The sequence below is a fragment of the Calliphora vicina genome, chromosome 1 (genome assembly GCF_958450345.1).
Source record: "Calliphora vicina chromosome 1, idCalVici1.1, whole genome shotgun sequence".
Taxonomy (NCBI): Eukaryota; Metazoa; Arthropoda; class Insecta; order Diptera; family Calliphoridae; genus Calliphora; species Calliphora vicina.
The window spans coordinates 45,535,734-45,607,822 of record NC_088780.1 but is presented as its reverse complement, the minus strand read 5'-3'; the positions used below and the strand labels follow the sequence as shown (position 1 = coordinate 45,607,822).

The 72,089-nt window shown below is 30.3% G+C and overlaps 4 protein-coding genes and 1 non-coding gene across 5 annotated transcripts; all 5 read left to right on the top strand.

Moving 5' to 3' along the window:
* Positions 1-19,157: 19,157 nt before the first annotated feature.
* Fer3 (48 related 3) lies at positions 19,158-19,896 on the top strand. The gene is made up of 2 exons (XM_065498448.1): positions 19,158-19,290; positions 19,356-19,896. The coding sequence occupies exons 1-2, from the start codon at positions 19,158-19,160 to the stop codon at positions 19,817-19,819; spliced, it is 597 nt and encodes a 198-aa protein (XP_065354520.1). The 3' UTR covers positions 19,820-19,896.
* Positions 19,897-29,950: 10,054 nt separating this feature from the next.
* TRNAN-GUU (transfer RNA asparagine (anticodon GUU)) lies at positions 29,951-30,024 on the top strand. Its single transcript has one exon. It is a non-coding gene; the product is annotated as a tRNA-Asn (tRNA).
* A 5,908-nt stretch (positions 30,025-35,932) lies between these two features.
* Positions 35,933-37,621, top strand: LOC135948990 (uncharacterized). The gene is made up of 4 exons (XM_065498447.1): positions 35,933-36,157; positions 36,220-36,713; positions 36,835-37,210; positions 37,282-37,621. The coding sequence occupies exons 1-4, from the start codon at positions 35,980-35,982 to the stop codon at positions 37,476-37,478; spliced, it is 1,245 nt and encodes a 414-aa protein (XP_065354519.1). The 5' UTR covers positions 35,933-35,979; the 3' UTR covers positions 37,479-37,621.
* A 6,237-nt stretch (positions 37,622-43,858) lies between these two features.
* On the top strand, positions 43,859-51,756 carry LOC135959657 (uncharacterized). The gene is made up of 3 exons (XM_065510659.1): positions 43,859-44,599; positions 51,124-51,490; positions 51,562-51,756. Exons 1-3 carry the CDS (start codon positions 43,898-43,900, stop codon positions 51,747-51,749), a joined length of 1,257 nt encoding a protein of 418 aa, XP_065366731.1. The 5' UTR covers positions 43,859-43,897; the 3' UTR covers positions 51,750-51,756.
* Positions 51,757-57,420: 5,664 nt separating this feature from the next.
* Positions 57,421-68,696, top strand: LOC135959665 (uncharacterized). The gene is given in 9 exon segments (XM_065510671.1): positions 57,421-58,416; positions 58,577-59,142; positions 59,229-59,497; positions 63,290-63,789; positions 63,861-64,227; positions 64,302-64,518; positions 66,726-66,904; positions 67,389-68,246; positions 68,323-68,696. Coding segments are annotated over 9 exon segments (4,056 nt in total). The 5' UTR covers positions 57,421-57,510; the 3' UTR covers positions 68,517-68,696.
* Positions 68,697-72,089: the final 3,393 nt, after the last annotated feature.

Genomic DNA, 72,089 nt, shown 5'->3' with positions numbered 1-72,089 from the left:
ATCCAACAAAGTTTTTAAACTTGCTGGAGTTACCAGGATTCGCCTCACAATCTTCAACTGAAAGTCGGATTACAATCTTTCGAAACATAAACAAATTTCAATAATTTGTATTCGTGAGTGATTTTCGGAAATGGGTTATATGGGAGTTATGACCAATTATGGGCCGATCGTCATGAAATTAGGTCGTGTGATTAATTTCTTTATTAGAGTTGCATTTTATGTGTATACCAACAATTTTAAGTGATTTATGCACGTTAAAGTGATTTTCGGAAGCGGGAGCTATGACTAATTTAGGACCGCTCATCATAAAATTAGGTGACCTGAATTCCGTATAAAAAAACTTATTTGGAGCTAAATTTGTGTAGATAATATATAAATTAAACATTTATGACCGATAAAGTCCAATTACGGGAGGACATTTGTATGGGGGCTAGGTGACATAATGGACCAATTTCAGCCAGTTTCAATAGGCTTCGGCCTTGGGCAGAAAAAATTATATGTACCATATTAAGGTGGGTCTTAGACTAATATTCTTGGACATTACAAACATCTGCACAAACGCATAATACCCTCCCCACTATGGTGGTGTAGGATATAAAAAATGCATTGTTTGGGTTATATGCTTCTCCACTTCATCTAAAAATATGTTAAATTCAATTTTGTCCACTACATGTTTGAAAACGACACAAAATTTTTCTTTTTTTGAACTTTCGTTAAGCCAAATTGTAATGTGTAATATCGATTGGAAATTTAATGTTTGTAAACTTCATGAAATAAAATTTAAAGTTTTATTCCGAAATTTGGAAAACAATGCGAAAGTCGACGGCGGGAGCCTTATAATTGCTAGCAATCAGCCGGTTTTGGGGGGTTGTTGTCTCCTATCGCTTTGTTTCAAGGTTATTACAAATTAATTTTATATAGACTCCCTTAAAAGAAACTTTATATATCAAAAAAAACAAAATCTACTCTATATAATGGTCTGGTTAATCATAGTGACAGATAAACAAAACTAATGCCCCAGAACTATGATTAGAAATGAGAATAACTGTAACTAGCTCATTGATCATAAATTTTATCTCCAAGATGACGAGAGATTTGTGCCTCACAACCCACACCTACCAATTTCTTAGTGGCACATAATTTGCTTCTAAGAACCCACATTTAGACTACCCTAACGTATTTACGACATACAAGAAAACAGAACTAAAAATTTAACGATTCATTTTCAGAGAATTCATAGTTCTTTATTCATTTAAATAACTTTAAGTTTATAAAATTTTTAGAATTATCTAACATTTCATTAAATTAAATGTAACTTTGTTCTAACATTTTTAGGTGTAATAATATACAAAAATTAACATTTTTTTTACAAGAAAATCTAAAACTATCTAAAAGCCAATTTTACTTTTTTCCTTCTAAAAAAAATATCCTAAAATATCTAAATTGAATATAGAACCGACTTTAGATTGTTTTGATCATAAGTTCTTATTTTTTTTTTTTTAAGAAAAAGAAGAAAAGTTACAAAATAAGAATAATCAAGAATATAGGAGTAAAAGAAATAGAAAAATATTAGCAAAACAATATAAAAAGAAAGGAATAGAAATGAAAGAACTTAAAATACTTCTATTTCCATTTCGCTTTTACATATGTTTTAACAACGTATGTGCTTTACTCTTATATTCTTAATTGTTTATGCAAGAAAAAATCAAATAATTAAATAATTCTGTTTTACACTCACCAACTAGGATTCAGGAACGTTGAGGCCTCAGCGAACTGTAGTAGTTGATATCGGCTAAATAATTAGGGCTGATTAGGTTCTTGCATATTTTTTTAAACTTTTATACAATCTGTGATAATTTGTGATATTAGTTGATAGTAATTTTAATATTTATGTATCGATTTTTTTATATTTTTTTAACCTAGATTTTAACTTTAGACTTTTTAATAAAACTTTAGCTTTTAGTATTTTTTTTCACAATTATTAGCTTTTTAACATTTCTAATTTTTTATAATAAGAATTGGCACATATGTACATAATTTCTTGTTACTCTTCACTATACTTTTTGCTTAGATTTTTATATACATATTTTTGTTAATTGCAATTTTTTTATTTCAAAAATTACCTTTAACTTATCTCTACACTAATTTTGATCTATATTATTCTTTTAACACTAGATTTTATTACTTTAAACTATTTTTAATTATCACTTTTTTCACTATTTTTGATTCAATTAACTTTAATAATTAATTCCGATCACTCATCACTTTCTTTTTCCCACCAATAATTTAACGTTTGGTCTTATTCTATCTGCTCCAATAACTTGTGTGTACCAAAGAAGATGATGATGACATAAATTTGGAAGATGTGTATTATGTTTAGTGATGGTAGATGTTAGGGATAGGAGATTTAGTAGTGCATGCAAGAACATTTGACGATTTTTGAAATCTGCCAGGAGTAACAAAAAATGCAAATTTGTAAAATTTTCAAAATTCATATATTTCAGAATCTTACTGCAAATGTTCCTTTTGTGTTTGGTTGATTTTAAGAATGAGATCCACGTGTATAGATTCGAATAATAACTGCAATTTTAGAAAAGTAGCCAACTCTTTAGATGAATAGAATTGAATATTACAGAATTGAATGTTCTATTTGATTTTGAAAGAATTACCTTTTAAATGGCTAATTATTTTGAAATAATAACTATTTCTGAAATCTAACCATAAAGCGAGCCTACAAACGAAGCTTCTTTCGTAATATTTCACTTGGATTTTACGTTCAAGTCTTCCCGAAATAGCTTTCCTATGCTAAGAAAATTGGAAAATTTTCATTGCTTAGTTTAAATTAAGCTCCAACAAAATTGAAAATTACCTTCTGATTGTAAATTTGTATATTTATAGATGTTTTGAGATTCAATTTTCAAAAATATTTATACGCATATGTATTTAAATAACTTCTTGTATTCTTAAACACGTTCGTATCGGCTCGAAATCTCCAGAAAAAGGAAGTTAAACTTTCTTAAGTCGACCATGTTATTTTGGCCGAAGAATATCATCTTCTGAATTAAAAAGTATTCGATATTTATACTGTAAATGGGTATTTGTCATATGGGTAATCTTTATTACTTAAAAATCAACACTGTCATTTTCTCCCCCTTAAACCATCACATTATAAATTGAAACAAATATGTAATAAATAAATTACTATTATAATTATGTTAATTAAATGTAAAAAAAAACATTGTCACTAATAAACCCAACACTATCAGTTTATATAAAAAAAAAATGGTTTGAAACTCTGTTATACTAACTAAATCCACAAATGTATATACACAAATGTTTACCAACATTAAGTTTGAATATACATTGTGTGAAAGAATAATGCAAAAATATAAATACAACTTTTACACTCATAAAAAAATAAATAGTAAAAAATCAAATTCAAGCATGTTTAATAAAAAAAAAAAATATAACAAAAAACAAAATGCAAAAACAACATTTAGCTAAATCGTTCATTACAAAATTTCAAACAATAACCTAAAAAATATAGTATTTTTCGAAAACGGCTAAAAATGGCTATTGAATGTAAATGAAAATCGGTTTATAACATTTCAATATATTCATTTCTGTTTGCATTTAATCTGCTGAACTTTGCCGAAATTTTAAAAGCTCCCAGGAAGTTACATTTTGAAAATAATCGCAGCACTTTTAAGGTTATGTTAAAAACGTGGCTTTATTTCAAGCAAGCTAAACATTTTTATCACATTTTTTAACAAAAAACCTTACTTACTTACTTAAATTATTGTTCCCCATTTTCACTTTCTTCTTTATAACTCGCGAAATTATTTAAACTTGCAATTGAAACTTTGAAAGCAATACAGGCTTTTCAACAAAATTTATTAAGTGATTATAATGCAATGTCTTTGAGTGCGTGTTGTCAAACGGAATTTAATATTTACCAAAAACAAAAAGCTGACTTAGTTAATTTGGAGTATTGGTAACAAAATGGCATTAAAAAAGTGCAATATTTGCATTTGAAAAATTGGACTTTAGTACAGTTTTGGTAGCCGTTTAACCTATAGTGCAGTAGTAGGAAATATAAATGCAACCCACATGATTATTGTTTGTAAAATATTTAATTTCTTTAAATATTTTTCAAGTTCAAAGCTTAATTATATTAGCATACAAGTCAAATTCCAACAAAAATTTCAAATGCTTGAATTTTTAGGGCTTTAGTGCTTATTGGGTTAAAATTACTTATATCGAATTTTATGGCGCTACGAACAAAGTCCCCAAACCGCAAATGAACTAAAATGAAATTTTATATAGAAAAAACCAACAACGAAATTTAGGGACTTAGTTAATTTTTTTGGGATTTATTTCATTTCTAAAATTGGGGATTTAATTCATAATGAAATTACTCTGGGGTGTTTCAAAAACTGGCTCAGAAAAGTTGTTTTGCATTGCCGGTCTTCGGCCGTGCGCAAAGGTTTTCTCCTCTGGGGGTATCAAAAACTGGCTTCGCTCAGAAAAGTTTTTTTGCATTTCCGGTCTTCTGCCGGGCACCTAGGTTTTCTCCTCTTGGGTTTTCTGGGCGAAGCCGGTTTTTGATAGACCCCAGAAGAAAACCTTTACGCCCACAGTGGGAGAAAACCCTAATTTAGTGGAACTAAATTCGTATCTTCTAAACGCTTGGCCAAATTAATTTCTGCAATAATGGAAATATTGCAGGCAAGGAGGTAAGCTAATAAAGTAATCCAAAATGGGTACTACTACTTCCGTAGAATGAGCGGAAGAGGCTGCTAAACTACACTACCTCGGAAGAAATTCTATACTATTTTCAATTGTAAGAAATTATTTTAATATATCTTTCAAAAAATTTAAATTATATAAGTAATTTTATTTATAGCAAGTAACTATTTAAATCTATAGATTTTGGACATTTACCCTATTGCCGGCATAGGACGAAATATTCATATAAAATTAAACTTTTTTTAGTTTTATTAATAAGTTTATTTTTAAAAACTAATAACAATTATTAGTTATGAAATGATTTTATTTCATTATTATAAATAATTTAGTTATAATTAAATGAAATAAAGAGTAATTAAGCTAACTAACACTTGTTAGAATTTTGTGAATTTTTATTATGAGATTTTTAAAATTTATTTAAATTAGTCGACTACTAGGAACTAATGGATCCAACAAAAGTTGCCTAACATCTTTCGATAACGGTTCCACTTTTTATAGCTTGCAGATGAAACTAGAGATGCTAATCGGGACAGATTTTTGAAAACCCCGGGTCGGGATTTCGGGATTCTTTATTTCGGAAATCTAAAATCCCGAAAATTATAAGAAAGAAACGTACATAATTATGTCTTTACAATTGAAAGAAAATTTTTTATTTAGCAATTAATTTTTATTAGACACCAACAAGCTTAAAATACTTGCATGAGTACATTATATAAGAACAAATAACAATAACGATAGGTCTAAAATCAAATCCTATTTTGCGCATTTCGTCTTTTATCCAATGATATTTCAGTATTTTTTTATTGGATAAAAGGCGAAATACGCAAATGTTATATTTTTAATCTAAATAAAGCACTACCATTTTTAAAAGGACTTATAATTTTAAGGCAAATTTGGTATATGGGCATTTGTTTTTAGCAACTTGTAAGTAGTTAGAATTACATAAATTTAATTTTTATATAATGTAATTACCAATAACACTTCTTATATACAATCTTAAAAAAATAAGGAACAAATTTAGTACGAGATTTTACATCGTCCCAACGAAAATAATTTCTTAAAAAAATTATATAAATTCACCTCGCACTTTTTCGCAGCTAAATTTTTTACCATATGTAGTCTGTAATATGGCCTTGATATTGGTAAAAAAATTAGGACTGCATCTCACAGCATTAGTAACTGGCAACCTTCCGAAAATTCAAAAAGTAAAAAAAATAAAATTCTATAATAATATGGCCATTGGTTATCACAAATAGCGGAAAATATATTTTTATTTTTCTGATTTACCAAGCCTCATATTCCATCTACATAAAAAAAGTAAAAATACAACTTAAAGAAAACCTTGTACTATCCAGATTAATAACAACATTGAAACCAATTCTTCATAAAAATAATTTCTGAAATATATTTTACATTTAAATAGTTGTCAATACCAAACCACTGAAGTTATTAATAAATGTAAAATATTTTTAAGTACAGCAACAACTATAGATTGAATCTACATAACAATAAATCAAATATGCGAAAGTTTTTTTTTTATTTTGCGCCACTAAATTGTTGATTTCTCCCACAGTGCGCCCGGCCGAAGGTCGACAATGCAAAGAGTTTTTAGTAAGCGAAGCCGGTTTTTTTCATTTTGGTTCGGGGGTTTAGTTCTTTTTGTTGTGGATTTATTTCCCCAATTTTGGGGTTTTAATTCATTAATTAATTTGGAACTTTGTTCGTAGCGCCGAATTTTATACCCTTATCCTATAATTTGTTTCGTTCTGTTGATGTGCAAAACAAGAATGTTAACTGATTAATAACAGATTTAAATTTGAATTGTGAATTTGAAAAAGAATTATAAATTGGCAGCAAACATTTTTGTAGTGAAAACATCTTTTCAGATTTATTTCAAATTTGGAATAAAATTTTAGTTTAATTTTATTCATTTAAATTGCGTGATTAGATTTAGATGAAGGAGAATTTTTGGACCTTGGGAGCATCAACAAATAAGAGTATTCCTGCTTGGTCCTTGGTCCAAGGATATTGTCTTTTCAACTGTTATTTCGGTCAGAATGGACAGCGAAAAAAAGTACATGAAAATATAAATAAAACTTTTAAAAAAAATCAAATATGTACTTTAAAAAAAATAGCAACAGATCTGAAGGTTAAAGGTTCGGTACACTGTTTCAAGAGCCATTAAATAGTTTAAGAAAGACTTTAACATTGAAAGAATACTTGGATCAGGAAGAAAAAATGTCTAACTGATTCTGTTAAGGCAAATAATATTTATACTTATTGTGCAAGAAGTTTCTTGTGTGACAAGCCATTTGCAGTTGTGGCAAAGGAAGCCAATCATTTGCGATCAGACACTATAAACACAGAAATACATATTACGGAGTTTTACTTCATTAAAACAACACAGAGTGCCTTCATATTTCTGGAAAAAAGGCCTTTGAGTACTTAGTATGGAAAGGTATTGGGCTCTTGTTTAAAAATATGTAAAGAACACAGGAAAGGTATCCGGGCATGTCTGATTTTAAGCGTTAGTGAACTACCTCATCGAAAAAGGTAACGGAAGCAATTATAAAATCTTTAATGGGAATGGGATTTGCGGAAAAATTGAATAAATTTATATATACCGAGTAATATGCCAATATTTCAATGTTTCATGAATTTGTACAATATTTATTTTAGAGAGTTTTTATATTTAACTGTTTAAGTTTCATTTAACATAATACAAGTATAAGTTTATTCTGACATTAATTAACTTAATTTGACATTAAATTTGGACTATTTTTAACATGAATTAATTTTGGTTGCACCCTAATTCAAACATATCGAGGTCGTACATTCAAAAATGTATGCTTACAGGCCGAACTACAATGCAGATATCCCTAGTAAATGAATAAAGTAACATGTGTTGTTCGTTTTGTACTACGTCCTGTTTATGAAAACGTAAGTAAATTCTAATACAGCAAGATGTCATTCTAATTTATGCAACGGCAACCAGTTTAGAAAGTAGGAATACTTATTCTCAAGTAATCAGACATGATGTAAGGTGCAACACTCTATTAACTGTAAGCATTAGTTGTTTGCTACTTGAAAGCAAAACTGAGAATGTAGAGATATGATTAGTATGGTGCTAAGAAATAAACAGATTCATGTTTATATGTTTTCTTGTTTCTTAGTTTAGAATATAAATCGTTGGAAAAATGCGCCCAAAAAAGTAATAACTGTAAAGTAATAACAGAATTATTTTAAAATTAAATGTAACAACTACGTTAACCGGTTTGAGCTAATTTAGAAACTAAATATTTAGTAAAACATCAACTCAAAAATCATGCCCCATCCTAATACTTGTATGAATTTAGGTGATGTATACGTAATGAAGAGGTTTGCTTTAGTACAACAACATCTTGAAATAATGCAAGGTATTTTCATGGCACATAATCCATTCTTAGGAATAATGCATTTTCTTCGTAGCATTTATGTGTACGAGTAGATATGTGATTATGTGTTTAAAATGGTCATATCATACACTAAGCCACCATAACACTGTGATACCAATCTCAAAAATAGCTGAACAAAATTGTTAAAAATTAGTGTCGACAGACGTTGTCCTGTCCAAGTTAAAAAAATGCTTGTGTTCGATTTGTGAATTTGTGAGAAGCGGTTTGAAAAGGGTAAAAATAGTTAAAAAGAAATATAGGACATATAATAAAATATACATAGAAGCGCTACGGAGAGACAAAGAACCTAAGTTTGTTGTCAAAAACCTAAGTCTTGCAACAACATAATACATGTAAATCAATGTACATTAGGGATATAACTATTGAAAATTGTTGCAAATTGGAATATTATTTTTTCGCGGTTTTAAAAAGTTCACGCACCAAACGCAATAAACTTTTTCATTGAATATTTTCAATTATTTCGAAATACGATATATTTTATTTTAATAACAACTGCGGACATACTACAAAAGATAACTTTTAAATAATTTCATATTTAAAATATGAAATTATTTATATAATTTTTCAGTGAAAAAAAAAGTTGGTTTATTTTAGAAATTGCTGCTGGTGCGTGATGTTTTTGATTCCAAATGACCTAAAAAAATGATTTTCATTATACAACATTGGCCATTACGTGGTGGTATTCCAAAAATTTTGCCAAAATCAGTTATATCCCTAATGTACATATTTTGAGTTTTTATATAAGTAATCGAATTTTTGTCTGCAAAATTAGTGATCACAGATCGATTTTTTATATAAAAAATCGATTTTTGGTCAGAAATATGAGTGATCACAGATCTAGCTCCCTTTCTTGATTAAACGCTTATTGGCCAAGTTATTAGCGACTTTAGATATTTTGAGTTTTTATATAAAAAATCTTTTTATATAAAAAATGTTAAGAAATATCAGTGATCACAGATCGAGGTCTTTTTTTGGATTAAACGCTTATTGGCCAAGTTATTAGCGAATTTATGTATTTTGAGGATTTATATAAAAAATTGATTTTTGGCCAGAGATATTAGTGATCACAGATCGAGCTCTTTTTCTTGATTAAACGCTTATTGGCCAAGTTATTAGCGAATTTAGAATGTACACAACAAAACTTTTAATTAGATTTTAAAAACATGTGTTTGCATCCTCTAAATTAATTTTTTTGTATGACAACGAATGAGTAATATTATTTGCTATGTAATTTTATTCCAATGGATATTTTCTATTGAGCGTAAAAAACTTTTGTGGACTATTGCGAACATTTAAAAAAATAGCTAAATAGGCCCATGCGTTCTGCGAAAAAAGTGGGCGTGGTAAATTTTTCTTACGAATTTAACTACGAACATTTAGCAAAATAGAAGTTTTCATATTTTAGATAAATCGAAAAAAGTGGTCGTGGTCAATTTTTCCTTCAGTAAAAACTTAAATTGGATAACTACGAACATTTAAACAAAAAATTAGCCAAATCGATCGAGATAAATCGAAAAAAGTGGGCGTAAAAGTGGGCGTGTGTAAATTTTTCATTCCGTGAAAACCTAATTGGAGTATGACCAACATTTTAAAAAAATTGTCTAAATCGGTCCGGCCGTTCTCAACTGATGCAATTACCAACGAACGACATTTGATTTTTATTTATATAGAAGATAGATTACCCACCACCAATATAATCGGAAAATTTTTTTTTTCATTTTATATAAAAACATTTTAACTCTTTCAGCTATAGTTTTAAGTGTATAAGTGTATAATCAAACAATTGCATTTTTACTTTAAATAGTGTTCATATATTATGAAACTTAGGAAAAAATAAAAATTCAGCTAAAGGTTTTTATGGAATAAGGTGGTTAGTTTATTAACCACCATGGCGATAGCGGTTGGCATTAAAAATACATAATTATGATAAACATTTTCGTAGCGTATAAATTTGCTTAAAAAGTTATCATTTTGAACAAATTTTATGAATAAAACAAACGAAATAGCAGTGTAGGTGAGACAGTCTCCAATTATTTTATATCATTTGGTATACCCCCACCTTCTGTGCAAATCAACCGGCTCTTCCAATCGACAATTGGGTATATAATCATCAGAAGTATTAGAAACATTTTATAAAGATATGTCATCATCCGAATCAAAATCTCCATCATACTTTGACTGGAGCCCCGATGGTATGTCACCGAGCTCTATCATCAGATACTATCATAGCTGAAATATGCTGAACATTGTATGAAAATGAAGTGGAATTGCCTAGATCTAAAAAATGTATTTAATGAATACTTCCTATCCAAATTTGCTATCGAAGGTAAAATAATAGAGATATTAGTGATTTTTAGTTAAATTTGAACTATTTTTTTATGCTAAATTTTTGGGGTACTATAAAATAAAATTCTTAATAAATGCGAAATTAACCCTAGGCGCTGTGTCTTATTTCTGACTTTCTGGTTGAATTTTCCGTTTTTAAGGACTTATAGTAAAATTTCACGGATAATATTTTTTCAGAACATATTAACCCCTTAAATCCCTGTTTTAATGTTGATGTTTGCGCTTTTTTAAAGGAATGACAAAAAGACCCGTTCCTTGAGGATTTAGAGGGTTAACATATTCTACAAAAATGTTTTCCGTAACATATTACATAAATTTGGTGAACACATTTTATACCTAAAATGTAAAGATCACATGGTTTCTTATGCCAATTAACAATAAGAATGTGCCAGAGTTGGAAAACTTTAACCCCCCGTCAAATGAAATTCAGATGTAAACTTTCAAAACGCCGATACACGTCTCTTTTTTTCCTCTATCAAAATGTATTGGTATCTCCTCTATCAAAATGTATTGGTCGGACATTGTAATTTTGGAAAAAATTTCATTTTGTTGTATAGTGTTATTTGTGCCAATTTATAGCTCCCCTCGTGATCAACAGATAATATTTGGGGAAAATTTTATCACCCTCTAGGCCTTATCTAGGCCCTTTTATAAGGACCCAGAAGATATATACTTTTGTGGGTATAGGACGTGCCACAAACAGAATGACAAAATCAATACATTCCCATCTTTTGGTGGGTATAAAAATATCATTCCACAAAATTCTATGAATATCAGCTGGCCTTCAGTTTTTCTATGGATGAGACCTAAATTCAAAAACATAAATCTTAAAATCGTTTCATTTTAAGGAAATATGGTTACTCAAAAATCCAATTATGTAAACGTAAAACCTTTTGGTTTTTGCCAAATTTGAATTTCGAACCACAGTGCATAAGTGGGAATACACGACAACACATACTACTTCCATATATGTATGCTTAGGCTTGAGGATACTTTTATTAGAAATGTTAATTAAATTTTACACCAAATATGGGTCAAATTATATAAATTCTTATTTTAATTAAATTTCTACTAAATTCTAAGTTTGATAAATTGAAATGGATTACCAGTAGATTATATATTATTTAAATGAACTAAATTAATTGATTTGAATGCAAATGTTTATTCATTTTCCGAACAGTAATATACATAACTTAGGAATATTCGAAAATATTAATTGTACTTCTGCATTCTGATGGTAATTATAGATTTTTCTGAACACAGAAAAATAATATTAGACGTGTTTTAATGTATAGGGGGACCATAAAAATTGTTCATGATCTTATGGTAATTTCCCTGATTTATGAATTTAGGTCAAGAAATATTTACCATATACAGGTTTACAATGAAATATTTCAGTTGTTGGATAATTTACTAAATAGATATTTTTATAGATTTTCTAAAGATTATCCTCAATTATAAGCCATTGGATTAGCACATTAAAAAATCAGAGTGGGATTATGTGTGGATCTCTAACTATACAGAAAGAATTATTGCTAAAATATTTTCAAATAATCGCCTGTCTGAAACTAATTTTATTTTCTATAAATATTTTTAAAGATTCTATTAATGTTTTTGTTTGATTTTTATTTTAATACAACACTTGGAAAAAACAACAAAACAAGTATTTAAATAAATATGTTTGTTGTTATCATGTGCATCTTACTCTTAATTTCGTTTGCACGTCTGTTTTTTTATGAGTTGATATAATTCGCATTTGTTCAAAACTATTTTTTAAATAAGAAGTTTTGTTTTTGTCAAAATCTTTGAAAATTATGGGAATTGTGTGATAAACAGCTAAAAACATTGTTTAATATTATTAATTTTTCTTTTTTACTTTCTTATTTTCTTTTTTGTAGTTTTTTTGTTCTTTATTTCGACGCTTCCATTCTATAACGTTCTAAGTGTACTTAGAACGTTTTTAATGTTCTTGAATTTTTGAATCCTACGTTCTCTAATTTAAATACTGTCAAAATTTGGTTAAGATGGGCAGATCCGTTCCAAAGTTATAAGCATAAATATACTTAGACTACACATATAGTCGTAAAAATTTTCCATTCTAAAATGTAGTAAGTACACTTAGAATACTTTTGCTTGGACAATTTTAAATTGACTTGAAAACTAAGTTGACTTAGTATGTTATGAAAGGGACATTTCTTAACGTTGTGTTTTCTATGTGTATTTGGTATGTTCAGTGTGCTTTTTTAGTGTCTGTAAGTGTAGTTAAAAGGTTTTTTCCCGAATTAAAAAAAGAATTTTGTGCGTGTAAGTGTACATAAGATGTTTTAGTTTGGAAAAAGTAGTCAACCAAATCGGACGCCTAATTTTTGTATTTTCGGATATAAAATGATTTCGCGTGCAAGAAAAATGATAAATTTAGCACAAAATAACGTGAGAGGTATTATTTATTAGTTTTCCATATTATCTGATATAATTAATAAGTTTTTTATTAGGAAAAGGTGAATCAAAAAGTATAAGTTCAATGTCATATAATTGTGAGGAAAGTGTTGGTAAGAAATTCACGATTTAAGTTAAATGTTGTGCTTATTTATATTGGATTTTTTTGATAGGGAATAAAGAGCAAACTAGTCCAGCAAACGAAAAATCGTCTAAATTTGACAATGAAAATAGTGAAAGTTCTGATTCACTAGGTATGTGATATATTTATATAAATATATTTAAATTATTTTATATTAAGTAATGGATTTTTTAGAAGCATATCCGGGGAGTGGCTGCGAATATAACACATCGAATAATTCATCTGCAATAGGTATGTTTATAGACACTTTTTTTATATAATTTATATTAAGTATCGCTTCAACTTTTAGAGCCATTTCCCGGCAGTTGCAGCGAATATAATCCGTCGAGTACTTCGTCGGAAGCAGAATCAAATCCAGAGTTTAGTCCAATAACACCAAAATTAAAAAAGAAAAAATTAAATTCCGAATATGATACACCACTCGAAAACTTTTGCAAAAGACAAAGACTTCCATCCGAGTGGATAAAAAATAAAGCAAAATATTTAAAAATCCATGGAAAGGATCATTATAATAAAAAAGGTCAGTTTATACCAACGAAAGAGTTAAAAGAAGGTTGCAAAGAATCTTGTAGAATGAGATGTTCACAAAGGCTGTCTAAAGATATAAGAACACAAATTTTTCAAAAATTTTATAAAAATGGCAGCAAAGAACTTCAGTGGGCTTTTATAGCAAATTTAATAACGCTGCACAAAAAACAAGTTTGCACAAATATAGAAAATTCGCGAAAAAATGAGTCAAGAAAGTATTTTCTAAGTTATAAAGAAAATGTTAATGAAATAAGAGAACAAGTATGCAAACCCATGTTTATAAATACATTGTCAATATCTCAACAGACAATCGAAACCGTGATACGCAAAAAGCATTCTAATGCGGGATTTATATCACCCGACAAAAGAGGAAAGCATTCTATGGCAAATAAAACTTTAAGTTAACGAGTTTCCTTTAGTAGAATCACACTACTGTCGCCAACGAGTACAAAAAAAGTACTTGGATGGTGAAATATCGTCGGTTACTGAAATGTATCGTTTATATGAAATTTGGTTCTCCGAAAAGTCAATTGATATCAGCTTAAAAGCGACATTAAGACAATATCGCGATGTTTTTAAAGATTTTTTCAATATTTCATTCTATATTCCAAAAAAGGATCTATGCGACTTATGCGAAAAGTTCAAGAACTCTGATGAACAAGGAAAAAAGCTCATTGAATTTCAATTCAATCACCATTTATTTTGTAAACAAAAATCTAGAGAACTGAAAGATATCGATAAAAAAGAGTGTATTGAAAACGATAATGTTATTACAGTTTGCTTTGATTTTCAAAAAATTTTATCATCACCTTGTGCTGAAGTGAGCACTTTTTACTACAAAAGAAAATTACATGCTTATAACTTCACAATTTTCGAGCTTGGTTCCAATATAGCATCTTGTTTTGTATGGGATGAAACAATTGCAAAGAAAGGTGCGACAGAAGTAGCCACATGTTTATTTCAATTTATATCAACAAAACATAAAGATTTCGGCATAACTAAATTTAATGTATGGTCTGACAATTGTGGAGGTCAAAACAAAAATAAAATTGTATTCTCTATGTATGTTTGGATTGCACGAAAACTACAAATCGACATTAGTCACAAATTTTTAGAAAAGGGTCACACTCAAAATGAAGGCGATGATGTTCATGCACTTATAGAGAAGTGCAAGAAAAATAAAAGAATATACACGCCTATAGAATGGTACTCCGTGATAAGAAATGCTAAGAAAACACCGCCATTATACAATGTAATTGAAATGGACAATGATGATTTTTTGGATTTTCTGTAACAAATTGGACAAAAAATATACAAAATGAAAAAGTGTCTATCAAAAATCCGGGAAATAAGAGTGTATAAAGAACAAAATTATAAATTATTTTATTAATATGAGTTTGATGATAATTTCAGAGAAATAAAGATATATGATGAAACTAGAAAGAGAAGAAAGGAAAATAAAATTGTTTTTGAAGAAATACCAAAAGCATACATATCAGGATTTCTTATAACGGAAGAAAAACGTAAAGATCTTTTATATCTGTGAGATCAAAATTTTATTCCAAAATTTTACCAAAATTTCTACAGACAACTTAATGGTTTTAATGGAAAAGAATATGTAGTGGAGTCAGATAATGACGACTAAATAATACAATATAGTTTCTATTTATTTTATTATACTGAATTAATACTGTTTCTGTTATCTTTATTCTTAAAATTATTTTTAAGTAACCTTGAATTTATGTTATAACTACTTTTTGTTTGAACTGAATTATTATATATATTTAATTTTCTTTTTTGTTTTATGAATAAAATTAATCTAAAATGAAAATAATAGTTTTTTTTGTATAACATTTTAACTACAATTTCGTCTATGTAGGAAAATATAATTTTCTAAAATTTTTTTCCAAACTAAAATATTATATGTATACTTAGGTGATTAACTTAAAAACAATAGACATATCAAAAACATGCTAAGTACACTTAGACGACCATTAGCCAATATTTTCACCGTGCTAAAACACTCTATATCATTTTTAGCTATGATCCAATTAAAATTTGTAAATTCAGAAAATACTATCTTATATACTTTACGAGATATCTCGTGAAAACTTTGAGAGCTCGTAACTCAAAACTCACTTTTTCGACTTAGAATGTTATAGAATGGAGGCGTCGATTTAACTATTTTTGTTTTCTCATATTTTTATTTTCTGAAATTTTTTTTTTACCAGATTTTTTAATTGTTTCAATACCAACTTTGTTTAAAAACATTTTTTTGGATCAGACAAAAATTTTACTGTTTTAAGCAAATTTTTGTTTGATATTGTGTTGTAAATTCAAACAACTTTTTTGTTTAATATCATATTTTTTAATTGAAAAAATATTGTTTTTTTGTTCAATTAAATTTTTGCAAAATTTCTTGTTTGAATTTACAAATTTTGTGATAGGTGCTAATTCAAACAAAATTTTGTATGATTGAACAAATTTCTTGATTGAATCAGAAATTTAATTCTTGCTGTATACATTAACCCGGTGAGCTTCGCTACCCCATTCGTTGTAAAAAAATATGAACGAATTGTATAAAAACAATTAAGAGAGCTAATTCGGCTGTGCCGAACCTGGTATACCCTTCACCAAATTATACTTTAAAATAATTTTTTTTATATATTTTTAGGTAAGCAAAATTTAATTGTTTTTCATTTTTTTTTTTAACCTGTTTTTTTTTTTTTTAAAAAAAGTTTTTTCCACATTTTTTTTTTTTTGGAAAAAAAATGTATGGCAAAAAAAACTTTTTGATGAAAAAAAATTCGTGTTAAAAAATAATTTTCCCGATTTTGACCCATTGTAGGTCCAACTTACTATAGCCTTGTCTACACCGTTGCAATGGACTTTGAAATATCTATCATTTGATATCCATATTGTCTATATTAATGACTTAGTAATCCAGATATAGATCAAAAATCGAGGTTGTCCCGGTTTTTTGCTCATATCTCCGTTACTTATGGACCGATTTTGCTGATTTTAATTAGCAAACTTCTCGAAAGCATGTCTGGGTCTTCAGAAAATTGATTTCAACAGACGGACATGACTTAATCGACTCCGCTATCTACAAGGATCCAGAATATATATACTTTATAGGGTCGGAAATGAAAAATGTAGGAATTACAAACGGAATGACAAACTTATATATACCCTTCTCACGAAGGTGAAGGGTGTAACTAGTAAGAGAGCTGTATTCGGTTGTGCCGAATCTTATGTACCCTTTAATATTTTTAGGTAAACTAAATTTTTTTTCAAAAGTTGTTTTTTTAATTTTTTGGAAAAAAAAATTTTCCAATTGTTATTAAATTTTTTTTAAAAATTTTAAAAAATTTTTTGGTTTTTTAATTTTTTTTTTTTGTGAAAAAAAAATTTTGGGTTAAAAAATATTTTTTTCCGATTTTGATCCATTCTAGGTCCAAGATTTGGATACCGAAGATATCTGGGGTCTTCAGAAAATTGATTTCAACAGACAGCCATGGCTTAATCGACTCCACTATCCAGATCCAGAATATATGTACATATATTCTTTATAGGGTCGGAAAATAGGGTTGTGGAAATTACAAAGGGAATGACAAACTTCTTCTTTCTGTGTAGATTAACCCGGTGAGCTTCTCTACCCCATTCGTTGTAAAATAAAAATATATGAACGAATTGTATAAAAACAAGTAAGAGAGCAATATTCTGCTGTGCCGAATTTTATATACCCTTCAACAAAGTATACTTCAAAATACAAATTTTAAATATTTTTAGGTAAACAAAATTTATTTTTTTTCTAGTTTTTTTTTCATTTTTTGGAGAAAATTTTTTTTTTGAATTTTTGGGTTAAAAAAAAATTTGGGTTAAAAATTTTTTTTCCGATTTGGACCCATTGTAGGTCCAACTTACTATGGTCTTATATACGTCGTTGCAAAGGTCTTTGAAATATCTATCATTAGATATCCATATTGTCTATATTAATAACTTAGTAATCCAGATATATGTAGGTCAAAAATAGGTCAAACATTGAGGTTGTCCTGTTTTTTCCTCATATCTCAGCCATTTGTGGACTGATTTTGCTGATTTTAAATAGGCAAAATCAGCATGTCTGATAGAATTATTGAAGATTTAGATCCCGGAGATATCTGGGGTCTTCAGAAAATTGATTTCAACAGACAGACAGACGTACATGGCTTAATCGACTCCGCTATCTATAAGGATCCAGAACATATATGCTTTATAGGGTGGGAAAATTATATTGTGAGAATTACAAACGGAACGACAAACTTATATACTATACCTTTCTCACGAAGGTGAAGGGTATGAAAAACAAGTAAGAAAGTATAGTCGCTCAATCCCGACCATATGATACCCTACACCGAGGAGATGATTATAAACAGTTTTCTTATAAAATGTATATTGGAGCTATGACTAATTATGGATCAATCGCCATAAAATTAGGTGTCATATCTTCAGTATATATGAAACTTATTTGTGTTGAATACCACAATTTTTAATAATCCTATCCTCATTTAAATGATTTTCGGAAGTGGGTCTTTTATAGAAGCTATGAATAATTATAGACCGATCGTATTTGGTGACATGACTTTTGTATATACATATATAACTTGTTAGTATTGAATTTTATTTAAATATCAAAATTATTAAGAGATTTATGAAGTGGGCCTAATTATGGACCAAATTTCGTAGTGCGAGTTCGGCTTATATAAAACTTATTTATACTGAATTTGGTTTGGATATCTTTATAACTAAGATGTTTATGAGAGCTTATTTTCAGATAGGGCAATCGTATACGGGGCTAGGATAAATACATAATAAATTTCAGCACCAACCACCATTACTGTTAAAATGATGTACATTTTTATTTATTAAAATTTTGACTTTTTATGTAGATAACATTTCACCACTATGATTAAGTGGAGACAACAATTCACAAGGTGATCCACAACAATTATTACTGTAGTTTAGTATCGACACGAACCATTGCTGCAAAAGTAGTAATAATTCCTGAATAAAAGTCGTAGCGCCACCTATTTTTAAGAAAACATATTATACTCCATCTAGTTCTCAAAAATGGAAGCAAAAATAAATTTGTTTTTCATTTCACTAAATGTATGGTGGCTAAATTTAAAAAGACACCCTTAAACACCCTAAAGTACAAATTAACCAATGAAACTCAAAAGAGCTGTTACCAATTGGAAAGTAAATATGGCGACTATAAAACATGTGTTACTTGATAGGGGTAGTTTTATATGTCCTTAAATTCCAACAAGGATTACAGCTATACAGAAAAAACGATATAAAAGTGAGAACTGGCAAAAGACCAACTAACATTCAAACAATAACTTCCAAGTAGAAAAGACTGAGATTTAATTAAAAAAAATCTAATAGGATAAAAATTAAAATTTTGTGAATTAAATTGTGTTATAAAAGAATATATACAAAAAGTGTTAAAATATAAAATGCAACATCATTCGGAATCTGGTTACATGCCAGAAGTGCCATTTCAACCATTATGGGCCCAGGAGGCACCTCCTCCGCCTCCCATAGTGCCATATCAGGAATTAATAACTGGATTTCCCTGCACAGATTTGGGTGAGTAAACATGTTTGATGAATTTTCTGCAACAAAAAATTTTAAAAGCCAACTTATTATTACAGCTCTTTGGCAACGTTCCCAAGTTAGCAGTTTAGTAAATCCCCGCTCTAATAGCAGTAGTCGTACGAATGGCACCTCAAATGGATCCTCCTCAACTAATGGTAATTCCAACAAGAAAACTCGACGTCGTACCGCATCCATGGCCCAACGACGGGCTGCCAATATACGAGAACGCCGTCGCATGTTTAATTTAAATGAAGCTTTCGATAAGTTAAGACGCAAGGTGCCTACGTTCGCTTACGAAAAACGTTTATCCCGCATTGAAACTTTGCGTTTAGCCATTACCTACATTGGTTTCATGTCAGAACTACTTACCGGCACTCCTATGAATTCGATAAAAACCCGTTCGAATGATATTTATGGTGGCATGAATGGTCATCATCATCCCGGCGCAATGCCTCATCATTTACATCCGTCGGCATTTCAAAGAGATTTCGTTTCACCTTATGGTCATAGTTTGGCTTAAGGGAAAACGTCAATCGTTGAGACATTTCGTGGTTTTATTTGTTGATTATTGTGTAATTATTTTCATTTGTTTTTAATAAAAATCTAAAAATATAAAAAAATCAATCCTTTGGGTGCATTTAATTGATCTGTTTGTGTTACAGGGCATATAGAGAGGGGATAATGATGGTATCCTCATCTCTCTTATCGCGACAGCTTCTGTAAGTAAATGCAATGCACAATTCCGGTCCTGTCCAATCTTGGTTATTTTACTTTGAAGTCTTTATAATTAAATTTTATAGAAATCACAAAGTTTTATGTTATGATTTTATTAATTATTAATAAAAAAAGTGGTCAACAGGACGTGTTAAATGATATTTTTATTCAATAAATCATACGAAAGATATGCAATTTCATGCTGAATGTCCCATTTAATGTCTGTCGAAATTGTGAGTGCTTACTTCGCATTCTACGCTTCAAGGTACATGCGATGCTTTTTAAGCGTTTTCTGCAGCTTTTATTTATTTTTTCATTATTAAACATGTTTTAATTTATTAAAATTGAAAAATACACATTAAAAAAAGAATATAAGTTGTCAAGATCTGCTGACATGTGAGAAAGTAGATCTACTTTAAGCATTCTACGCGTCAAGGCATTCTACGCTTTTGTACTTGTAACTTGCAGCGTACAAATACATTGATTCTACTTTTTTGACAGCCGCGTAGAATGCGAGAAAGCGTAAAACGCGTGGTGTGGACCTCCAGCTTAAGGGTAAATATTTTTAAAAACATTATCAAAGTTGTTCATAAATATGTTTGATTGAGCTTTAGAAAATATATTTCATTAAAACCGGTTAACCGTCTTATAAAAACCGGTTTGTAAAAAACCGAAAAGTTAAAAAAACCGAAACCGGTGGAATTTACAAAGATGAAGAAACCGGTTGACCGGTTTTCGGTTTCGGTTTCGGTTTTGGATACTCTACTTCCAAGTGATTGTGGCTGTTGAATGTCTCGCCATCCAGTTTAACGATATCAGGCAAATCTTGGACTAAGGGACTATCTAGGCATATATGTATACCGTTTATTAATTGATAATGAATAAGCTTTCCATAATATTTTTACCTCTATGATTCTCTACGACAATTTAATCTAAGCTAAAATATTACTGCTTGTTGGGAAAGAGATGGAAAAGAGTTATATCTGATGAAGGTTTCAAATCCGTCTATTATGCAATCGACGTCTCGATGTTGATCAAAGGATATGATCCCAACATTTTATTTTAAAGGGCTAAAAAGTGCTAATAATATCTCATAATTGGGCCAGAGAGATAACCCGAGAATACATATAGTCCTCTGGAAAATGGACATTTTTTTTCTTGGACTAGCACTCAGGGGATAAACCCTACTCATGGGATTGAGAATTGAGGTTTTAGTGTTTGTCGACATTTGAATTGAATTTTCCTATATTGAAAGTGACGGGAAAGACTTCAGGAGGAAGCTTATTCCAAGCGACCCACTGTCCAGTAGACAACGAATTGATGAACCCTTGTTGTGTAAAAAACTACGGGTTTCGGGAACAAGTTCCCTAATTTCAGCTGAGCTTATACCATTGTAGTATCGGAAGAACAGTGAAACACAATCCACATTGCGACGATGTTCCAATGAGTCAATAAAGCTAGATACGCTACTGTCACCGATAAGCACCTTCGCCATCTCCTGTACGCGGTCGAGTAACTCCAAAATAATCTACGAAGTCTCCCGTAAAGCCATACTGCCGGTCGCTGAGTAAATTGTTGGACTCTAAATATTTCACAAGATGGTAGCTAAAAATACTCTCCATAACTTTGAAAAGTGCTGAACAAATTACTATTATGCGATAATTTTAGTCTAACACCCACCTTAAAGTATACCGATCGACTTAGAAACACTTTCTGAGTCGATTAAACCATGTCCGTCCGTCTGGCTGGCTGTCCATGTAAACTTTGTGCGCAAAGTACGCGTCGCAATTTTGAAGATATTTCGATCAAATTTGATACATATAATTTTTTCGGTCCAAGGACCAAGCCTGTTGAAATTGACTGAAATGGGTCCATTATTTCACCTAGCCCCTATACAAATGTCCTCCCGAAATCGGACTTTATGGCTTATAAATGTTTAATTTATACATGTATCTCCACAAATTTCGCTCCAAATAAGTTTAATATATACGAAAATCATGTCACCAAATTTAGTTACGATCGGTCCAAAATTAGTCATAGCTCCCATATTGACCCACTTCCGAAAATCGCTTTAACGCGCATGAATCTCTTAAAAATATTGGTATACACACAAAATTCAACATATATAACTTTCATATAGACATAAATCACACACGAATTTCATGGTGATCAGTCTATAATAAATATAAATTATTGATATTTTAAAAGAAAAATGTTTTTGCTCATTTACTTAGTGTAGGGTATTATATGGTCGGGCTTGACCGACCATACTTTCTTATTTGTTTTATATACAGATTATAAAATCTGATGGATGAGTAATTATACTATCAATTGAAGACATCATGATGTAATGAATTTTTATATTGTAAACTTTAAAACGCCATATTTATAAAACCATAAAGTTCATTAATTTTGCGGAGTTTTATTAAATTTGGAGGTAATGGTGAAAAGAACGTATGTCTGTTTGGAAAATATTAACCCACAAATTAACACGTTTAAATTAATACACAATTTTTCTTAGCTGGCTCCATAATTTCATTGTTAGTGTTGAGAAAATTTTAAATATTTTTTCTGGAAAAAAGTTTATTTTTCCAATGCATTCAAGATGTATGCTAATAGTACAAAATAAGGCTTATTTTGACGAAATTATACAAAATCAAAATTTTTAAACGAAGCTATATGAGAAAATTTTTTCTCAAGCAGATTTCACGTTATAAAAAAAACTTGTTAAAAACTCATTAATAATTGTGGGAATTCGCAAGAATAATTCTAGTCTAAAAGTCAAAAGGAATTTCTCGGCAGGTGGTATCCTACAATTCACATTGAACTGTTGTCATCTACTAATCAAAATTAAATATTTTTTTAATAATCTTCAAAGATAAATCAATGTTTTACTATAAAGTGCTAATAGCAGACACGTGAAACCTCTTAACATATAACAACATAAACATTACTATTATATTCCATTCGATCATATACTATAGCAACCCTTAAATGCATCTGTGATTCCCTGCTTAACCAATTGCTAATTTCGCATGAAGTGTTACTAATAATACTTCCGTAATACTCGTATATGAACAAAAACATATTGTCCACCAAGTGTTGCATCTTGGAAATTGTAACATTTTTGGTTTATTTTCAGCGATGCTAATAAGGGTGGCATTTATTCGTTCGGTTAAATCTTATTACGGCGTATTGACTTTTGGTCCCTTTTTCCTGCCACCCTGTAGACACATACACCAAAATTCAGCAAGGAATTTATAGGATATACTCGTAAGTGTTTATGCAATATTTTGGGATTAACATTCGGCTGTTGTTAACAAAAACAAAAGGGAAGTGTTTTCCTTTTTTATATAAATTGTTTGGAATTAATGACAAGGCAAGGACGTCTGTAATGAGGTTTATAAATTTTTTGTGGTGGTTAGGGTGAAATCAAAATATTGAAATTGTTCATATCTAGAGATGTGGAATTGCTCTAGGTTTTAGATAAAATAGAATAGTCGAGTACCAATTGAATAGGAAATTTATATTTTTTATACAATTTTGAAAACGCTAAAGGACATTGACAAAATAAGTGAGACACCGTCTCCGCATCATCCTTATTATGACAACTTCTACAGTATCATAGCGATAGTTTACATGATACAGTGTCCTGTAATAGTTGGTACCCGATTATATATATGTTCTACACATACTACCATAATGCGTACTTCACAATAAAGCAGAAGTTTTCATTGGACAACATAATAAGAGCATCCCGAAACTGTTTCTGTTGGACTTGTTGCTTTACATTTGTAAGAGTTCCATCGTTTGACCATTTCATCAGATATACAGTTATTCTAGCTATTACCATGGCCAGGGACTATTATTAGCGTTATTCTAGAATGTCTCGTTGTGTCATTTAGAAACACGGAGCATTCTTTGGTTAACGTAGATGTCTAGAAGAGCTGCATGTTTGATATAAAGTATTTTTGCATAAAGAGTTGAAAAATTATGCTTACATGAAGAACTCACGATCATTTACTATACAAGGTGGCGCTAAAGTAATCCTCCTATGAGAAAATGCTATAAATTTTGCGATTGGCCCCTAATGTCAGTTCTGTTTTGACATTTGTGTAGTAAACACGCGTGTAACCCATGAAGAGCCATTACACCCGCTCAAAGTCACTGTGTGGTGTGCTGTTTTCGCTGAAGGAGTCATAGGACCTTTTTTCTTCGAAGACGTCGCGGGCCAAACGGTTACTGTGAATGGTGAGCGCTACAGAGCAATGATCAACGAGTTCTTTTTGCCGCAACTTGATGAATTGGGATTGGAAAACATGTGGTTCCAACAGGACGGTGCAACGGCACACACTGCACGTGCCACAACCGATATGCTGAAGGATGCATTTCCTGGGCGCATAATATCCCGTTTTGGCGATATGCACTGGCAAGCAAAATCGCCTGATTTGACCGCTCCAGACTTCTTTTTGTGCGGCTTTTTGAAGTCGCGGGTTTATGTCAACAAGCCTCAGACTCTTGCAGCTCTTAAAGAAAATATCCGTCAAGAATGTGAGGACCTATCGCCGGAAGTTTTGGCCAAAGTGATGGAAAATGCCATATAAAGGGCTCATATGACAATCAACTGTGGCGGCGGCCATTTACATGACATCATATTCTCGACTTGATGTAAAAAAAATTAAAAGACAAGAAGAATCAAAGTTTTTCTTTTTTTTTTAATTACAGCCAAAAAACATCGGAAGTTTACTTTTGCGCCACCTTGTATATCCAGTCATAAGACTAGCAGGGAGAGGGCTCCACTAAACCACATATCCCTATTTGAGATAAATGTGGAGAATTGCATATAAAAGAAAGGCCGATATTAGTGTGGCCAAATGTCCCGGGAAATCTAATACCTAATTGACATCAAGTTGATTTTGAACTAACTTAATTTGATAATATTATTGGGCGGGATTAACAATAGAAGACATATATTTTGAACGCGGTTTTTCTTTTTAATAACTTATATGTCATTTTGAAGGGCACATATCTGTCACTTATTCTAAGTTTATTTTTGATTCGAAAATCTCTAATTTTGTACCCATGCATCGTCATATGCGGGAAGTTTCGCTTTACTTCTATAATTTGAAAAAAGCCGCACACCGATTGCTCACCAAGGCTTGTGGTGAAGGTTTTCCATCTGTTTCAATGTGCGAGAAATGGTTTGTTCGGTTCAGAAGTGGTTATTTTGATACAGAATACAATGATCGCCCAGGCCAGCCAAAAAAGTTTAAACACCAAAAATTGGTAGAATTACTCCATGAAGATTGTTGAAAAATTCAACAAGAGCTTGCATTGGGAGCTACTCAAACAGCAATTTCAAAATGCATGCATGCAGCAGGATTCATCCAAAAGCAGGCAAATTGGGCACCATACGAATTGAAGCCGAGATACCTTGAAAGACGATCTTGCATGTCCGAAATTAAGTTTGAAAGCTATAAAAGAAAATAATTTTTGCACCGAATACTTACTTGCGATGAGCAGAGATCGTATGTGAAGCCCGGCCATCCAGCGGAATCTACACCAAAGTCAAATATCCATAGCGCTAATGTAATTCTCCATATTTGGTAGGAGCAAAAGTGTGCTATCTTTTATAAGCTGACAACATCTGACCAGACCATCACATGGATCCTGTTCCAAATGAAACTGATTCGTTTGAAGCGAACATTGGCCGCAAAAAGCCCAAAATATGTGGCCAGACATATTGTCATGATATTCCATTATTACTATTCGCTTCGATCGATGCAGAACGCTGTCTCTTGGATACGCTTCACTTTGGAACAGAGTATCCGATATTGTCATGATTCGTTCTTGGCCACAAAAGGTGAGCAGTTCTTTTGGCCCGGAGTCCATATGTTGCCAGAATGATGGGAAAAGGTCATAGCTAACAATGGCCAATACTTTAAGTAAATTTACATTGTATTTCAAAATAATTATTAAATTGAAAAAAATACTGTATTAACAATATTACCTTATGGGGCGATTATGATATCATATTTATACCCTACATAACCATAGTGGGAAGGGTATATTGGATCCCAGCTCCTTAGAGTATACCAATCTGCTCAGGATAATTTCCTGGGTCAATTGAATGATGTCCGTCCGTCTGACCGTCGATCCTTTCACGTAAAGCTTGTAATCATACTGCAGCTAGTAATTTCGAATTATTAACCCAAGGACAAAGTCTGCTGAATTTGGATAGAATGGGTCTTAATATACATAGAATTCAATACAAATTAGTTTCATGGTCCATGATTTATCATTGCTCCCATATTAGGCCCACGTCCAAAAATCACTCACGAATAACAAGTTTTTGAAATTTTAAATCCAAACTGTTTTTGAACAACAGGGTACTATATGGTCGGCTTTATCGATTAAACTTTCTCACTTCTTTATTATTGAACGAAAACAATATCTTGAAAAAAACTGAAATGTAGATCTTTTTAAAAATATACCATAGGTGTGGTGCTTATTGCTATTTTAGATTCGAAGTAGCCCTAAAACACGCATTCCAATGCCGTACATGCTTTATATCGTTACCTTAATGTGGAAAGGCCCTAACTCGTGTTTTTTTTTTTTTTTTTGTAAACCCAGATTTTCGTTTATTTCGAATAAATAGTCCGCTTATATATCATATTTAGCCAAAAAATATCGATTTAAAAAAATATGAGTTAGGGCCATTCAATATTAATGTAACGATATCAATAATACTCCCCGATAAAATAAAATGGGTTTCTGATCCAATTGAGCCCTCATACTGATGCCTAAATTAGTCCTATTTAAGCTATTCTGGAAATTTGTATGATTCCATTCAGTTTCTGTGGAATAAAGTTGGCAACCTAATACCTCCTTATAAAGTCCAGAAGAAGTACTCCATCAATGCAGACTCCATACAACACGATATTACGTACATACAAATATAACTTTTTTCAAAACTAACTAATAAGTAACCAATAACCATTACTCGTTAATAAAACCACCCTAAAAGGTATCCACAAAGCGCGTTAAACCATGAAATTGTTACAAAACTTGTATACAATTACAGTTTGTGTATAAATTGTTGTTGTTCTTTTCATTTAAATCAATTTAGTCAAGTATAAATTACCAACAAATATGTTTGCTGACTTAACAAAGTGATACTATACTGACTTCAGAACGAACACTTGTTTAACATGCAAACACAAATAGACAGATCTGCCTAACAAATCTATATATGCAGCCCTCATTGCTGCTCTTCACCCTCGATTACATATTTTAAAATTGCATACTTATTACCGCACCCATATTGCTATTGTTTGCTATTTTTATGAAAAATTAATTATAATTTAACGCTTTGTTAGTGTTGTCAATATTGTTTAGTATTGCATATTTCCTACTTCTAGTACTCTGAGGGATGAATGAAGGCAGGTGAAGATTTTCCCACATATAATTTCTTCATTGTTACGTTCAATTAGTTTTTTGTTTGCGGTTAAAAAAAGATTTAGTTTGTTAAAAAACAGGCATAACAAGTGTTTAGATGTTAAACTATAGAGTAAAAAGAAGGGTATTATCAGGTGGATTTTGGGTAAGTTAATGGTAATTATAAAGATTATAATAGAATAATGAGATATAAGTCAATTAGGTATAACTGTAATCCAAATGTAGAGTTTATACATATTTTGTATTTAATTTAAAATCTGGGATATCTATATCTGACAAATTGCAGCAATCATGGCTTAAGAACTATGAAAATTTAAGGTTAAATTTTAACTTATAATTTTTAATATGAAGTTAATTCAGTATTCTAGCTATTTATAACAATTAAAAAATATATAGTGAAGACTAGCAATGGCTGATTGCAGTTTCTGCCTCGCCAAGGGTATCATCAGCAAAACTATAAAATATTGGCACTCTGTAGCTATAGCGAGATTTCTCGCCCCATTTGTGGAACATGGCTATGAAACCACTGTTATTTGAGTTTAATAAAGGGCAGATTAAAACTGTCGCATATGTGGACGATATAGTGATAGCTTTCACATTTCTGTATACAATACTGTATGGTTTGCATTAAGTAAGCTGAGTGAATAAATCGTTTCTTGTGAACATGGTGTGAAGTCCTTGAAGACTGAACTAGTTCTTTTTAAAACAATGTATAAGATTTAATTTCAATGTGAAGCGTATCCCAGAGAGAGCGTTCTGCATCGATCGAACCAATTAGTATTCGGACGTTGCACGATTTGGACTAGTACATGTTCCCTGTGATGGTCCGGCTAGATTGCAGCAGCCTTTTTGTTCCAGCAGATACAGAGCATTTTCTTAGCGCAATATACATATGTATGGCTTTAGTGTCGATTCAGCTGATTGTCAGGGCTTCACATACGATCTCTTATGCTTCGGGTTATCGTAGTGGATCCATTTTTAATCGCAAGTAATGATTCAGTGCAAAAATTATTTTCTTTTATAGCGTTAAAGCAGCATTTCAGGCATTAAAAATTGTCTTTCAAGGACTCTCGGCTTCAATTCGTATGGTACTCAATTTCCCTGGTTTTGGATATCCAACTGCTAGAACATTTAAGACGGCTCCAGCTATGTAATGTATAGAAATTTGGTCAATTCCCAAGGTCTTCTATCATGTCATATTGTCATAATTTGAATCATTGTCCAATGATTTAAAAATGTTGTCATTTTCAAGCAAAAAATGTCCTAAAATAATAATACTTTGTGTGATATATTTATTATGTTATCGTAGCCAACCAGCAGAGACCTGCGCGAATTGTTTACTATGTTGTATGTCGAAACGATTGACTCTCAACTCTGTGAAGGCTAGTGATCTGATAGGAACTCAAGGTATATTGGATCGTCGTGATTTAGCGGAATGAGTTTGGAGAAAAGAGATATGTGTATATATTTCGTGAACACTGGCTTCTTCTGATAAGGATATTGGATAAAATGCTTTTTCATACTACCTGAATTTTATTGTGCTCTTGCGGATGAAATGCAAACTGATAACAAAGAGGCCGTTGAGGGAATAGAAAATAATATTGGGCATTTTTTAATACGAATGTTACCTTTAGATTCGAAAAAGTCCTAGTTCTAGATATTCGTATAAACCGATATGGATATGTGTGACTCCCTTTATAATTTCTAATAAATAATACATATTTATGTATAAGAATTATTTTAGCAAACTGTTATTAAGGGATTAGAGAACCTTAATATATTGATGCAAATAATCAATATTAACCATTTTATCCCAAAATTCTGAAAGAATTTAATAAAAAAAAACTTCTAATAAAACAATATAACATTTGTTTCATATTAAATATATTCGCATAACTAATCAAATTAACTTTCCATGATTTATCATTATTATATAACGGTTTAACGCCCTAATTTTGGACTAAATATCAACAGGAATGCACCCACCCTCTTTGCAAAAAAAATACTTTTGGTTAAATACCAACCAAGCAACCCCTTGCTTCCTCTTGTGCAACAAACAAGTATGTATTTCAATTGAACTAATCTTGTCACATAATATGACAAATTAATTGAATTTTTTGACAAAATCTGCAAAAATCACAACCAAAAAAAATTCAATTTAATTTTGTTCTAAATTTTCCATTATTTTACTTTTTGACATACACAATAGATTGGTGTACGTAAATATTTAAACTAATGTACGTACCTACCTACCTACATATGAATGTACTTACATTTTTATAAGCACAGATGTTTTTTTGTTGATAAAATATTCTGTTCTACGTTTCTGTTATAACAGAGAGTGGTGGGTTTCTGCTACGAACTCACCTATTGTTAAGAAGAAACTTTTTATTCTTTTTTTTGAGCTTATTTCACATTATTCTATGTTTTCGTTTTGTGCTTTGGTTTAAAACCTTTGTAAGTAAAGCCAGTACCAACTGCCTCCGTGGCGCAATTGGCTAGCGCGTTCGGCTGTTAACCGAAAGGTTGGTGGTTCGAGCCCACCCGGGGGCGGGGTTACTTTTTGCAATTTTTTTTTATAATTGTTTAATTTTAAAAATATTTATAAATTTTTTTAATAATAAACCTATTTTGATAATTAACAAAATGTGCTTAAAATTTGTTGTCCAAAAAAAAACATTTCTAAATCGTGCAAATATCAGTATATAGGAAGTTGCATTGGATTTCATTTAAATAACATTTCAAAACTTCATCAATTTGTATTTAGATCCGTTTAGATATTTGCTGAAGTGCAGTGCTAAATATAAAGTCAATTACTTAACACACAAAGTAATATAACGTCAAAACAGTGTACATTGCAATGATATTGACCAATATTGCTAATTAAAAATGCGACTCAATAAATACTGATAAGTTATTTATGATTCGCAATACTATAAGTACATAAGTACTAAAACAAATCTTAATAAATATCATAAATTAAGGAAATAAATAGAAAAATGTTTTTGTAGTTTAACATGTGTGCGTATGTCTGAGACCCCGGTATGATAAAGTATAATATTGACTTGTATTGATACAGTAATCAGCGTATGCGTTTTTACTAAAAAAACTAATATTTATACCCTACACCACCATAGTGGGAAGGATATATTGTGTTTGTGCTGATGTTTGTAACGTCCAAAAATATTAGTGAGTCTATTAAACGATGTCCATGTAAACCTTGTACACAAAGTACAGGTCGCATTTTTAATGATATTTCCATAAAATTTGGTATATAAAATTTGTTCGGCAGGACGAAGTCTATTGAAAGTGGCTGAAATCGGTCCATTATCCATGTCACCAAATTTTATAACGGTTTATAATTAGCCATAGCTCCCATGTAAGGCCCACTTCCGAAAGTGTATATTCTAGATCCTTATGCTATTCTAAGACGATCTAGCTATGTCTAAGCTGTGGATGGAAGAAATTTGTTGACCAGAAATGTTTGCTTTTTTTTGGACAAAAATTAATTTTTTAATTTTTTTTTTTTTTGATATTTTCTTTAAATACATTTATATAAAGTATCTTTATTAAAGATAACATGAAATTTTTAATACTACTACAGAAATCATCGAGACGAATTTTATAAAAATCGCTCCAAATGGTAATAGCTCCCAAATAATGAGCACATTCGAAAGTACATTAATCTAAATATCTTATGCATATCGATTTGGAATCAAAATTTTACACAGATACATGTTTAACAGAAAATATTAGATTAAAAACCTGAGAAATCTTCTTATAAACAATGCTGAAAAATCGTTGCCTAAATGTAGGTATACAAAATTTGGCAGCATATTGAATTCCCATATGAAATGAAATTTTCTTCAAATATTCTCAAGAAATGTTTAATATTGAAGATTGGTGAAATCGGTAGAATAAAAAAAAAATTGTTCAGACTTATGACTAGTGCAACCAAAAATATGCATTATCATATTTTTTTCTGTGTGTCTTATAACCATATGTGTTCGTCAGACAATTTTAAAAATTTTGTCGACGATTTATCTGGGGATTTTTTTTGCATATTTTGCTCTTTACAGTTATTTTAGTATCTTTTGTGTCTTAGAGCATATTTTTGCATATTTAACTCATAACCGCATATTTTTTCATATTATCTTTTTTTTTCATTATTCTGTTTTCTTAATATAAATACCAAAATTTAACATAGTTACCTCAAAATACGAATATCGTATGTGAAATTTTTCGATTTTGAGATTATTACATATTTATAATACACTTCGCAAGCTCTTTCTAATGGTATTGTCAGTTTTATCCCAAATTGTATAACTACCGAGATAATCAGCATGCATTTCATAGTAAGTCACAAAATTTTATCGTCCTGAGCATGTATTTTGTCGTGTGTGCACCAAAAATAGACAAACGACATTTTTTATGCAAAATGATGATTTTGCATATTGAAAATACAATTGTTCTACGTCATATAATTTTTTTTATTTTTCTTTAACGAAAAAGTAAATAAAATAATAATAAAGAAAGTAACCGTTTAGTTTGATAAAATTCTTAGAAGAAGTATTTAAAAGTTTTAAAAATCCCATGTCCAACGGCATTGGAATGCTCAATATGAAAAAACGAAGCTTAGAAGATACCAGATAACTTCTTTCAAATAAAATTAGCAATATCAAAACCCAAAAAACTTGATGTCAACAAAGTAAATGATTTAGAAAGCATGATGTGCTAGTGAATCGGCGGCTCGGCTTAACCAACATTATGATATGAGACCTTGTGAATTGACCAATATTTTTTTTTGGACATTTTGTTTTATTTAATATTTTTTTTAATTTTTTGGTGAATAAAGAATTTCAATTAATTAAGTTTTTTCATTGGTTTTCATTAAGATTTTTCTTTAGATTTTATCACGAAATGTTCAATTTTACTATATCAAATTATGTATTTCCAGTGGGATTTTTGTCGTATGTTCAAAGAAAATAACTTGTTGTGAAAAATTGTAACATACGCTAAATGCACTCTCAAGCAAACAGGCTAATAACGCATTTGTAGTTATAATTTCAATAAATTTGACTTAGGATTATGAAAACAAAATATTCCAGTTATATTCAGTCCAAAACTGGAGAGAATGGGGCCATTTTGAAGAAATTTAATTTTGAAAAGTTAACTTTTGCTACATACGACATCCGACTTTTAAGGTAACGATATGTTAAAAATTAATAGAAAATTTCTAAATTGTATGTTATTACGGGCAACTTCTTAAGAAAGTTGCTTCAGACAGTTATGGTTGGGTATTAACAGTTTACTACTATTATTTAAACAAATGTTCAGATTATTAAGATCCAACAAAAACATCGCGTTGAAAGCATAGATAGATTTATTCATATTGCACTATAGTTCAAAGTATCATTTTTTCCGTGCGAAATTCAAATTTCGAAGTTGTCATTATTCATTATTTTTTGTTGTCAACCTGTTACTAAAACTCCAATGCAATCAAATTCGCAATTGATTTTTTGTAAAATACAAAGTACGGCTTAACAGCACGCCTTAAAAAGTCAAAGTTTCGATACATTTTTAAAAATTTGTGAATATCATCAATATTATATTGTAACTTTTAACCGTTAATTGTGGAAAGTGTGTGAATAATTCCAATAATGTTTAAAATGTAAAACAACGACACGTGTATGTACTTAATTTTTCATTCCTAAATATTTGGAAACTATTTCCATAATAACCTTAAAGTAATTTCTTTTGATTTCAAAACTTTAACTTCATGGAAGCTTTTAAAAAAATGTCAACGTTTGTTAAACATGAACTAAAAAGAAATGAATAGATTGAAATGTTGTGAATTATTTTCACTTTATTTCATATTGCGCATTTTTGCGCTTTCTGAGTAATTTAATTTTTTCTAGGTTATTGTGCTATAAAAAAATTAACTTTTTGAAATTTGGCTAAAAGAACGCTCAAAAGACACAAAGTATGATGCTATTATTAAATATAGTGTGCTCCTGTTATTCCTAAGGGTTGTAAGAAATTATTGGATGAAAAAGTCCGCCTTATTGTCTACAATAACTTAAAAGTAAAATGTTAAAAATGCGGAAGAAAGGAAGATAATTTTCGAAATGAAAACACTATATGGCTTAATGGTGATATATGCTTTCAGATTTGTATCTTTGGTTACCAATGACATCCACAGTACACAAGGTATTAATATATTCGAAGCAGGTGATAGAAAACACTGGCGAAGAAATATGATCGTTTTAAAAATAGAACATACCCGAGGTGTCCTACTATGGGGACCGCTGGCCGCACCCTTGGTGAGCCTATGCGGTCAAAATTTAAACTCGGCAACACTTCTTCTTTGTGCATGTCAAATTTCATTCAAATCGGACTAAGGATTTAGAAATTACAGATTTATTTCCCTCTTTTTATCTATACCACTGTGGGAAGTTTTATCTGATACTTCAATTAATATTTTGAATCAAATGTATTTACAAAACGAATTACTGATTCAACTAATTTGACTGAAAACTAATATGAAATAATTTTTTTCTAATCAAAAGCAATGAATTTACTCTATTTTACTCCTGGTTAATGGTCGACAAAGGGTTAATTTTTTCTTAAATTTGTTGAATATATAAGTATTTCTACCTATGGTCCAATTTTGGTATCAAACAGTACAATACTTTAATAGTTATTAATTTCGCACGGAAAAAGTGATACTTTGAACTATAGTGTATTGTAAGGAAGATATCAAGAAATCCTTAAAAACAAAATACATGGATATCGATAGACGAAACAATGGATAAGAAACGAAGAAAAAGAGGAAATGTCACGGTATTTTGAGTACCCTAATGATAAAACTGCAATAAGAAGGTTTTTTGGCAGCCTTGAATAGTATAAATCATTCCACCATTCTAAATTTTGCAAGCTGAATTTATTTAGATATTAATCTACATACATGTCATCATCAAAAATACACACGTTCTCCATAGGGTTTTTGTAACATTATTCAAATGATAAAAAGTGGGTTTTAAAACTCTGTGTAGAATAGAAATATTTCGAGAAATTTATCCGAAACAACATCTCCCTACTGATCCAATAAACATTAGGGCACATAGATTGAATAGTGAAATATTAGAGTAACTTCGGGTATTGTGGACTATGCGTCTAATGTGGACCAGTGTATTTTTTCAGAAACTATTGAAGGTATGATAAAACTGATTTGTCGTACATTTTACGATTTGTTTGAAACGACAATTGCACATTTGCTTTCATGAGTAATTTATATGTTGGCTTTTTATTCTTGTATTGAAATTAATTCGCATGCTCAACATTTTCTTCGGCACAAGTAAGAAACAAAATTTGGTACAGTTACTTGGTAGAATTTAATGTTTGGTTGTTTTATATAGTTAAAGTGGACACGTAGTTTTGCATATATTTGGTAAGAATTTAAGCACATTTAGATTATTAGATAAAAATAATTTTTTACCACTGTAACCCAAGTTCGTGTAATGTGGACCACTTAAATTACTTGATTATGTACTACTGGTCCATATTACCCGACAATAACTATGTACTTTGTAAGCAATCTATCTAAGCCAAGAACGCGACTTTTTAGTTTGTATTAATAAAAATATATTGAAATTAAATTTGTTAATCATTCATGATTAGCTGGTTCATGAATTTTATGTATTAAATACTAGTCCACATTACCCTCATATAGTGGTCCATATTACCCTCCAATTTTTTTAATGCTGGTTTTTCGGTTCCTTACAATATTTTCACATAAATTTTTTATCCTTTGACGGAAAAAATTTTCAACTGCAAAAACAATTAGAGAATACATTAGCTAATTTATTGCTTCACAACTTCTTTAATACCCATAAATATTGTGGCAAAAATTTAGAAAAATCAAAACGGTAGTCCACATTACCCGAAGTTACTCTATACCACTAATAACTAAAAGAGTTTGAAGTATTATGCAGTTTAAAATATGAGTCAAATCAATTGATTAAGATTGTCTAAGAAACTCTACGGAAATCTAAAATAATGATTTAGTTTGAAAATTTTAAAATTGAATTAAACGTAGATTCGACACAGATTGTTGAATTTGCCATATGACTTTTGGTGAGCGCACCGACGATATACACCAAATTTATACTTCAACTCTCGATATATGCGAGTTAATTCATGGTGTAGGGTATTTGAATAATTTTGTTATCAAAACTATTACTAAGTGCAATATTTTCACAACTTGACATTAATTATATTAATTTAGATGTCTATAGATAAGATTTTAAATGGCTACCACAAGCAGAAAGGGAGAGAAATTTGGAGTAGATACTCTTTTTCTGTCAGAATTTTGTCGAGCGCTAAAATGTTTCATCGGCATACATATGTTTGTATATATAAACATTTTTATTGACTTTAAATATTAGTTTGTTTACTCGATCATACTTAAACGGTTATTAAAAAAGTGATTAGACGTTTTATTAAATAATGACAACTACCATTCCCGTACCCGAGTGGTTAAATGCTGAGCTCTTCGTTAGTGTTTTAGAGAAAAATGTAGAAAATTTTGGCAAAATACAAAACTTTGTAGCTAAGCCAGCATTTGCTGCGGGAGAGAACTATTTATCTACATTATGGTCCATAGAAATTGAGGTAGCATTAAAAGGTAGCTATATTAAAAGTAAAATCATGCATATTTTTCACATTTTCGTAAATTTCATTTTAAAGATGGTTCTACAAAAAACCTAAAATATATGCTGAAAGTACCCCCCGAGTCTCCGCAGGCCATGGCTATAGTAACCATGTTGAACTCCTTTAAACGTGAATTGATTTCATATTATGAACTTTTGCCAGCTTTTGAAAAAATGTATGAGAAGCAGGGACATAATGTGCATATTGCACCAAAGGCTTTTAAATTCGACAAAGATTTAGGCATGGATGTTATTCTAATGGAGGATATACGTGTGGATGGCTATAAAACTATGAATCGCTTGGAGGGTCTAGATATGGAACATACAAAATGGGCTTTGAAAAAACTGGCACAATTCCATGCAGCCTCTGCTACTTATATTGCTGAGAAAGGCAGCTTACCAGAACTGCTAATGAAACCAATGTTAAATGAACAAATGTTGAGTGTTTTGGCACAATCCCAGAAGCCGCAAGAAGAAAAATTATTGCAAAGTTTAGCTCTGTATAAGGCAGAACATTTAAGAGAGAAAATTGTGAGTTTTTTTTATTGATATTAGTTAGAGTTCGGAAAAATCGGGAAAAATGTGGCCTGATTGGACTTGATTGCTTAAAAATGTCCCTAAAAGTTTTTTGTATTTAATCCTTTCATTACAGATAAATTTCCATCCCATTTATATTGAACAGCTGCGTGAGAGTGATAATGACAGTACTCAAAACCCAGATGGTTTTTATGTGTTCAGTCATGGCGACTGCTGGTCCAACAACATAATGTTCCAACACGATGACATGGGTCATATAATCGAAACATTATTTGTGGACTTTCAAGCTGGTCGTTATGTTACACCTGCATTAGATTTACAATACTTTTTACTGTCATGTCCTTGTTTGGATATAAAAATAAAGTACTTTGATTATTTTGTGCAATATTACCACCAAGAGTTGGTAGAACATTTAAAAATTTTGAACTACACAAAATCACTGCCATCTGTAACTGATGTTCATAAATGGATTTACAAAACAAGTTTTATGGGTGAGTTAATACCAAAATTTGCGGAAATCCTTAAAATTGTATTTTATTATATCTTTTTTTTAACATTCCAGGCTATACTGTAATACTAAAAGCTTTGCCAGTTTTCTTATTGGATCCCACAACTACAAACGATATTTCCATGGATAATATGATGGGTGATAAGTCGGGTGGTAGTGATATGCAACATGCCATGTATACAAATGAACGTTATGTCAAGCAATTGCAACAAATTTTACCCTGGATGGAAAATCGTGGCTATTTCGGATGAAATTTTCTGTTTATATTACTATAGGAAACTTTATTGCTAAACATGTTATTAGTCATTATATTATCTAAAGTATTATTTTGTTATCTGTTATCTTTATTATACTTATTTGGTTTTGTATTAAAACTAACTACTTAATAAAGAAATATAAATGTTATAACATTGTTATTAAAATCCAGTTAGAACAAATTGCAGGTCAAATCGGATCAGAAGATACCCTAACTTACAGATATTTTCTTCAAATCGGTAAGTGGAGGAAAATAATAGTAATAGATTAAAAGTAATATTTAAAAGAAAGTCATGGGCACATGTCGGTAGACAATTCCAAAAAATGCAAAGTTTGAAAACTAAAAAAATGCTTTAAAAATTTCAAGAATTTTCTCCTAGTTTAGCTACCGTTACACAGTTGTTTGGAAACGTTTGTTTTGGAAATAATTCGGTATCTCGGGAACTATTAGAGATATTACTACTAAATTTCACATGGAAGAAGCTGAGGTGTTTCCTAGATCAGCTTCATAGGGGTAAGGGGGGCCAGTGTATGGCCCTTCAATGTTGGTAGCCCCGTGTCTCACATTTTTATACCCTTCACCATGAGTGGCAAGGCAAGTTTGTCATTCCGTTTGTAATTTCTACATTTTTCATTTGCGACCCCACAAAGTATATATATTCTAGATCGTTATAGATAGCGAAGTCGTTATAGCCATGCCCGTCTGTATGTTGAAATCAACTTTTTGTAGTCCCCAAATAATTTACATACATGATTCATACATCAATATATCGGGATTTCTACCGGCTCGGTTAATATTTAAAATCGTCAAAATCGGCCCACAAATGGCTCAGATATAAGGAAAAAACCAGTACAACCGCAATTTTTGGCCTATTTTCATTCCCTTCCTTCGAGAGAAGGGTATATATAAGTTTGTCATTTTTTTTTGTAATTTCTACATTTTTCATTTCCGACCCTATAAAGTATATATATTCTGGATCCTTATAGAAAGCGGAGTTGATTAAGCCATGTCAGTCTGTCTGTCTGTTGAAATCAATTTTCTGAAGACCCCAGATATCTTCCGGATCCAAGTATTGAATAATTCTGTCAGACATGCTTTCGAGAAGTTTGCTATTTAAAATCAGCAAAATCGGTCCACAAATGGCTGAGATATGAGGAAAAAACCAGGACAACCTCGATTTTTATACCCTTCACCTTCGTGAGAAGGGTATATATAAGTTTGTCATTCCGTTTGTAATTTCTACATTTTTCATTTCCGACCCTATAAAGTATATATATTCTGGATCCGATTAAGCAATGTCCGTCTGTCTGTCTGTCCGTCTGTCTGTTGAAATCAATTTTCTGAAGACCCCCAAATCTTCAATAATTCTGTCAGACATGCTTTCGAGAAGTTTGCTATTTAAAATCAGCAAAATCGGTCCACAAATGGCTGAGATATGAGGAAAAAACCGGGACAACCTCGATTTTTGACCTATTTTTTACCTATATCTGGATTACTAAGACATTAACATAGACATTATGGATATCTAATGATAGATATTAAGAAGACATTTGCAACGACGTATTTTTTCCCGATTTTTTTTTTCATCAAAAAAAAAATTGAAAAAACAAAAAAAAAAAAATTTTTTAAAAATTAAAATAACAATTAGAAAATTTTTTTTTTCCAAAAAATTAAAAAAGTTGGACATACAATGGGTCAAAATCGGAAAAAAAAAATTTTTTCCAAAAAATTAAAAAACAACTTTGGAAAAAAAAAATTTTCTTTACCTAAAAATATTTAAAATTTTTATTTTGAAGTATAATTTGGTGAAGGGTATATAAGATTCGGCACAGCCGAATATAGCACTCTTACTTGTTTTTACCTATTTTTATTATTTTTACTAAGTCATTAATATAGACAATATGGATATCTAATGATAAATATTTCAAAAACCTTTGCAACGACGTATAAAAGACCATAGTATGTTGGACCTGCAAAGGGTAAAAAAAAATTTTAACCCGAATTTTTTTTTTCACCAAAAAAAATTTAAAAACAAGTAGGAGTACTATATTCGGCCGTGCCGAATCTTATATACACTCCACCTAAATACTTAACAATTGTTAGAAATACTAGTTTACGCAGAAAATATTTTATTTCAAAAGTACATAATATAATTGAAATTCCTATTGGAACGTATGAAATTTGACATTTTATATACTTAATAATAAGATAATACGTTTGGATCAACATTTTTCCTTTTTAACCTCAAGTGAAGAAACAGATTATAAACAAGTAAGAGTACTATATTCGGCCGTGCCGAATCTTAAATACCCTCCACCTAAATATGATGGCATAACAACTGAAATAATATAACAATTGTTAGAAAGACTAGTTTACGCAGAAGATATTTTATTTCAAATGAACAAAAAATTGTATTTAATTCAGAAATTTATAATTTAAATTCCTATTAGAACGTATGAAATTTAACAATTTATATACATAATAATTAGTTAATACGTTTGGATCAACATTTTTCCCTTTTAACCTCAAGTGAAGAAACTGAGTATAAAAAAGGGTATACGAATATATTTGGTCAAATTTAAAAATATTTGGATGTGGGACTTATATGGGAGCTATGACCTATTATGATTTGATTCACAGAGAAAACAGATTCATGTTCACAACCGAATTTGTCGCCAATCGAATTTTGTCGGTTGCACGTACTATCACAAAATTCGATTGGCATGACTGAATATATGGTAGCTGTGTTATTCTCTTGCTGAATTAATGGTAGACTCAACTGTTTAAAATAAAATAATTCGGTAGTAAGGACAGAATATGTTAGTGGTGATAATTACGATTTTTTCTAGCACATGATTTAAGTTAAGGACGTTTCTAACTTTTCTTCCATTTATTGATAAAAATAGAATGTGTTTATTCTTAAAATGTGTACAAAATCTTAATATATAAAGGAAAAGAGTGTAATTAACATTGCAATATTTTCACTTATTTGAAATTTTTAAAATGGTAGTGGCTATTTGACATATTTTCTTGTTTAGATTGAGGCTGGTTTAGAACTTGAATAATCTTGACATTTCTGTGTCTATAAATAAAATGAGTGAAATAATTCATTCAGGAAAACAATGTGAGAACAAAAGATTAACATACATTTTAAAACCCAGAAAAATGTATCGGTGTTTTGTTGACGAGTTCAAGATAGCGTGGATATTTTCTATTGCGAAAGAACTATCGACGGTCATAGGCTGACTCCTCGCAACTAACTTCCAAGATCTGTATGATAAACGATTCCTTATCATACAGATGTGATTGTTGTTATGAAACCTAAAAAAATATTTGAACACGTCTTTAATGAATAGTTTAAGATAAATCCAATAAACTCACACTTTAATGTAAATCTCCTAATGCTCATTTGTTAAGTTAAAAAAATTAGTAGATCTTTGTTTTGTTTAAATTTGCAAAATTAAAAATATTTTAGACAAAATAAATTATTTTGTGAATTTCAATTTATTTTATACAAGCTAAATGTTTTGTCAAAAATTTCTACCAATAGAAATTTTTCTTTCGGTTGAGAACACCGAATTTGAATTTTTCATATCGTAATCGAATTTTTCGATTACAACCACTAATATTTGGGGATTGAACGAATATTGCTGAATTTAATTTAGTCATAGTAGACGAATTAATAACTAAAATTTTAGAAAACATTAAGATGGTTAAGATAACTAACATTAGTATTGTCAGAACCATAATTCGATTGAAATTGTGTTTTTACAATTCCTATCATAGAAAATCTATTGAAATTATAGTTTTTTAATTATGATACCTTAATTTCAGTTCATCTTATTAAATATTTAAAATGGGAACTGATTTCCAATCGAACTCTTTGCTGTGTGTATTTTATATATTTTTGAAAAGAAGACACAATTTCGTTGATATATGTATATTATGTTATCTTTTCCACTAATCCAATTTATGCATTTAAAATCAGCAGCAAACCGAAAATTTACAGAATCTTTTTTGTGCACTACATTGCCGTCTACTGCGTTACCAAAAATAGTTACAGTTGTATCCTTTGTTGATAGTATTGTGTCAGTAAAATTGACGCTTTCGTCATTTTCACTTGAATGTAAGTCAACAAACGAATTGAGTTTGAGTACTCTTCATAGGAGTTTTGTTGTTAGATGATTTTTCTTCAAAATTTGTCTTGTATGGTAAAGTTGTTAAAACTGTTGGCTAAGTTTTTCTAAAACCGCGGTAAATTTTTGGGTTTACAGACTAACATGTCGTCAACTTTCGTTTCCATCGTTGCTTTAATACGATTTTCTAAAAAAATTATAAATTTAATTAATTTATATAAAATTAAGGATGTTATTTTAACTACCTGGAAAGTTTTCTGCAATTAAATCGGCTTTGCTGAAAATATGCTTATTATATGGATAAATTCCCGTAGTCTTAAAGCCACTAAAGACTATTTGTCCAGTCTGAACCTTCAAGTAGACTTTAGTAAATAAACCGGCAATATCAAAATGCGTTAATTTTCAGCCTTGCTCTCTCTAAAATCTCCATATTTCATCGTTGTAATATGTTTAAAAGGCTGAAGCCAATGTGATATAAAAATTAAAAATAAATTTATCGATTTTTTAAATATTGCAGTATTTATATGTATGTATATTTCATGTCAAGTGAACCAACTTCTGAAATCGAAGTCCTATTGGATAGTAATTCAGACACAATTTTTCAACAAGATCGGTCAAAAACTTTCTGAGTTAGCTGGGGTCAGAATTTAAAAATAAATAAATGACACCTCCGAGTCGGATGGGCGTTAAAAAAATTTCCAAAATTTTTAAAAATTTTATTTTTTTTTTAATTTCTGATACCCTCCCCCACCATAAGTTGTGAATGAGGGTAATTTTTACAAATATAGTAATCATGTTGAAATTCGATACAAATCTCAATCGTTGTACCAAATTTTTTTAAGATTGGCCCATAATTCGTTATAGCTTTCATATATAAAAAAAATCTATACTGAACCACAATTTTACAGAGATCAGTAATTTGTATCCAAGAATCATACTACAATTTTTAAATATCGGTCCATCATTCGCCATAGCTCTCATATAGGTTCCACCTCCAGTAATCACTATAATAGCCACAAAAGTCTTGTTAATAGTGCTTTTTAAATTAAATTCAACAAAATTACACCTCAACTACATGTGAATCAAGTTATAAAATTATATGGTGATAGGCCCATAATATGTCATGGCTCCAATATAAAGTCTACATTCGAAAAATACATTAAGTTATGTCTTTACTTATATATTTTCGTGATAGACTTATGAATGTCATGTCAAAAAAAAGCTTTCAATTTCATTGATATAAAAATCATGTGAGCGTTAAAATAATTCAATGACTTACAATTTTATAAACCAAAATATACGCTTAAAGCGTAAAGGTCATTAAAAACACAAGAATAACTTTTATTCCAATTTCATTCCGCATATGTTAGTAACCATCTTGGAGTATGCTTTTATTTGAAATATTATCAGTTTATTTAATAGCTTAATAAAACTATTTATTAACTCAGAGAACTGTAATTTATTTCAACATCTGTTTTAGCTACACAACCAACAATTAATTTTCCTGATTCTAATCAGCTGTTTATATAAAACGTTGCATTTGAGTCGCACGAGTGGTCGCATGTATATTTTATTTGTAGTTGCATTTGCGTTCGCCTGAGACTTATCGTCTACTGTAAACGGGGACTAACTGAATTACAATTATTTGAGGCGCAAATAATAATGAGCACCAGTGTTGTCAGGAGAAGTAATTTAAAAAATTATAAATTGTTCAAGAGGAATATAGTATTTGTTTTTAAAGAAAATAAATTTTCTTGTTTAGTTTAATTTTATTTACTATAAACAGTCTAAACCATAGAGAAAATATACATAGAGCGGAAACTAGAAAAAAACTGAAACAAAAAAATTACTCAAAAAAGTTACACATACGAGTGTTGGTTTTGTTTTCACATAGTTTTTTTTACTAATACATTCTCACCAATTAGGTTTTTGACAACTGAGTTAGGTCTTTGGCAGGAGAGTTTCCGCTGGTCTAAACACAAACAAATTTTTTATAGGTTCCTCTGATTTTAGGAAATAGTATTTAAAAAGTATATTTATAAATTTTTATAAATTCGTAATGGTTTTTAACAATATATAATTCTAAATTTTGCACAGATATTGCTAAAAAGGCAACACTGATGAGCACGTATTTATAAATAATTTAAACAATAATAAATTAATTGCTTATACAACTAAATATTTAAGCACAAAAACTGTTCAAACCCCAACAAAGTTATTAGATAGTAACTGAAAAAACTTAGAACTGCACAGTATTATTTTTAAAACGCTTAACAAAATGAACAGACATAATAAAGAAATAATAGAAAATACGGGCTTCAAAGATGTACCGCAGTGGCTAAATGAAAAACTATTTCAAGAATTTTTGGATAAAGATTTTCCAAACTATCGCACATTAAAGAAATTTATGGCAAAACCGGCCGTTAAGACGGGAGAAAATTTTATGACTGTGATGCTAAGAATAACAATCGAATTAGAATTGAAAAATAATACGAAAACCTCTCACTCATATATGGTTAAGATCAAACCAATACCGGAAACGCTACAGTTCATGATTAAGGAGTGGAAAATATTTGTTAAAGAACACACCACCTATTCGAAATACATTGCAGCTTTTCAGAGATATTATCAAACAGCCGGTTGTAATGTAAAATTGGCTCCTCGTTTATATGATCCTACTAAAACCGTAATAAACGATGATGTTCTTATACTGGAGGATTTAAGACTTAAAGGTTTTACAAATTTTAACCGACATTTAGGTTTAGATTTAGTGCATACTAAAGCAGTATTACAAAAATTGGCACAATTTCATGCTGCTTCGGCACAACATTTCATGAAGGAGGGGCCTTATCCAACAATGTACAGCAAATCTTTGTCAAGTGATGTCGATTTGTTTGAAAATCATCGCATTAAATTAAATGAAATATTTCGTGAAAATTTGGATTTTTATGGAAATTTTAAGTATATGGAAGAAAAATTGGTGAGTATTTAGTATTTATTTGGAATTCAATTTGTATAAAATTATCTATAGTTAAACAAGTAATAAAATATAGTTCAATCCCGAACATGTAATATATTTGAATGAATATATTTTGATTACAATTTTCAAATTGTTTTTTACCTTTCCTTTAAAATAAAAAAAAACGTTTGATATAAGAATTATGAATAATTTAATTTGTTAGCCTACTGGTTTAATGGTTTAATTTGTTTGCCTACTAAGCGTATAGCAAAATCGTAATCTACGAAAAATTCTTAAAACTTTTCCAGTTTTTTACGAGAAAATTTGGTGCTCATAAACTCCGAAAATAATGCCACTTTTTGGGAAATATTCATTGCAATTGTTGACGTGTATTGCTGGTTTTTTGTCAAAATAATAACACTATGCACGAAATTGACACTTTTTTTTCTGTCAAGAGGGGGGGCTTATTTCGGGTACGCTGAATTCAGAGGTGCTAACAATTTTTTTAGGTTAGCTCGTATTTTCGAGATATACCGTTATTTCGAAAATGGAGGAGGTTGCACAACATATATTCGCGTAACTCAAAAACAGTTTAGTTTATTGAATAAACTGAAAAAAACGAAATTCCGCAATGAAATTACCTTCAAGTAAAGCTTAACGTATTTATAATCTTCGCAGTCGTTTTAGAAATATAAATTTTTTTTGGCAAAAAAAATAATTTTTTAGAAAAATTTCGAAATTTTTAGCTTTTAAAACGGCATTAAAAATTGAAAAATGCATATACGATCTTAAAAACCAAAAATTTCGAAATTTTTCTAAAAAAAAAATTATATTTCTAAAATGACTGCAAAGATTAAAAACATGTCCAGCCTTGCTTAAAGGTAATTTTGTTGCGGAATTTCGGGTTTTTCAGTTTGTTCAATAAAATAAACCGTTTTTGAGTTACGCGAATATATTTTGTGCAACCTCCTCCATTTTCGAAATAACGGTATATCTCGAAAATACGAGCTAACCTAAAAAAACGGTTAGCACCACTGAATTCAGCTTAACCCACCGGGTGCCCCGCTTGACAGTTTTTTCCACTAGCACAGTGTAATAGTCTAACAGTTAAAAAACATACATATTTCAAGATTTTGCGACTCAAAAATTAAAAAAAAAATTAACTTTAATTCAAAATTTATCGGCCAGACATGAAACCGTAATATTCCATCATGACAACGCTTGGCCACATATTGAAATATCTGTTAAAAACTATTTAGAAGGAAGTGGTTGGGAAGTTTTGTCTCACTAGCCTTATAGTCCAGACCATGCGCCGTCTGACTACTATTTGTTTCGATCGATACAATATGCTCTCTCTGGGATACGCTTCATTTCAGAACAGTGTATCCGAAATTCGCTTTAGTCGTGGTTGGCTTTAAAAAAATAGCACTTCTTTTGTTGCGAAATCCATATGTTACCTGAAAGATGGGAAAAGGTCGTAGCTAGCTATGACCAATACTATGAATAAATTTATATTATACAAATGTATCTAAATAAAAAGATTTTTAGAAAATCCCACAGTTGTAAGTTATACACCCATATAAAACCTGTAAAATATAAAAACACTTAATTATACCCTACACCACCATAGTGGGGAGGGTATTATGCGTTTGTGCAGATGTTTGTAACGCCCAAAATATTAGTCTAACACCCACCATAAAGTATACCGATCGGCTTAGAATCACTTTCTCAGTCGATTAAACGATGTCCGTCCGTCTGGTTGGCTGGCCGGCTGGCTGGCTGTCCATGCAGTGATGTTAACTTTTTAATTTCGATTGCCGTACAGACCTAAAAAAATTACCGTTTTTAAGTAAAATTACCGTATCCAAAGTTTTGTAGAAAAATAATAATATTTTCTTATTGAAACAGGTTTATTTTTATAATTCAATATATTGAGAGCCTATATTCAAAACTCCCTATCTTAAAAAACACAACTTTTCAGGAAAGCCAAAAACTGTTTTTTTCGCGTATTACTTGAGTTATTATTTTAAAGCAACTATTTAAAATTATTTTAAAGCAACTATTAAATCTCACATAAATTGGTTTTTAAAATTTTGCAATATTGGGTACTTTATGATAGATAGAGGTAGGTTTTTCTTCTCAAAATATTCAATGTGTATGTATAAAAATGATAAGAATTAGGATTTTCCATTTTAATAGAATTAAATTATTTTGATTTCATTTATGCTATCTGTCAGTTTTTAACGTGATTTATTTAAGATATAGACACTTTTTTAAGCAAACTCCAACTTTAGCTTATAATTTTTATGTCATGGAAATTATATTTTCCAAAAACAAAAAGGTAAAATATTTGCATGGTAATTAATTTTTTTAAATGATTGATAAATGTAAAATTCATGTTCAGCATTCAAAAAATAGTAAGAAAACATGAATTGCAAGAAGAAATTATTCCAAAAAAATATTTGAAAATTAATTATTTGAAAAGACAGAGAAATAGGGAAATAACAAAAATGCAAATAAAACAGCAAAAAACAGGGCAGTTTTACTAAACATTTTACCATCAAAAAGTAATTTTCGTGAATATCAAATATAGGATTTTGAATATAGGACCAAGTTTGTAAAACAGCAGAATGGCATTTTTTCCAACATCTTTTATTTGCCTTATAAGCATAAATTTCTTATCAATTTCATTAAATTCACCCATTTTAACAGCTTCTGGGAAGTGCAAAACTAAAGGAATTACAGAAATATTGGTATCGATTAATTGGGGATTTATTACGTCAATGTTTTGAATGATTGCATTTGATTTGATTCAAAAAAATTTTTGCAATCAGTTTTTAATACTAATTTGTATGTTGAAATATCCATACTTGAAAGACTTGCGATTACTTTACCGTATACTCGTAATATCATATGTAGACACATTATGGAAATATAACTTTTGGGAAATAATTCTTAAATATTTAAACTTTTTAAAATTACCGTACAAATGTAGAAATTACCTGCCTACCGTACGGAGGTCTAAATTACCGTACAATACGGTAATTACCGTACGGTTAACATCACTGTGTCCATGTAAACCAGAGGTTCTCAAAAATAAATCCTCTATTTTATTCAGTGCACCTACAAACACACAAATACAAAAACTGAAAAAATAAAGAAAAAGTCATACACCAGTGCTCATGCGTATTCCTAGTTGTCTCGTTGAGTGGGCAACGACTACTAAAATGTAAGAGCATAAGAATACGTGTGATTTGATTCTGCACAATTGTGCTATGGGCTGCGCATTACTGATGTAAACTTTGTGCGCAGAGTACAGGTCGCAATTTTGAAGATATTTCGATCAAATTTGGTACATATTACTTTTTCGGCCCAAGGACCAAGCCTATTGAAACTGGCTAAAATCGGCCCCCATACAAATGTCCCCTCGAAATTGGACTTTATCGGTCATAAATGTTTAATTTATATATGTATCTACACAAATTTCGCTCCAAATAAGTTTTATATATACAAAATTCATGTCACCAAATTTTGTTACGATCGGTCCATAATTAGTCATAGCTCCCATATAGACCCGCTTCCGAAAATCACTTTAACGTGCATAAATCTCTTAAAAATGTTGGTATACACACAAAATTCAACACAGTTAACTTTAATATAGACATAACACCTAATTTTATGGTGATCGGTCCATAATTGGTCATAGCTCCCATATAAGGCTCACTTCCGAAAATCACTCACGAATATAAATTATTGATATTTTAAAAGAAAAATATTTTTACTCATTTACTTGGTGTAGGGTATTATATGGTCGGGCTTGACCGACCATACTCTCTTACTTGTTTTCTATCAAAATGCTAGAATTGTTGTAGGGGGATTTAATTTGTAATGAAGTATAATTAATTAATCTCCCTACAACAATTCTAGCTTTTTGATAGAAAATTAATTGTTTTTATATTTTACAGGTTAGTATATGAGTGTATAATTTAAAACTGGTGGATTTTTTTTTTCAAATGTTTAGTTTTTATTTTGATATACATATTTGTACAATATAAATTTATTCAAAGTATTGGCCATAGTTAGCGCTGACCTTTTCCCATATTAATTAATTAATAAGATGGAAAATTTTTAAATAGAAATTTAACCGGGAATATGGCGGAAAATTTATAGTTTGTTAATATTGTCACGAATTTCCATTATCGATTTACATTTAACGGTCTGTAACGACTGCCTGCAACATTCATCATGTTTATAAATATCTGTGTTGCCAATTTAGCCTTTTTGAGGCTAAATTTAGCCTTTTTATTTACTCTTTAGCCTTGAAATTTTGGCTTTTTTCTAACCTTTTTTAATTTTAAAATAGCCTATTTTGATAAATAAAAATAAAAAGGCTAAATTTATATTTGTGAGCCATTTTCATTATAATTCATTACAGTTTTTCATTTAGCTTTTCAACATACTCAAGAATTGTGCAGTATTAAAAGAATAAATAACAATTGCCAATATCAAGTGCTTCAAAATTAAATATAAATAAAAAAAAAATCAATAAAACCCATTTTGGTTTAATTTCGTTAAACCAGCAATGCTACAAAGCCAAATATTTATGTGATTAATATACTGATTATAATTTGGGGTACCATCTTTATGAATTTTATCAATATATATATTCTAATTTTTTATTTAAAAATAAATATAAACCTAAATTCTTAATTTATAATATTTTAGCTTTTTTTTAAAGGCTTTTTTAGCTTTTTTTTAAAAGCTAAAAAAGCCTTTTTTTGAAGTCAATATAGCTTTTTTTTTGCCAGCTCCTGGCAACACTAAAAAACATGTCTATAAGTAGAAACTTCTACTTGTGGATAGCTTGTTATTAGCATTGTTTGAAAGGTAGAATTTGAATATGCTAGTTTAAAGATCATTGGAGAAATATATATTTCAAGAAGCATCTCGGTGGTAATGCAGTGTATATAAATTGGCAGTGAGAACAACAACCAGTTAGTCTAATTTGAAGCATGGTTAAGTAAAAACAAATTAACTGCCTTTAAGTGTGCTGTATATTCTTGTACATTATAAAGTGTGTAATTTAAGTGTGTCTACTTCTGAGAATTAAAAAAACGTGTATTTGTGTAAGAACACTGAGTGACATTTAAACTGGTGTTGTTGTACATTTGAATAAATAAAGAGTTGTTACAATTTTAAACTACTAAACTGCTTTTATTTGCAATCAAAAGTATTCGCTTTATTTAAAGAGAAATAAACCACTATTTTTAAAAGGTAAAAACGTAACAATTAAATTAATTCTGGTGTTCCTTATTTTGACCCAAAGGTAAAATTTTATACGAAACTTGTTTATGTCTTATTTCAACTCGATATTAATTACACTGTGCAACTACCAAAATCGGAATGGAATGAAACCAAAAGAAAATGAAAGCTTACGTTTTCCATAACAAAACCCTCAAGGCTTTTTTAGTTCAGCGCTAGATTTTTTCTTACACGGATTTGAAGTAAGTGATTTTGGAACGCTGGCTAATAAAAAAAATCATTAAAAATTTCATAAAACAATGCCTATTTATTTTAATAATCCCGGAAAGTTGTGGTATCTTACTATTTTTGGGGTCGGGGAATCCATTTTTGATATTTAGTTTTACCTAAAACTTACGCTAGAGGGCGCTGCACAGTGATGTAGAAAAATAAAGACGGAAATAAATCTGTAACTTCTAAACGGTTGGTCCGATTTTAATGAAATTTGACATGCGAAAAGAGGAAGTGTTGTCGAATAAAAGTTTTGAATTAGGACCTCATGAGCAAACCAAGGGCGTGAGCAGGGGTTCCCAAACTAGGATTCCTCGGTATTTTTAATATTCCCGGACCCCAAAAATAGTAAGATACCACAACTTTCCGGGATCATTAAAATAAATAGGGATTGTTTTATCAAATTTTAAATGATTTTTTTTGTTAGCCAGCGTTCCAAATTCAAATGTGTGTAAAAAAAAATCTAGCGCTGAACTAAAATAAAACCTTGTTATGGAAAACGTAAGCTTTCATTTGCTTTCCGATTCGAAAAGTTCGATTTTGTCACAGTGTTATTAAAAAACAATTTTTAATGTTCAAGTTATTTTCTGATATTTGCCATACTTTACAGTATAATTTCAGAATACTTACATGGTACAACAATATAAGGTACACACACAGTAAAAAATTAATTCTCAATTATACATTTCTTGTAACGTCAAACAAAAGAAAATATAAAAAAAATCAAAATCAAAGTTTGACGTTATAGGGCTAAATATTGAAAACTCTCCCTAGTGATTCTACCTTCTACAATTATTGTATCATGAATACTTAGAACTGATTTGAGCAAAATTTTATCAGGATTTCAACATATTTATGACTGCTCAATCATTATTACTGGGGGACATTTGTATGGGAGCTAAATGAAATATTTTTGATGAGTGATCAGCGATCACATATAGATGATGATACAATATTTATTTGATTAAACTCTTATTGTTAGCTAATAAACATTTAATTAATTTGATTTTCAGAAAATCTTCTTCGAAACTTATCCGGATCCATTTCAGTTAGAATCCGATTGGAAAACAAATAAATTTAATGTTCTAAATCATGGTGATTGCTGGACAAACAATATCATGTTTCAGTACGATAAAAGTGGTCATCTCATAGAAACGATGTTAATTGATTTTCAAATGAGTCGCTTTGGTACACCAGCACAGGATCTTTATTATTTCCTATTATCATCAACAAATATGGAAGTGAAATTAAAATATTTTGATTATTTTATTTACTATTATCATCAGCAATTAACGAAATGTTTGAACTTGTTGCAATATGAAGGAACATTTCCCAGTCTGAAAGAAATACACATTGAGCTGCTAAAACATGACTACTGGGGTATGTTGAGATGCTTATAAATGGTAATAGCTAATGCATAGATATTTCATAAATATTTGTTTTATTTCTAGCATATCTCACCATTAGTTCATTGATGCCAATAATACTTTGTGAATCACGAGATGATGCTAATGTTGATACTTTGTTAAATGAAGATAATGATGAATTAAAAAGATCTATGTTTGCTAATGAATTATATATAAAAAATATGAATATGCTATTACCATGGTTGGATAATCGAGGAGCATTTGATATTTAGAAAATAACCTACTTAATTCAAAATTGTATTAATAAATCATTACTGACATTTAGTGACTAAAAATCTCTACATTTATTTAACAACGACCTTAGTAAGTACTAAGTATTTGAAATTAGTCAGACTTTCTTAAGTTTTTATTCTAAACTGATAAGAATAAAATATACATATCATGTATATATTAGCAAGTACGTGAATCAACAAATATTTACACTTTATTATCAGCCCAAAAATACACTGATTAAAACTATATCTCAAAAATTGGGCACACTTATTATATTGGCAAAAAAAATGGCAAATAAGTGTAAATAAATAATATGCAGTGTCATTAAATTTTGTTGCAAATTCGTGAGCAGCTATGAACTTATAGTGTGATTAAAATTATTAAGTTTTTATGACATCAATTATAAATTTATAATATTGGATTGATACGTTTAGGAAATTTTATTTTTGATATTCATGTATTGTCACTATTTTTGTAAAAATAGAATTTTTTATAAGAGGATCGTGTTTTTGTTTTTCCAGTTTTGTGGTGGCATACAATTTTTAGAATCGTATTTGTTGTGCTTTTTGTAAAAACAAATTTATTTGGTTCGCATATGTTGGCTTGTTCTATATTTATTATTGCTACAAAATATCAGTGTCAAAATTCACATTGTTAGAGGATAATGTACTTTCCGGATATAGGAGCTATGTATAATTATGGCTCGATAGTCAAAAACCAAGCGTTAATGCATTTTTTCAAATGCGAGCCTTATGGGAGCTATAATCTACTAAGGGAAGATAGTCATACAATTTTGTGCGTTGATGTATCGGTATTTTTAAAATATTTGTGTAGGCTAATGTGTTTTTCCTAATATGAGAGCTATGACCAATTATGGACCGATCTTTTCACGCCGATTTCAATATCAATACATTTCTAATTAACAAAAAATATTTTGAAGAAATATTTGGGGAAAATTTCTCGAACCTCTATCCAGTCAACAATAGACAGACAGACGGACATAGCTAGAATATTAAGTATATATACTTTTTGGATCTACTACCAATATCTCGATATGCTACAAACGGAATGACAAATGCACTCAGTTTATATATAAACAGCAGGGAAAGTTGACATTTTTTAAATAGAGTTTTCAAGCTGAAAAAAGTACAAAAAATGCTTATAACTAAGATTTTACCAACATGGATTACAATACCAGAGGTGTGTACTTAAAAAACAACTTAAAATAATTTACTAAATGTTTATATTACTAAATGTTTATATTAAAATGTATAAAATTTCGTGTTTTAATTAGTAACGTTTTTTGTGAAGTTACGAAAAAGTTGTTTGTCTTCTGTAGTATAGAACTTACGTTGCCTGCATTTGCCTAAGGAATGATACACATGTGGTTATTTGTGGGAAGATCAGGCTTCATTCCATACTCAAATGTTTTGCAACTACTTGAACCGAAGAAAATAATTTTCTTTTTTCTAGAAACATACTCAAATTTTTGTAACAAGTTTTATAACGATAGTGAATGTCAAAGACATAAACAATTGCTTACCCAAAATTTACTTATAGCAGAGCTCCAAGAAAACGCCAAAACTAATGAAGAAATGCTATTTGTATATAGTGTTATGAGAATATAAATGAGGGGGTGGGGGGGGTTTAATCGCAACTTTTTTAAAATGGTATTTGTGGTAAGTGCTACGAGAATATAGATTGAGATCTTTTTTGAAAATGTTTGGTGAGTTGGTGGGCGAGGGGTTTTTCAGAAAAGAGGGCAGGGGGTATTGCCAATTTTTTTAAATACTTATTTTAGCATCAGTGGTCTCTACATAAAGTTTTATGATGCTATATTCCTTGGAAATAATTCTTGCCGCAATTTTGGCTTTTGGACCATACTGCATTGGGTTGATGCTTATAGCCAACTAGAAGGCTGAGAAAATTTTCTTGAAATTGTCACAGTATCTTCCTTTGTACGTGGAAGGAACTGTATTCTACTTTTTTGAAATTGGGCGTGGCACCTCCCATAAAAAGTAAATATATATTAGCGAATATCTTGCGATCTGTAATATTTATAGTTTTTAATATTTGCACGATTTATTTGTACGTAGCTCGCCCGAACATAAAAAATAAATAGTTATTTTAGAATATCAAAGAACTACAATTTCGAAAGCCTTCAAACTTTGTAATTGGGCTAAAAATGGGCAGGATCGAAATAATGGACATGGCCTCTATCACACAAATGTATTAAATATATTAATTTATGTTTTTATAAAATCCTTTAACATGTTTTTAGTATTATACTACGATCATTCCATTTGTAACATATCAAAATATTGGTAGTGGAACCATACAAATGTACTTCCGAAATATGACTTTATCGGTCATATATGTCTATTTTATATAAGTATTCACACAACTTTCGCTCCAAAAAAATTTTATGATGATTACTCATAGCCCCATATAAGGATCACTTCCGAAAAGCACTTTAACGAATATAAATCTCTGTAATAGAATTCAACAGAAATACGTTCCATGTAGACATAAATTACACGACCTAATTGCATGGCGATCGGTCCATAATTGGTTTTTGCACATTTACTCAGTGCAGGGTATTATATGGAAGGACATGGCCGACCATACTTTCTTACTTGTAACAAATAATTGAATTATTGGTTTGTAATTATCAGCAAATTTCCTAGAGATTTGGCACACAAACAAATATATTAGCAAACGTTTAATATGTCGGGGGCAGTCATTTGCGAATAAAAGTGTGAGACTTTTTAAATGTTTTTATATGCAATCTGCCATAAATTTTTTATGGAATAATAAACTTATTCTTTAGCAAGTTTTCATTGTCTTATATGTTGACTATCAATGCTATCTTAAAATTAAATTTATTGATTTTTGAATTAATAAAATGACTTTTATTAATCAATTATAATAATTATCAGCATTAAATAATCGAATATAATCTGATGAAATAATAAGAAAAATTACTTATTTTTCTAGCTACCTAAAGTATCATATTCAATTCAACATTTCGTTTGTAACATTAAGTAGTAAGGTTCAAAAATTCGATTTTTCGAACGACTTTCAGCTGGAAAAAATCGAAATCGAATTTTTGTTCCGAAAAATGTCAAACAATCGATTATGTTATCCCAAAAAGGTAAAAAAATTCAAGAATTTTTTATATTTTAATTTTTTCTAACCGATAAAACTACCAGCCCTATATTTTTATACCCTTCACCGTGTGTGGCAAGGGTATATATAAGTTTGTCATTCCGTTTGTAATTTCTAGATTTTTCATTTGCTACCCCGTAAAGTATATATATTCTGGACCGTTATAGAGAGCGAAGTCGATATAGCCATGTCCGTCTGTCGACAAAATCGGCCCACAAATGGCGGAGATATAAGAAAAAAACCGGGACAACCACGATTTTTGGCCTATTTTTGATCTATATCTGGATTACTATGTCATTAATATAGACAACATGGATATCTAATGATAGATATTTCAAAGTCCATTGCGACGAATATAGCTCTCCTACTTGTTTACATTAGAATAGGATAGTCTAAATTTTAAAATGTCGAAAAGCCGATTTTTTTATCAACTATACACTGGTATATATTCTTATAAACGCACACTACTTTTTTTTTAAAAAATTTTAAAAATTAAACAATAACATATTTAGGGGGCTATTAAATTAGTTAAGACTTCACTTAAAATATTGTTTACAAAAAAAAAATAATTTGTACTTTTTTTTTTACTTAATTTTCGAGATTAACAGCAATTTTTAAGAGTATTTTCCTATAAACGCACTTTAATGTATGGGCTACTGTAGCATTATTAATAATGTGTGGATGATCCTTTGTTATGGATTGTTTCAAAAATACGGTCTGGCATTGATTCCACTAATTTTTTAAGCAGATCGGAATCAATTTCCTCCCAGACTTGTTTAATTTTTAGTTTCAGCTCTGTCACAGTCATTATGCTTTCATTCTGGGTATTATTTGCATAAACTTTACGGACCATGTATCCCCACAAGTTCTCCATTGACTTTAATTCCGGACTACAAGCCAACAGAGTCCAACAGAGGAATGCTATATTCATTAAACCAAGATTTCGATTAGAAATATGGATTGCAGCATTATTTTGTTGGAATATGCAATCTTCATCTATTTTTTCATCCATAAATGAACGAAGAGTATCTTCCAGCAGTTCGTCATAAATCGCACTATTAATTTTTGTCGGAACAAAACATATTTTCGACATGCCAACTGCAGAAAACGCTGCCCAAACCATAACACTGCCACCACCGAAATTACGTTTTGACATCCGAACATCGTTTGATATCAAATCAATAGCTAATAGCATGAGTATGAGTCAGGACCGTCTAAATTAAATTGTTTTTCGTCAGAGAAAATTACTTTTTTCCACTCATCTGTCCATTTCATATATTTTCTTGCGAATTTTAGACGATTTTCTTTATGGTGCTTTTTAGCATTGGTTTACATTTCGGCTTTTATTTGTGTGGAATTCAATTTGTTGCGGGTTGCTTCTTGTTTTATTAAATTAAATTGTCTTCTTATTAGTTTTGTATTTCACTTTGTAGGTTTGCGAACTCCATAATTTTGACCTTTCTTCAAGAAATTTCGCACCACACTTTCCGAACGATCGATTTTACGTCCAATTTCTCTATTGGAACATCCTTGGTCTTGAAAAAATTTAATTTGAATATTTTCTTGATCGGACAAAAAAGTTCCCTTGGGCATCTTTAAAAGTGATGAAATTTATTGATTCAAATAGAAAAAGTTGCAGTAAATTGAGATGTTACTATTAGAAACGTACCTTTGGTTGAAAAAAAACATAAATTGATAATATTTTATTTTTGGTAACTTTTTTAAAAACAAATTTCACGTCTGCGTTTATACGAATATTCCAATTAAAATAGAACCAAGAACATTTGATCGCATAATCAAGGCAAATAACAAGAATAAGAAAAAAGACTTGTTTACTTTCAAAATGTACCGTTATGTTGTCTCTCATTAAAAAAGTTAAATTTAGCTTTTGGATGAGAACAACAAATATATGACAAAAATACAGAAAAAAATTAAGTGCGTTAATAGGAATATGCAACAGTGTAGAACCTAACTAAATATATTCCATAAACTATACATTTTAATGTCCTAAGTCATTCAACAGTGACAATAGCGTTTAACAGAAATTAAGTAATGGATCAAAATCGTATATCGTATGGTGATGATTATAAAATCTTTTTCATAACAATTTTTTTTCTTGTTTTAACCTACCATAATATAAATTTATCAGGATTAGACTATATTTCGGCATTATTGCCGAAATTAAAAAAACAAACTTCTTACTAATTTACGTTACATTTTTTTAAATTCAAAATATTGATAACAATAGAAACCAAATAGTATTGATAACAGATGTATAAAGAGAAAGAGAGTAATAGTTAGAATTATCTTTTGTTATACCCATAAAAGTCCAAATTTGAGAGTTGATAACTAGTCGACCGTAAAAAATACTGTTAGAAAATAGATAAACGTTTACAAATTTTAAATAAAGCTTATCGCAAATGAAAATAAAAACCATAAATTTGTTGAAATGCATATAAAATAAAAAAAAATTAGTTTGTAATTACTTTGTTTTTAGTTAAATAGCTAAAGTGAAGCGTGAAGGTTGTTGTTTACAGTAAATTCTAATTAAATTCGTATTTTAAGTTAAAGATAGCAACATATTAAATACTCATGGGTCTGCGTAGTTCTAAACATAAAAGTAATAGCTATGATATAGCTCCGGTGGTATCAAATAAAGACTTTAGCTACAAAAAACATCCTAGACCATTGCCTAAAGTAGAACTGCCAGCCGTTGCTGTTATCGAGGAAGAAAATGAGGAACAAACTGATATTGGTAAAGAGGAAGTAAAAACACTTTCAGCAGTAGAAACAACATCAACAGAAGCTATTGCAAAAGAAGAAGTTCAAGACATTCGTGTTCCAGAATGGGTTAATGCAGTAAACTTTAAAAAGCTACTGCTTAAAACACATCCCAATGTTATAGAGATTACGGCCTTTAAGGCTTTTCCCGCCATGGCTGCTGGTGAAAATTATGCCACTCTTATGCTGAGAGTTAAAATGACTGCGAAATTTCAGGATGATTCAACCAAAGATTTCTCCTACATGCTGAAGGTGCCTCATGACACTAAGGAAATGAAGGAAATGTTACAGGCCATGAATTTCTTTACAACCGAAAATACTGTCTATACTGAAGTCATGCCAGAGTTGGAAGAAATGTATCGCCAGGCAGGTGTTGATATTACATTTGGTGCTAAGTCCCATAGGCTAGATCTTGAGGACTCTAACATACATTATGTTTTGTTGGATGATCTAAGTGTGGATGGCTTTAAAAATGTCAATCGTTTGGAGTGCTTAAATATGGAACATACATTAGGTGTGTTACGTAAAATGGCACAATTTCATGCTGCTTCAGCTTGTCGTGTGGCAAAGAGCGGAGCTTATCCTCCAGTTTTTTCACCCGATATGGATAATGAAATGGCTCGTGCTGTAATGCAGCAAATGTTTATGGCTTTTAAGAAACCATTTTTGAATCATTTAAAGACTTACGATAATGGGGAGAAATATTATGATTTAATGGTGAGTAAAACTATTAAACTTATTACTCCAACTAAATTTTTATTAAAACTGATTTGAATGTTTGACTCAATCCAAACAAAATTCAAAGGCTGTAACCGAAAACTTATTAGATTTACTGTCTTGTATAAACAAATATTTTATCTCTATTTCCTTTTTTCAGGACCAATTCTTTGACAATTTAATCGAGCTGTTTGTTCGTAGTCGAAAACTCTTGCCCGGCTACTTTACTGTGCTTAATCATGGCGATTCGTGGTCCAACAATATTCTCTTTAAATACGCTAATGATGGCAAATTAGAAGAGACTTTGTTCGTAGATTTCCAAAACACCAATTGGGGTTCACCAGCTATGGATTTATACTATTTTATTATTTCCTCAGTACAAATTGACATAAAACTCTCACAATTTGACTATTTTATACGTTACTATCATGAACACTTAAGCAGCAATTTAAAACTATTGGACTATCCCCTGGATATACCAAATCTTAGAGAATTCCATATGCAAATGCTAGATTTTGGTTCAATGGCTACCATGACATCCTTCTTTACCCTGGGAGTTGTTTTGCTAGATCCTACTGACAGTGCTAAATTTGAAAATTTCTTGGGTGATACAGATGAAAGTAACAATTTTAAGAATGCCATGTATTCGAATGAACGTTATCGTAAATACATTAATGAAATCTTACCTTGGCTGCATAATCGCGGTTTTATGGAAATAAATCTGACGTAAGTATACTAAATTAAAAACCAAAACATCAAATTATTTCTAGTATATGTTTTTAAATTTTTGTTTTTTTTTCATATCAATGCAGTGATTTAGATAACAGAATTGCGGCGGCTGATAAGTTAAAAGAATCAATGACAACCGTTTCTGTACATACAACTGAACAAGCACAAAATACTGAACCATTGAGGAACTCTTATCCAGAATGGGTTAATGAATCGTTATTTATTGATATCGTACGTGCCGATTGCGAGAATTATCAGAAAATACTTAAGTTTAACGTTAGTCCAGCAACTAGTGCTGGTGATAATTATTCATCGATAATGTTACAAGTAGACATTGACATTGAACTTACAGGTAAATTTATGAGAGCTAATAATGGCGGGGTATTAAACAAATTAAGTAGTAATTCAAATACCACAAAATTAACAGAGAAACCGGAAAAGTGAAATTGTATGTTTATCACTGTGTAACATACATATCCATGGATAAGTTATTTATCTGTATCGGAATAATCGAAGTATTTTGGCATAGTTTTTTGGGTCCGTTTTTGTATAAATACTCCTTCTCGTGCAGTGCATTGAGTTGGAACTAGGAAAATATATTGAAAGTGACTGGAAACACTTCTTCTGGAAATGTTTCCAAATGTCGTCCAAGCGACCACAAATGGTTGAGAACTTGTTGATAGAAGTTTAAGTATTACGTAAAACTCTACGGCTAACGAAAATGAGTTCCGTGCAGCGGACATTATTCTGAACGAAGCCTTTAGATACTACTGAATTAATTTTGAAGTCGCTTGATGAGATCCCATCTACAACAACTAGTATAGTACGATCTCTGTGAAAGTTCGATTTAAATCAAGAAACGTTTTCGACACCATAGGAAGACGAGCAAGTCATAGGATAGGATAGAATTTAAGTTCTTTGACCTTTATTACTACACCAAGTTCTAAATGCTTCTCACCTGGATCTGATTGCAATTTTTCAAGTCTGATTAATTTAACATTTTTGTCTGAGTGTAATAAAAGATTTAATTAATGGAATGGAATTTTTGATACCAGGTCCGAGTAGGTAAGGAAAGGAATTGTTGAGCTTGTTTCATAGCTGTCCGTATAACGTTGCGAACTTCGGAAAGGGAAAAGAAGACGAAAATGGTTCGAAGATCCAAATTACCAAAAGCTGCAAGAACATTCACTTCATCCATCTTAGGATATGATGTGAGAAAAAGGCTAGGAGTGTTATCAACACACAAGTTATTCGTTAGTTCATTTACACATTACCCAAGTAGTATATGTGTGGCGAATAATGCAACATATTGGTCTTCAGCAGATGTATGATTTGCATGCCGCAGCGAAAACGAATTGGGAACAATTTCACGACTTGGACAACTCTCAAGAATCTTCAATGTGGAATAGGAAAGGACATCATATTTTAATATAATATCCACTCCCGTATTGTATTTACCACTCTGTTTAGGCAATGTTATTCTCTAAACTCTTCATATATTCTAGAGAGTTTTCAGCATGGATCATTTCTAGTATTTAAGTACTAAAATACACCCCCATTCAACCACTCTTCTCCATGGGACTGCTGCGAAGTATTAAAACAAGGGCCTGGTTATCTTCAGTTGATTGTAATGTACACCATTTTTCATTGAAATTGAGAAAATTCCATATGAAATTGAGAATTTCAAATTAAAATTGAGAAAATTCCAAATGAAATTGAGAATTTTCATTTTAAAATGAGAAAATTCCAATTAAAATTGAGAATTTCAAGATTAAATTGAGAAAACTCCAAATGAAATTGAGAATTTTCATTTTAAATTGAGAAAATTCCAATTTAAATTGAGAATTTCAATATGAAATGGAGAAAATTCCAAATGAATTTGAGAATTTCCAAATGGAATTGAGAAATTCGATTTGAAATTGAGAAAATTCCAAATGAAAATGAGAAAATTCTAAATAAAATTGAGAAACATTATATAAATTATTTTATATTAAAAAAAAAAACAAAATTAACGATTATATCAGATGTAGAAAGATGTGGTGGTCTGGATGAAAAGACCAATTTTAATTTATTTTGTCGTAGAAAACATGGTTGATCTCATGTTGAACAGTTCGATAACTACTTCCCGTGGCCACAACATCCACCTAATAAGTGTAATTGGTACCGCAGGCATTATTCAAAGGGATAGTCGTGCACTGCCGAAAGCGCAAACGAATGGGTCAAAAGAGTTCTACATAGATAGATGACAAGAGTTGGGCAATCAGTTATCTTAACTGGTTCTGGCATGTGACAATGCTCCCTGCCACAGTCGTCTACGTGAAATTTTCACCAATGCTTAACCTTATTGAAATAATTTGGTCCAAAATCAAAAGAATTCTGAGGTCAAGGAAGTAGAGTATAATAAGAATTTCCCAAATTCATTTGAAATTTTCTAAATTTCAATTTGAATTTCTAAATTTCAATTTGAATTTCTAAATTTCAATTTGAATTTCTAAATTTCAATTTGAATTTCTCAACTTCATTTGAAATTTTCTCAGTTTAAAATGGAAATTCTCAATTTCATTTGGAATTTTCTCAATTTAAAATGGAAATTATCAATTTCATTTGGAATTTTTCAATATCATGTATAATGTTCTTAATTTCAATTAAAAATGGTGTAGTGGCGCCTTTTCTTAACTTCTCTTTCTTCTATCAGTTCCTTATATATCCATAATATATCCTACTAAATCTGTTGGTTCCATAGTTGGAATATTTATTCCACTAAAGCTCGAAATATAACATTTTCCGCGCTCTCGTCTTTGTCCTTCTCCACACAGCTTGAGCATATGGTTGATCAAGAACGTGCAAATCTGTGCAAGTACTCAGAAACATCCTTGATTCGTAAGAAATATGGTAACAGGTACTCCCGTGGTTCCTTTGCAGTCATTCTGCAATATTAAGGATGATATTGTGTAATCATCTTTTGATTTGTGCCGCTGTCGCATACATAAATTAGTTACCTATTCTTGAAGTAATTTGTTATTAGACCAAGGATGTTGCCAGTTTGCGGAAAAGGCATATTTTACGTCGAGTGTATTGATTGCGTAGTATTTCTTCGCTCCTACTGTTGATCCAGCTTTAAGAAATCCGAATTGTAACTCCTAACATCGACTACTGTTGATGGAATTTTCCGAAATCAAAAATACTTCTTTCTCTTTTACTATTGAGACTGGTGGATACACCATTCGTTTTGCCTTGCAACTAGTTCATATCGTGGGGTAAGACAATAGCTCATCCGGAAGTTTGTTACTCTTTGGGAACATGACTAGCCATTGAATTTTTCATATGTTGCGGAAAACACTTTCACTTAAGCACCTCAGTGTTCACCAAAAGATCTGGTCTTTTACAGAATGTAGTTGAGAGCAACAGAATGTGTGTATACTCCAGTGTGTTTGAATGGGCATAATGTTGAGACGTATTAACCCTCTAATCCGCAAACTTTAAAAAGTTAAAAAAAAGTTGTCGAATAATTTTTTTAGGGTAATTATGACTCTATAAACTCAGAACAGCCATCAGAAACTAATTCGAAAATTAAGTTTAGGAACAAAGTGCAAGTCAGGGCACTGTTGCCGGTTTAGGTGTAAAAAACAATAATTATGATACGATTTTATTAAAAAACTAATCAAAAAGAACTAATAAAAAAATTTGGAATAGATCGGGCGACTAAAAGTTAGTAAAACTTAAAACAAAACATGACACACTAAATTTCACGTTTTAAAATTATGACATCACTCACAAAACTGCTGACAGAAAATTAAAGTCTAAACTAAAAGTCAGAATGCATTTCGACCTTCGAGGGTTATGTTAACAAACTTTTTGAGATAATTGGTGTTTTGTAATGCATGCCTTGAGACACTCTTGCGTGTTAGAGAGTTAAATTTGTTTGGGTGTAGGGATTTCAAATCCAGCAAAGCACAGCCATACATCTAAAGTTGGATTAATTTGGCCACAGGCAGCTAATAACACCTCCTGAATAATATATTTAAAGAGAGAGTGTACACAATAATTATATTTTGTCAGCGTTTCATTAGAATTATTATGAATAATAAGATTTTGAAGTCACTCATTTAAATATATAAACTAAACTATTTTTTATACTTTACAGACCATACCACCCGTAGTCTATCGTACATGTTGAAAATACCTCCACATGGTGAACAAGCTAAATCTATCATTGCCTTGCTTCATGCATTTGAAAAAGAAACAACAGCATACAATAGTATTATACCAAAAATTGAGAAATTTTACAAAGAACAAGCTGGTGTCGATATAGTATTTGGTCCTAAAAGCTATAATCTGCCCAAAGACACACAATGTGAGACATTAGTACTGGCAAATCTTAGAAGTAAAGGCTTCAAAAACTGTGATCGTCTGGAGGGTTTAGATATGGAACACACTAAAGCAATTTTGAAAAAACTTGCCGAATTTCATGCAGCCTCTGCCTGTTTATTTGAAACCAATGGAAAATTCCCTGAAGTTTATGAACGTTCCGTATATACAGAAGATACTAGAGAGATGAGAGAGAAAATGGCAGACTCATTCTTGAAAATATATTTGGAATGTGTAAAGCAATATGAGGGTAATGAGGAATATATTAAAAATGTGGTAAGTTGCTTAAAAATATTTTGCTCAATTAATTGTTTATTTTAGAGTATTTATTAAATTTCATTGTTTAGGAAGCATTTTTAGAAAACTCTACCACTTACTTGGTTAATGCCAGTAAAATTAACTGGAATAAATTCAATGTTCTTAATCATGGAGATTGTTGGACCAATAATATCATGTTCAAACATGACAATGAAGGAAATATTGTTGATACTTACTTTGTGGACTTTCAGTTAGTTAAATACGATACACCCTGTTATGATTTATATTACTTTTTATTAACCTCCCCGAAGTTGGAGATAAAATTGCAGCATTTTGACTATTTCATACGTTATTATCATGAAAATCTTAAGGCTAATTTGGAATTATTGAAATATCCCAAAGATATTCCCAGTCTAAAAGACTTGCATATGGAAATGTTAGAAAATGGAACTTGGGGTAAGTGTTTTTAAATTACTTACATTCATATATGGCTCATAACATTTTTAATTATTCTTATTTATACATTTTAGCTATGAATAGCATAATGGGTATTATGGCAGCTGTTTTATTGGAACCTAGTAATAAACCCAGTTTAGAGAAAATGATGAGTAACGAGGATGAAGGTCTAGCTTTTAAAAAACAAATGTTTTTAAATAAACGCTACCGTTCTCATATCGAAGCCATTTTACCTTGGATGAACAGAAGAGGTCTTTTAAATTTTAATTTGTAAATTATTGGGAAAATAAAGTAAGAATATATGTTTTTAATGAATAAATAAATATACTAATTTATATACAGGTAAGCCTCCATTTATACGGTACTTTATTTACGCGAATTCGATATAACGCGAACTCAAATTAGCAACCATTTTTTCAAATACGCTACTTTTTTTACACGATTTTTATATAACGCGGATTTCATTTTTGAAAACTTCGTTAATTTTTATGAATTTTTTGTTATGTTTTGATCTTTTTTATGTATCAGAATATATTGTTTTTTTAATTGATATTTTTTCCATAATTTTCGATAAGAAATAATTTTTTTAGTTCTGTTTTTTTACTTTACTTTTGTTTTAAGTAAGTTTTTAAAAGTACAAATAAAATCAGTTTACTTAAAGTATATATCGTCGCTTTAAGTAAATACAAACGGACGTAACTACATTTTTATTGTTTTTACAGTGTACGTTATAAAATCCATAATAATAGAGTATTCTTGGCTATTGTTCAATCAATCAAAAACTCGATTTTGAATTTTTGTGTAGTTACGTCCGCTTTTTATTTAACGCGATTTTTAGGTCCCAATTTTTTTTTTGTTATGTGACTGATGTATTGTTTTACGCGAAATAAAAAATCATTTGCCCCACAAAAGCATTTCGTTCTAAATTAGAACCTCATTTTAAGCGAATTTGATTTACACGCTATTTTTTGGGCCCAACAAACCTGTATGTGGAGTTGTGCATTGAAGATAAAGTTTTAGTAATTTACATTTAAACATTTAAAACCAGCTAGAAATTAAGGTCGGTCAAGACAGATCGCCATTAGATTAGGCCGTGCTGTTTATTTCAATTTATATATTAAATTTGAATTACAAAATTTTGGATAGATTAATACTCGTTAAAGTGATTTTAGCTATGACCAAATTTGGGTCGTGTGAATTAAGTCTATATGAAACTCATTCCTGTTGAATTCAATGTAGACACCAATATCAAGAAAGCTCCTGGTATGGACAAGATCAGCAACAAGATGCTTATGGAGCTACCCCGGATAGCAATAAAAATAATTCTTTTTATTTTTAATGCTATATTACGACTTGAATATTATCCTCCAGTATGGAAGGTTTCACTGGTTACCATGATACCCAAGCCGGGAAAAGATCACACAAAAGTAGAATCATACAGACCCATCAGCCTATTGTCTAATATATCAAAGCTATTTGAGAAGATACTTATGAACAAGTTGTACCCGATGTTAACTGAAAACAATTGTATTCCGAATCATCAATTTGGATTTAGAAGAAAATACAGTACTATCGAACAAACCCATAGACTTGTACATATGTTGAGAAAAGCGTTTGAAGAAAAGAAATACTGTTCCGCACTTTTCATCGACATCTCTCAAGCGTTTGATAAGGTATGGCATGCTGGATTAATATACAAATTGAGTCAAAATTTACCGGCAAACACACATAAGCTATTGGAAATCTATTTAACTGGTCGAACTTTTAAGGTTAAAGAGGGAAACTTTTTAAAACTAATAAATAAGACCCCAACAAAATGAAATAATGCCCCAAACTGAAATGAAATAACACCCCATTATTGGGGTCTTATTTCATATGAAATAGAACCCCAATTTTTAAAATAAAATAACTCCCCAAACACAGTGAAGGTGATCAAAAACAATTGGGGGATTCAAACGATCTGCTATTAGGTCATAATGTCCGATAGCAGGGGTATTATTTCATATGAAATAATACCCCATAAGTTTCCATTGTATTGTCACCCACAGTATATCTGCAAAAATGTTGATGCTATAAACTAAACGAGTATAATTTATCAAATTAATATTTATATTCTCACCTCCTCTTTCTCTTTAACATTGAATAATATCTCTCATTCTCTATATGTTAAACATTATCATTGAAGTCATTTCATACACTCAATTCAATAATTTGTCTAACAAATATTTAATTAAGCGTAAAGTAAAAAGCTCTCCAAAAAGCTTTAATATGGTGACATTAAGCTTATCACATACAGCTTTCAATAATAAATTGATATACACCTGCTAATAACAATTTAGTTTAGAATATATTGTGGACATAGTCTAACCGGTATTGTGTATTTATTTAATTATATTTCAAACATTTATTTGTATTTGTTTTATAAAAAAATAAACTTTTGCAGTTGTTGATAAATAAGATAAAAAAACCAACAAAAACATGTGCACTAATCAAAATAGTAATGATAACAAAACTAAATTCCCATCATGGATTCAGCCAGCACTCTTTGAAGGTCTCTTAAAAAATGTAAATAATGATTTTGCAGAAATATTAGATTTCAGTGTTGATAATGCTTTAGCACCTGGAGAAAATTATGCTACTGTTATGTTAAAGGTGGAAATTAATATGAAGTTAAAAGGTAATTATTTACAAACTAAAAGTAAGTTTTGAACCTTTGTGTATATTTTTCTAAGGCCTAAATATACTACGGATCTACATGAGGTATCAGTATATCAAATACATTAAATTAACTGAGATATAAGCAAAATCCTACGACTACCTCGATTTGTTTACATATGTTTCCGTATATTAATTTCAAAATTAGCTTTTTTCAACCATATTTTTGATCGATAATAAATAAAAATTTAACTATAAAAATTATTTTTTAAGCTATTTTTTCCAAAGAATTAAATTTTTTCACAATAAATTTATACTAATATGAAGGTTATATTTCTGTTTATTATTGTGTTGTTAAAAATCCATAGAATTCCAATAGATCTTAAGATTTTACATGATTTTCAATATTCGCCAATTTTGAAAGTTTCGAATTATTCGAAAAATTATAAATTTTTAAAAATAATTATAATTTACAATTATTTTAAAACTTAATCCTCGTCTTCCAGATGCCACCACCAAATCTATTAGTTTCATGCTGAAAATTGGCCACGATACCGAAACCTTTCAAGATTTAATGAAAAATCATAATGTGTTTGCTACCGAAGCCGGAATGTATCGTGACTTTGTACCAGAATTTGAACAAATCTACGCTGAGGCTGGGGTCAAGGTGATATTTGGTGCCAAATCCTACCAATTACCCATCGAACAAAACTACATTCTATTGGAGAATCTCAAAGTACAGGGTTTTAAAAATACAAATCGTTTAGATGGTCTAGACATGGAACATACTAAAAGTGTATTGAAAAAATTGGCGCAATGGCATGCTGCCTCAGCAGTGAGAGTTGCTCAAAAAGGGCTCTATCCCAGAGAGTTTTGCACGGCTTTCATTAAGCACGAAGGCTATGATCTAATAAAAAATATGTTCGACGGTAGTACAAAACCTCTTTTGGAATGTATTAAAGAGTACTGCAACTCTGAGTTATATTACGATAAAGTAGAAAAATTACAAAATCAAATAACTGATGAAATCTTTAAGCACCCGGAAGCCGATCCGAATGAATTTAATGTTCTAAATCATGGCGATTGTTGGTCAAACAATATCATGTTTAAATATGATGATCAAGGGAATATTGCAGAGACTTATTTGATTGATTTCCAAATGCCACGTTATGCTACACCTGTCCATGATCTTTTGTATTTTCTGCTATCGTCCACAAAATTGGAAATAAAGTTAAAGGAATTTGATTATTTCATTAAATTCTATCACGATCATTTAGTAGAAAGTTTACAAATACTTCACTATAGCAAAGCCATACCAAGTTTAAAGGATATTCACAAAATGATTTATAAATATGGAGTATGGGGTGGGTTGTTAAATAAATCTCATATTTGAAAGGAATCTTGTAATAATTTTCTCTCATTTATTAATCCATTTCATAGGTTATGTAACAACTACCAATGTTATGGCTGCTGTACTCTGTGATCCCACCGATAATGCCAGTTTGGATAATTTTATGAATGACTCCGAAGAAGGTGTTACTTTTAAGAAACAAATGTATTCGAATGCTCGTTATCGTAAACATATGGAGGCCATATTCCCTTGGCTATTATACAAAGGCCTTTTGGATTGTTAATTGATTTTGATTGTAGCAACAATGATACAACTTTTGTTGTTAACAGTTGCTAAAGAGATGGGTTTTTATAGTACCTAAATAAAAATAATACTACTTGATAAATGTTTACAATTGATAAGAAATACTTCGTTATTTAATTATTAGCTGGATAGATAAATAAATAAATTGTTAATTACCTAATTATTTTTTTCGCGTGGTTCTTAACTACCTGTTAATGTTCAAATACAAATATATTTTATATTCAACTAGTTTAACCTGGTTCGCTTTGCTGCCCAAATCGTAGTAAGATAAAAAGTTGTGGGAGGATTTGATTAAAAATTTATTTAATTAAATCAGTTACTTGTTATAGTTTTTAACATGATAATTGCTCATTTTAGTATTTCCACTGGTGTCATATTAGCGGAGTTCAAACTTTATTGCGAAACATTTAATTTGACACTTGATTTATTCCTACATATCGTCACCTAAAATGCAAAATGGCCAATCAACACTTTATTTATAAAAAGAGAAAGCTAACAATTTGTGAAGGTGTGTGCCTTGATGCGCTAACAAATATCATTAAAAACTCAATTTTGAATTTTTTGGTTGTTACGCCTTTTTGCATTTCAGGTTACGATGTATGAATCTTATTATTGTTAAATTTTATTTGGATTCTAAATTGATTTTCGGAAATGGGCCTTGATCCGAAATTGGAAATTGATCCGCAGGAAATATTTAAATGTGATTTCTTCTTATAAAGGGTCCTCCAATAGGGCCTTTCGAACTTTGGAAATTGATACCTGCCATATTGTTGAAGCTACATCCAACAACACGTGATAATTACAAAACTGTTTTACAAAAAAGTGTGTTCTGTTCGGGAAATTTAAGTAATTTATTTTCGTGAATGATTTTCAAAAGATGGCGTTATATGGGAGCTATGACTAATTATGGACCGATCGCCATGTGTAATTTATGTCTATATGAAAGTTTTTTTTGTTGAATTCTTTGCTCGTTAAAGTGATTATCGGAAGCAAGCCTTATATTGGAGCTATGACTAATCTTATATATAAATAGGATACACGTTTTTTGTGCTACATGTATGTTATTGTCCACCAATATTGATGAAATATATATTTTTTAATAAGTTATTTTCTCTAGATATAGGAATTATTTGGATACCTATATAAATTTAACATCTATGACCGATAAAGTCCAATTACGGGAGGAAATTTGTATGGAGGCTAGGTTAAATAATGGACCGATTTCATTGAGTTTCAATAGGCTTCATCTTTGGACAGAAACAATTGTATGTGCAGACTTAATACCTATTTCCAGCCGTTTTGGGAATCTATTGTAGGAATATCATTCAAACAATGCATAATTCTGTGCTAATTAAGGATAAAAATCTAAAAGAAAGGTTTGAATAAGGTTTTCATTTTCTACCAGCGATTGAAAACTATGATCTGGTTTGAAATATACAAAAGGTACCAACAATTGTATTGCTTTTTTATGTGATTTATTTAAAAGAACTACCAAATTCCCCTTTTTATTCTTTTTGATTATTTATTGCTCTAGTTTAGCTTTTAACAAACATATCGATATTTGAAATTTTCAGTAGATCATTTAAGTTTTCAGTAGATCACATAAGTTTAAAATTTTTTTTTATAATATTAATTGAGTATGACCAGCATTTTAGCTATTTAAACAAAATTTACGAGTGTCATCAAAAATTTACTGACTGAATGAAATTGTTTAAAAGATAAGCCAGCCAATCTTTAGAAATACTGTTTGTCATTTAACTCTTTTGCTGTTTGCATGGTTAACAAAAAAATTAAAATCTTATTTAATTATCTTGAAAAAACATTAAGTGATAACAAAAATTTAATAGAGTATATATATGAGGAAAATCAAACTGAATTCGGATGGCTTGTATTTCTTTTGTGTTTCGTAGTGAAAAGAAATCGATGACTCATATCGGTAGACCATACAGAAAACCAGACAGCTCGACAGCCTTAGGTTATTAGTATTTCACCTGAAAATTTCAGATGTTGTTTTTTACTATCATACTGTAAATAACGTTAAAGTAATCACTTTTCTGAAAAAATCAGTTTTTGGAACAATTTTCACCGTTTTAAAATGATTTAATTTCACAAAAATATTAATCTTCAAGTTCTAATGGTTTCACCAATATCATATTCTTATATAAGAAGCTTATATTTACTCTTCAGGAGCTCCACAAACCTTGGCCCCTTTCAAAAATGTTAAAGTTTTTTACATTGCATCAAGCCGGTCTTGCGTGATCAAGATTGGGTAACGTAATGGGCCCGGATCAAACTGATAATGATTTGCCCAGGCTTCGATATTGCAGAACAATAAGTGATAAGAAAATATTAAAAAAAAAACGAAAATTTGTAAGGTAAAGGGTGATCTTTGTGAGCTATTTAGTGCCTAGACACGTTCAGATTGAATTGATGTGTTCACAAGAGCTGATCAGCTTTACCGTAGCTACAATTTTGCAAAATGTGGTTAGTGAAAAATTAGGAGTAAATTGTTCCAAAAAAAAAGTGAAAAATTTTTTTTCCTATATTTTTTTCCAAAAAAAGTACGCGAAAAAGCAATTTTGTAAAAAAAATGTAAACAAAATTAGTTTGGTGGACTCTTAGCTATATTATTGCCATATATAGTTAAGCGGTATCAAACTTTTCGTCAAAAACTGATGACACCTTTTTTTGAGGGCCCACTTATTTTCGCAATCTTTGTAGGTCCATAAAAGAAAATTGGTCACCAAAATCGTCAAACTGAGTATAAGGTTTACTACCCTTGACATTCCCTTATAACCGCATCTGATAAAGTTTCCTTCATGGTATAATTTTTAAGTCCATATTTAGCGATCTGCAATATACCATAGGTATCTATTGAATTGAGATCTGGCGATTGGATGCTTATTTCAGTTCTAGTTTTGTCTCTACCCGTTTAAAATAAAATTTCCACGGGGAGATAGCAATCAATTCCGTCCTCATTTACCCTGCGGCTTACAGTTCCAAAACTATTTATAATTTTAAATTATTGGTAATCGCGCGCGGAGTCATTTTTGGGAATTTCCGGTCAACCGGTTTCGGGGTTTTTAAACTTTTCGCTTTTTGAGAAACAGGTTTTTGTAAGACGGTCAACCGGTTTTAATGAAATATATTTTCTAAAGCTGGGTTTCCACATACACCGTAATCGGTGCCGATAACTAAAACTGAAACTGAAAAACGTTAGTGTTCGTCACCGTTTTTGACAAAATCTATTATTTTTTAATTTGTTTTATTCATTTTGATTTTCTTTATATTTGAAATAAAGAAATAATTAAAATAATTTCGTTCCTACAGCACCGAAAACAACCTACTTGACGTTGTTTTCGTTCCGGCCTCAAATGACAGGTTTTTCGTTACTGATCGGTGCCGTTTCGTTCCTAATTTTCGTTGGATTCCTAAAACGAAATTTTTTTCAGTGCAAATGTATGGAATTTCGTTTTCGGTTTACGGTGTACGGTGAAAAATCTTGATACCATTTTTAAAAATATTGTTTTATTTTATAGAAAATTTTAGCTTT

Coding starts and splice junctions, on each gene's coding strand:
- Fer3 (XM_065498448.1), top strand. CDS start 19,158: ATGCAACATCATTCGGAATCTGGTTACATGCCAGAAGTGCCATTTCAA. Junction 19,291..19,355: donor ATTTCCCTGCACAGATTTGG/GTGAGTAAACAT, acceptor TTATTATTACAG/CTCTTTGGCAACGTTCCCAA.
- LOC135948990 (XM_065498447.1), top strand. CDS start 35,980: ATGACAACTACCATTCCCGTACCCGAGTGGTTAAATGCTGAGCTCTTC. Junction 36,158..36,219: donor AATTGAGGTAGCATTAAAAG/GTAGCTATATTA, acceptor TTCATTTTAAAG/ATGGTTCTACAAAAAACCTA. Junction 37,211..37,281: donor TTACAAAACAAGTTTTATGG/GTGAGTTAATAC, acceptor TTAACATTCCAG/GCTATACTGTAATACTAAAA.
- LOC135959657 (XM_065510659.1), top strand. CDS start 43,898: ATGAACAGACATAATAAAGAAATAATAGAAAATACGGGCTTCAAAGAT. Junction 44,600..51,123: donor AGTATATGGAAGAAAAATTG/GTGAGTATTTAG, acceptor TTTGATTTTCAG/AAAATCTTCTTCGAAACTTA. Junction 51,491..51,561: donor GCTAAAACATGACTACTGGG/GTATGTTGAGAT, acceptor TTTTATTTCTAG/CATATCTCACCATTAGTTCA.